Here is a 72,089-nt window from a genome sequence, read left to right as displayed (position 1 = left end):
TTGTTTACCTATGGGGAATTCACCTAACCAAAGCCTGTTTGCTTTAGAACACCCTAGTAACCAGTCCATTGTGACTTTGGGCCAAAGTAGATGTTGTCAGGGTTCTAGGGCAAGGGGACATGAGGTATCAGGTGGACACTTGCGAAACTGCGGGAAGAGTAGCGTCGTGTACAGGAAAAGAGAAAAGGCGGAGAACGTGCATTAGGAAATGAATTCTGATGCCAGTTAAACTCTGCCAGTCCTGGGCGGGGAGGGGGAGCAAAAGTATGACGGTCCCACAGTAGAAGAGCAGAAGTCAGAGGTCTGAAACCACTGTACCTGATGGCATCATCCCGTGTTTAGTGAACGTTGGGGCATCTCTTCAGTTAGTCTTTTACACTGACGGTCTTCAGGGACTAAGAAAATGGCTTAAAACAGACCAAAAAGAAAAAAGAAAAAAAAAAAAAGATGTCATGAAATCCAGTCCGACAGAGCAGTGGCTGTTTCTAGGAACAAGGAGCAAAAGGGGAGAGTGCCAAGATCCAGCTACTGCAGGAAACACCAAGCCAAACGGAGATCACGACCCTGCCTCACTGTGGACTGACCGCCTGCTCTACCAGGCCGGGCTGTCCCGATGCAGTTTCAACTTCTGATTCCCATGGGGGCCTCTGCGGGGGCGTCCCCAGCAGGGATGCCTATCAGTCACCGTGGCTCTGGGGCGGGGCCCTTGGCATCTGATGCAAGATCTAACGCCTCGTGCAGCAGCCTTGCCCAGGCTGAGCCCCCTCCCTGGATCCTGCTTTTGACTGGAAAGATGCTTCTGGATGATTTTGAATAATTCGGGTCAGACTAGAAATATCAGTGAAATTCTTCATAGCCACCATCAGCTTCCGTGTAAAGGCTTCTTTCACGTAACTTTCAGCATTTACCTACATGTGTGAAGTAAGAGGGACACAGGGCTTCCTGGGGTGGCCTTGCTGCCCGCCAGACAATCAGTCCCACTGAATATGGACAAGTATTAAAATTCTTATGTGTATTTGGGATCAAGGAATTTGGACAAGAAGCGATGTCTGGTTTTTGGTCACAGTGCATCAGTTTTAGAGCTAAATTAGGAAGAAGTAGTCATTCCCGTGCCACTTGCATTAGAGAAATATTACTGTGGAAAATCTAAAAATAATCAGGAAAACTGCATCTCAAACAGTATTTTCCTCTTTCCATTTTAACACTCTATTGCTTATGACGATGGCTCATTAGGCACTGTCCAACACTTCAGATTCTCATTCCCAAGTTTATTTGAAAATGGCTACATTAATTTGGCATTCAAGTACCCAGTTACAGCAGGCATGCCTAAATTTGTTAACCTTGTATAGATTGTGATTAGACAGTCATTCTTTTTATATGATCCGTATTGGTCCAAGGCTATGTCTGGATGTACATTCCATTTTTGCCTTAACAATATTTTGGGAAAGTGGTGACGAAAACAGAAGATTGGGTGAAGCCACTGTGATATATAGGCTTTCGGAATAAAGTTGTGGCCTAGGATTTGAGCAGGAATATGCAGTATAGATTATGGAAATTAGCAGCTGTGTGGTCTCTTCATCTGATTGTTTCTTATTAGCAACGTGCTTGATTAGCTCTCTACCCTTTTAAATGGAATTACAAAATAATTATGTGTTCTGCCTCCAAAGCCCTTTATTGAGGATAACAATAAACTGTCCAATGTTGAAATCAATGTATGATACATTTATATGATTATTAAATGCTCGTAAATTGCCAGTTAACACTGCATGTGTTTACTACCTAGTAAAACGAGTGGTGAACCGTCTATTCAAACAACTGGGGAGCATTCATCTTAGCTTAAGTCATTGTTCCTTCTTGGGAAAACTCTGCTAACGTACCAGCCAGCCAGCATATCATCTTTCGTCTGCATTTATTAACGGTTTAGAATGTCCATCTGTTGTCCTCAGTAAATGGAACGCTAAGAAAAAAAAAAAAAGCATTCATTGAGTCTATATATAACTGTATAACTGTTCTCTTTATGGAGAAAAGCTCCTTGGAATGTTCTTCGTAAATTAGAAACAAGGGACAAGTGTTGGTCAGAGAGAAATCCAAGTTGCTGAACTTTTAAATGACATGCGGCAGATTCCTCTCATCCTAGGAGAAGATAAATATGTGTGTTTCAGATAAAATGAAAACCGTCAAGGGACTGTTTTCCCCAAATGTCTCAAATCACATCCACTTAGACTTTGGTGATGGTTTGATGGGTGGTGTAGAATGCAACAGGAGAAAAAAAAAAAAAGCCTAACAAAATTTTCACATGTCTCTGTGTCTGCTGATTCCATCTTGTTTGTGGTTCGGATTAGATCTGAAATTTGGGAAAATGAGGGCTTCGGTGCACAACGGTCACCATTCCAAGGATATGAAGAGGTTTGTTTGTGGCACTGCAGTTCAAGTGGGACCGAGCACTTACAAGTGCATCCAAGTCAGTTAACTTTGGAAAATAATGTAATCAGTCTTGACACGTTGGCGGGGATATTTCACTTGTTGGAGTTAAGTAACCCTATGTGAAATGAGGGTCAGTAGTGAGGCCTCATTTCACTTGAGCACATTGTTTTGAAATACGGTATATAGGAAGAAGGAAACTATAAAAGTCATTGCTCGGAAGCCATAATTACATCACCTCAGTCTGATGCCATGGAGTCTAACAGCAATATAATTAGTATAATCATGTTGATCGTGGTGGTGATAGTAAGGGCTAGATTTCTGGGAACGTAAACTGTTGACACACAGCACAATATATAAATGGAAGAACAGCATCTAGACATCGATAATATGGAAAAAGAGCTATTAGATAAAAAATACATCATTTCTAGTAGAAAAGAGGCAAATGTGATTTGGAGACAGGAGTTGCAAATTTACCATAATAAGATTCTCAGTTCATGCTACATACCGTAATTCAGTCTGAAGTATCCTTGACAAATTAGTAATGCCTCCTTCTGGTTGCTTATTTGACTTGGAAAGAGAATTTGATAAGTGTTAGTTTTTAATATAAATGATCAAGGGTTGACGTCTGCAACTTGCCTACAAGTTGTCTTCATTTGTTGAATTTCTTTCAAGTCTACCTCCATGCATCTCCTCCTCTGAGAGGTGAATAAAAGGGAAAGATGGGTCATGATAAAGAGAGTATTTTATTTTACTTGGAGGCAGCTTTGCAAAATCCCCCAGTTTTAGATGGCCGCTTTCTCCCTCCACAGTAGCTTTACAATTGATAGTAGATAATGATGAAAATGCAAATCAGGATTCATCTTCTTTTGATAACGAATTGAAGGCTCTTTATTTACATCTAATTTGAGACTATTTAAATCGCAATATCGGTAAATATTTACACTTCTGTAATCATTGTGAACTCTCCTCTCCAGTGAACTATATATATTATTGTGTGTGTGAAAAGAAGAAATGTCTTAATGGTAATTTCATTTGCCTTAATCTCTCCTCTTCCCCTCAGGACAACATTTATCATCACTGGCAGACTTTGCTAACATAGAAGAGAATGGAATTAAGTTTATGCGTCAAGTCTTTGTAATAATCTTTTAATAAACATCCACAGGCACCGAATGGATGGTACAGAACGGCTTCTTTAGTGAACTGTGAATAACGGGAGTAGCGGGATGGATTTGTGTTCTCACCTGATGCTCGTTCGTCTTGTTCTCCTTCACTTAGCTTGTGAAGTCCATACGTTCACCTTGGCCGCCATGGGGCAGATTTTATGGCCATAGAAGGAGAAGGGATTGATTATGCATCCAGTTGTACCTGGAGTCAGTTTTTGTTTTCTGACATTTATTTTCTGGGGTGATAGCATCTTGGGTTAGTTTTCCATATAGTCCGTGACTCATTGAGCAGCTCTCCATTTTCACTCAGAAAATAACGAACGTATTGTAACCTAGTAGGAATTTGCATTTTTCAACTAGCTTTTTCTTCCATATTTTTAACCTAAACCCAGATGCTCATAGCCAGAAACCCTGAGAGTCTGTCGTCCTGACTCTGCTTTACCCCGTCCTCTGCAGGCTACTCCCACTCCCAATCAGTCACTAAGCCCTATTGGTTCCGTTCCTTAAATAGCTGTGGAAGCTGCCCTCTCCTGCCCATTGGGTCTCCCAGTGGTGGTCTTATTAGCTCAGGCCTCCTCCTCTCTTACATGTTTTACTGCCACAGTCTCTAAACTGGTCTTCCCGTTGTTGAGGAGCAAGAATTCCTGCCCCCTCAAAGATCCTTCTAGCTAGACTAATAATCAAATTGACATGAGACCGATGAACAGGAGAAAATCAAGTTAAATAGGCATACATATGGGGAATCCACATAGACGTGGGAATTCCAAAGACAGGCAAAATGCGGTCTCTGTGGCATCCTGAACTAAGGAGAAGGGGGCAGGGGTCTGGGATGTCGGAGGAAAGGAATGCACTTCACAGGGCAATGAGAAGAGCAGATATTGGTAATTCGATGTGTGCCCTGCCATACGGACGGGTCACTCAGATGAAATGTATCTCTGCTAATAACCCTTATTCTGGGAAAGACCCCTAATTTAGATTCTTCTGTGTGGCTAAGGGGGAGGCGAACGTTTCTCTCTGGCCCGTAGGGTCTCAAGTGCCTTCAGCTCAAAATAATCCAGATGCCAAAGTAGCACATCCTGGGGGCAGGAGGGCGCTGCCCTGAACTCCTTCACTGTCTTTGATCTTGTCTCCTTTCCAGTCCAGACTCAATGGTGCCACCCGGGTGCTCTGTCTTTTAAAAATGCTCATGAAACTTCCCAGTTTAAACATTTCAGGGAGCTCTCATAACCTACAGCACAAGGCACAGTATCAGTTGTCTAGACCTGCAATAGAAACAAGTGAGGCTGGCCCAAGAAGTCCACGGCCTATTAGCCGACCAGCTCCAGCCTGGTGGTGTCGTGCAGAATTGTGAGCTCCTTTTTCCGGACCTCCTTGTTTTTCTCCTCAAGAGAAATGATAAATCCAGATTTTTATGTTAAATCTCTTGATTTTTTAAATGTTGGCCAACTAACTCCTTTTCTTAATCCTTTGAGGGTGGGGCAACAAAGCAGGTCTGCAGGCCAGTGGGATGGTGGATCACCGGTTCGCAACTTGTGTGCTCTAGGATCATATCTGAGTCCCTTAATGTGGTGTCCAAGGTCCTTTTGGAGTGCTTTCAGGCCCGTGTCTTGAGCCTCATTTCTCACAGCTCCTGCCAGGTCTACCTTGGAAAATAGCTCTCAAAATCCCTCTATTTCTTTCTGTCCCTGGTGCCACTCCCCTGTTTCAGGCCCTCATAATCTCTTCCCTGGATTGCTACAGTAGCCTCTTAACTGGTCTCTGTGCTTCAGATCTCTCCTTGTTTCAAACTGTGATCTTTGTAAATGTAACGGCATGATTTGTTGAGAATTTCACGTAGCAGGGTGACCTATTGAGAAATCACCATCACCTAGTGCTTGGTTTTTCCCTTCCGCAACTCACCAGGAATTGATGAGGGGCATTTCTCCATTTCCCAGGAGAAGCAGCTAGCGCTGTGTGTTCCAACGAGAGATGCAGTAGAGTGGCTCTCAGCACAATGTCTCTGCGGGCCAGGCTAGGCTGCTGGGCTAGGGGACTGCACATGATTCCAGGAAACTCTTACCTCATGGATAAAACAACTGATGGCTAGCAGGGCATCAGATTCCACAGAGCAGAGAGTTGGACATCTGCGAATTCCTTCAGACTGGCGATTGTTTTGTGGACATCTTTGTGCCTAGGTCCAGCTGTGGTGCCTATTAGTATCTACTCAGCAAATATTGTTGGGCTTCGTGTGGGATGGAGACAGAAACCTTACATGGCTCTTTGTGAAGCTGTAGGTCCTCTTCTTAAAAATTTGAACACAGTTTTGGAACATTTATGGACTATATCTCCAGTACCATCTGTAGAACTGTTATGGGCTTAGCTTTCATCCAGGAAGTTACCTCTTGAACCTCACGAATCCCTGTACAGAAGTAGGGGCGTGTACTTATAAGTGGTTTTCCAGTGTCCAAAAGGGACAAAATCTAGAGAGAGACCAAACTGACCGAAGAAAATGTATTCATATGCTTTGTGCGAGGTAACAAGACCTTACGAACAAGTATTGTATTGCTTAAAAGAAACGATCAAATTCACTCTCTTCTTTAGAAGATGTTTCAGTTCTGTCTCCATAAATGAAGTACAAGTTTCCTTAGAACTCTGGAATAAAACCTTGGAACTTAGAAATGGGTACCTTGCTTCTGTCAACTTTCATTTTTTTGGTAAGCGATGGGCAAAGAGTTCCATCTCACATGCTGACTCTGAGAAGAGAGCTGTGAACTTGGTAGTTAGTTCTGTGCCTAATATGTAAACGAGTGAGCAGTAGCTCTGACTTGGGGCACTAGGTTTAGGAGTATTTTCAGGTTAAGTCCAGATTCAGTGGGAAAAATTTCATGATCACAGTAGAGTGTCGGCCATGGACATGGGAATGGATTGGCTGTTGGCACTTGGGCCACATATTCTCCTTGGCCACATAACCCCCACGGGCCACATATTCTCTTTTGGACCACGTATCCCCATGGACCCCATATCTCCCTTAGCTGTCTTCTCTTCTATGGGCTATGTATTCCCCATGCTGTCTTAAGGATTCATGCCTCTTCAGTTTATTTCCTCCACAAATGTTTGGGAAGAAGTTATTGTATTTGATCTTTAGTAAACCTCTCGACTTCAATTTATAGACAATAACGAAGACCTGCCTGAGAGGTAAGGGACTTGATACTTAAGGGCTGTAAATTATGGATGAGCCCACTCATCAGTTGTAAGCGAGCCTAGTAGTTCTAGTAGTTCATTGATGGGTTCTAGGATCTTACAGAATAGCATTTAGGTCTCTGCGACTTTTTGGTAGGGTGACTTTTGGCTAACGTAGCTTGCTCTAAACTTCCTTTTTCATCTGGAAAATGAGGATAATAATCAATGCCTAGCAAGTGGTCTTGAGAATTAAATAATGAACAGAGAGTTCTTAGAATGATACCTGGCACATTATAAGTACTCTGTTAATGTAAATAATTATAATGACTATTATCCTACAAGATACAGGAGCAACAGAGGATAATTTATACTGTAAGTTTTCGCTAACAAGATTATCAAATTTATCAGACAAATCAGAGATTAGATTTAATAGACCGAATACTATATTGCTTTCCAAAGTGAATGTTGAAAGCAATTATATATATATTACATATATATTATATATATGAATATGTGTCAAGATTTAATTATTTTAAATATTAACATATATATATAAAGAATATATCTTAATTTTTCACTTAACTGCTTAACTGAATAAAATCTGCTTTTACTTCATTAGGAAGATATTATGTTCAACATTTATGATAAGTCAGCCAGAGGGCTCCTGGGTGGTTCAGTAGGTAAAGTCTTCGACTCTTGGTTTCGGCTCAGGTCATGATCTCACGGTTCGTGGGCTCGAGGGGCTCTGTGCTGACAGTGTGGAGCCTGCTTGGGATTCCCAATCTCTCTCTCTCTCTCTCTCTCTCTCTCTCTCTCTCTCTCTCTCTGCCCCTCCCTTCCCCTCTGCTTGTGTGCACTCACTCTCTCTCTCTCCAACCCACACACACAAAATAAAAAAAATAAACTTAAAAAAACAGTCAGCCGGATCTTATATTTGTCTAAAAAACATAGAGGCATTAAAAAAAAATGCGTCAAGATGAGACCTTGAGATAGGTCACTTTGAATAAACGGCTGCCTGGTTGAAATGAGTGACTTTCATTTCTCGTTTTTTTCCGGCACTTAGGAAACTAGTGCATTTCAGGTGGGTTTTGTAATTGACACGGTGCGAGTACCCTGTGAAGTGGGCGTCTGTGGCCTCGTTTACAGATGAGGAAAGCAGGTCTGCCCCTGCTCTTTGCAGTCTCTCCTTTGTGTCTCCAGAGTGACTCCACAGACAACAAGCTCAGCACATCCTTAGGGCTGAGTGAGGGAGCGAGCAAGCCCGAGCTCGAGGAGTGCAGGTGGCTCAGTGGCCTGGCGAAGGGACTGTACGTCTGCCAGGGAGGCCATTTTATCCATTCTCTGGTCTTCGGTCGGGCCGTACTTAAATCTGGACTGAAATGAGGAGCCTCTAAGCTGATTTGGGAGACTGCAAGAGAAGATATTTTTTTTCAAAGTTTCTTTTAATGATGCCTCCAAAAATATAATGGCTTTTAAGGATAAGGACATCATCTGGTGTAAGGAGAGAGGAAAGGAGTAATTTTTCTCAAAAGGCAAAAATAAAAAGGAATTACCATTAGTAATGGAAAATGTCTGATTACCTGTTTTGTCACCCGAGCGTCACGTTTGTCACCTGTAAATTGAGAGTACTGGTCGTCTTCACCTCACAGGCTCCTGGATGGATTTAACTAGTGTACATAAAAGGCACTTAGGCTGTAATGACTTATAACATGGTAAACAGTCAGAATGTTAGTATACCTTTGGTTGAGCGTAGTTGACACATGATGTTACATTAGTGTGAGGCATACAGCTCAGTGATTTGACAAGTCTGTACATGATGCTGTGCTCACCCCAAGTGTAGCCACCATCTGTCACTCTGTGACACTATTACAATACCATTGACCGTGTTCCTTGTGTTGTGCCTTTCATCCCTGTGACTTACTCATTCTATAACTGGAAGCCTCAGCATATCTCTTTTGATATCTCACTTGGCCAAATCGAGATGGCAGACGAATCTTTAGGGAGTCAGAGAATCAAAGAAAAATTATATTCAGCGATGGGGGAAATTGAAAGCCATGAATGCTTTCCAAGGAGTTTAACCTGAAAACCTAAAGACACAAGAGTAGAAAATGAACAGCCAAATGACATGTATCTGAAATAAAACCGTATCCTTAACAAACGGTATCCGCTGTTTTCAGACAGAAAGGCCTCCAAAGCTTTTACTCGTCCCAATTCTCATGGAATTGATCAGTATAAATTATACAACTGCTGCGTTTAGATTGGATTTGGGATCTCCACAGCATCACCATGAGCACGCGTGGGTGCGCACACGTGCGCACACGCATCCGGCTGTTAGGAGCTACTCAGATGGACTGTAAATATTTGATTTACAAATCCAGGTCTTTCCCATGGATCCTGTCCACGATCATACTGTAAAGTACAAGGGCTTTCATGATACTCAGTCATTTTTGGCAGCAGCTATTCCCAGCCTTTAGAGGATGCCGGATCCCTGGCAGTATAAGAAGAGTTCTGGCCTCATAGACAAGAAATACAAGGTCTTCATTATCCCAGAGTTTAATACTCACAGCCAGAAGGCTTTATGTACAACGTACACACAGAATCTCTGTCTTGCCTTCAGACCAAACAACTGGTTTTTTTCTGTGCTGTGTTGCAAAACTGCCGTAATTACATGGACAGCTACAGAGGCTCACACTCAAAATCAAAACAGACAAACCAATTAAATACGTTTCACAAACAACTTTCAAAATGAGTCTAATCTACCAAAATGCCTTCCTAATAGACTGAGATACCCACATCGTGACATTGACATTTTTTTCTGATTAAGAGAGCCTTTTTGTTTGTTTGATTTTTGTTTTCTGTGGGGTTGTTGTTGTTGTTTGTTCCTATAGTTGAAAACAGATCTTGCTTTAAGGAAGCCTGGTGTAAAAATGGACTTACAGCTCAGCAAAATGGGGTGTTTGTGTTTTGAATATTTTTTATTACAAAAGGACCCTTTGCCCAAATCACCCAGGAAGACTGTTAAGAATACAGAGGGTGGTTACTATCTTTAAGCACTTTAAGAGTTTCCCAAACACTTTCTCCAACCTGATCTCCTTTGATCCTTATAAGAATCGTGTGAGGAAGTAGCGCGAGATTGATTCTCTTTTTTCTATGCATGAGGCTCAGGGAGGGCCCTGGGTCATTGGTTTCATAAATGACTAAGCCAGGACAGGGGGGGACCCTGTCACTTTACTCCTAGTGAAGGGTCATGCTTCCTTGGCCAGTGTATTTGGCAAGGATTCAGTTGAAAAAAACGTCTGAAGGCTACTGTCTTTCCAGGAGCACTTACAGGGAGAAAATCAAGTATTTCTGAATTGCCTGTGTCCTGCCATCCCTTGTGGATGGAGGGAGATGAGGAAGACTCCATTTTATCCACTTGGTACACAGTGCATGAGACATAGGACTTGAAAGGGAGAGGAGTAAAGTCAATGGTAAGTGAAAGGGTATCCTGGGAAAATGGCCGTTTTGTTTCTGCCTGGGGGATGCTAGTGGCTACCTTTTGTGTGTGTCTCAGCACCTCCGTATGCAGTAGGTCAGGCTACTCAAAGGACAAAGATAAGGATGGGAACAATAGAGAGTTTTAGAACGATCAACCCATTTTCTCTTGGGTCTAGGGCTGCCGGATTTAGCTAATTAAAGTACAGGATGCCCGGTTAAGTTGAAATTTCAGATAAATGGGTAATTTTTCAGTACAAGTACTAACTAGAAGTAAGTGTATTCAACATAAGTATATCTCGTGCACTATCTGAGATATGTTCATGCTAAAATAGTCATTATTTATTGTAACCTCAGAGTTTACTGTTTGTCCTGTAATCCGACAACCCTGCTTGAGGCATTTCAGTCCAATTCACTTAGGTTTCTAGGTCGAGAGTCCTGACATCATGGCCAGTATGGATTCCTCACCTTATTTGTCATTGATTGGTGAAAAGTACACATTTGAATGGCTCAGTTCATGAGGATTAGTCCGCAGAGTGTTGAATCGCTTTCCCGACCACCCTTCTCTGGCCCCCAAGCGCTGTCTCACCCGAGCCTAAGGAGCTCTACCCTCTCAAATCCGTGAGGAAGGCAGGTGCGCTGATAACGTGCGCTTGGTGCCGCTGTGGTGTGGCAGTTCAGGCCATCTTCCCAGACTGTTGCCCGTGGTTTGGCTGACAGATGCCTCGTTGTCCTGGGCACGTGACAGGTGTTTATACAGGTCTGCTGGACTGTAAGCTGCTTAAGGTCAGGATCTTTTCTTTTTTGTCTTTATATACTCAAAGCCGTGCAAAGTGCCCAGACCTCTGAGAACACAGACTGGATTTGCATCCTGATTTCTCTTTCCTATGTGAGTGATTTTGTTTCTCTGACTGCCATTTCCTTATGTGTAAAATGGTGATGTGAATTCGATAAAGCATGCAGAGTTGTGTCAGGGTTAAATGAAATGCATGTATCCATATATATGTGTATGTACGTATGTATGTCTGTGTGTGTATATATATATCACCTGATAAATAATAGTCACTGTATGGCTTTGACTAAGTGGTAACATTCATTAGGCCCATCACGGACTGTTTTCTACCTTTAAGTATTTATTGACAAAAGCCAGCGTGATGTTAATGTAACAAACGGTCATCAGATTAATTTCCCATGGGTTTATGCTTCAGTTGTGGAGAATTGTTCAGTCATATGGTAAGAAATTTGATCGCAGGTCCCCTTTGCACTCGGGGGCAGCCTTAGAAGTGCAGAGTCAGCACTTGCCTGCCTCTGAAAATGTAGCTACTCCCACCCCCCGGGCTTTAAGTGCAGGGAGCATCCAGATTTGTGTTTGCTTCTGAAATGGAGAGATAGGGGAATCTGGGAAACAGCGTGCTACCATCCCTGCTCTTTTTTTACTGATGGTGGGTCAGTAAGAACGTAGACCATTTTCACTACACAAACAGGCTAGATATAGAGGAGGTAAACACTATTCCAAGTGAAGGGTTCAGGATCCTTTATTCAAAATACAACCAGTGAGCTGAGAGAACTACATAGTGTTCATATCAGTATTAAAATACAAAGGACAGGGGTGCCTGGGTGGCTCAGTCAGTTAAGCGGCCCATTCTTGATTTCCACTCGGGTCATGATCTCACGGTTCGTTAAATCGAGCCCTGTGTTGGGCTCCGTGCCGATAGCATAACAATAAAATAATAAAATTAAATTAAATTTAAAAAATAATATAAAATACAAGGGACAGAGGCCCTTGTATCGGGAAGTCCTGTAATGAAGATTCAGAATCCTCATTTAAAACTTATAAATAGGGGCACCTGACTGGCTCAGTCAGTAGAGTGTGTGACTCTTGATCTCAGGGTTCAAGCCCCACATTGGGTGTAAAGGTTACTTAAAAATAAAATCTTTAATAAAAAAGTTAAAAATACATCTGAAAATAGCGCTTAGGCTCTGTTGGTCAAGAAGTCCTCCGTGCCTTAAACAAGGTCATTTGGTATCTCTAGCTTTCTGTCAGTGGTGTGCTGGAACTTGCCCAAAGTAGAGCAGGAGAACCGATTATTGAATTTTCAAACATTTTCAAACTGGTTATTAAGCCTTTGGTAGCTTGGAATCTGCTATGGGAGTAGTATTTACATCCAGCAAAGAAATCCACGAAGGCTACAGAATGGCACCACCACCACCTGCCCTCAACCTGTTTACTCATACGCTACCCCTTTCTGCGTCCTCAGTTGTGAAGAGAATTGTCCTGGGAGTTTTCCTCATTAGAGGAGCTTCTACAGGCTCATCAGAAAAAGCAATCTCATCTCATTCTCCCAACTGGCAGGAAAATGTGCTAAGAGAAGAGGAGATGAGATAAAAGCAATTTCTCTACCCAGGAAGTCTCACAGCACACAGCTTATTGGTGTATTGCAACATTTTCTATTAGTACGAATAATGAGTGACACTTTTTGAGTTCTTACCATGTGCCCTATCTTGTCCCAAGCTGTATGCAGTATGTGGTAGATCATGCAGTGTGTTGTATATCCTTACAACAATCACATGACATAATTACTATTATGGGCTCCGACTTACAGATAAAAGTAAATGAAGCTTGGAAAAGTTGGGGACTTGGAAATGTTCACATAACCAGGAAGCAGTCAGTTTCAATGCTAGTCGCTCTGCCTCTACCAGGGCTGTGTTTTTCTGACTTGCTAGTTATTGGCATGAGTGTCAGTGCCCGATACAATGCTTGCAGATTCTACAATTTCAACATTTATTTGTAAAATTGAGTAAGTTGTAAGGTCTACATTATTTAACCTCACACCTAATTTAGATACTGTGAGCTCCTGGTAACAGTGCTTTGTCTTATTTTCATAGCCTCCGTGCCTAGCAGAATCCTGGGCATGTAGTTGGTACTCAGTAAGCATTTGTTGGATGGAAATGAGCTTGTCAATTTTCATAGCAAGTAGATTGACTTAGAAGAAGGACAGGAGCTGGTCTCGAGACTGAGGTTACACACACTGTCAGCTTTCGTGGAATTTCTGAAGCTTTGTCCTTCTAAACCTACTTTAAAATCGCAGTAACTGGAAAGGGGCATAATGTTGAATGCAGTTCCTTTGGTGCTAGTAGACTGTTCCTCTATCTCGATTCTTCTGTAATAGAAGCAAAGGAGAAAGGAAACATATTTATTGATGACCAGTCATTTTGTTAGGAGATTTCATATGTATATGTGCATGTAAAGCAACCCGAGGAGGTTGGGACCCTCTTTGCATTTTACAGAAAAGGAAACTGAGGCTCAGAGAGGCTACATAGCTGGTATTAAACGCAGCAGATGTGGGAGTCAAACTCAGGACTCTTCAACTCAGACTCTGGCAGTGACAGTACCAGCTTTTTTTTTATTATTATTTGCCATTTTTTCCCCTAACACATTTTAAAAATTCACTGAGAATTCAGTTCTGTTTAATCTGAATATTCTTTGACAGCTGCCATCCTCTGTAGAGACTGAGGGAGGGGGTCCATGTTACCTAATGAAAAGGTCTCCATCTAGTGGTTGCAAATCAAACTGCGTTCATATACCCCAAAGGTATTCTGGAGTCCAGACAGCCTGAGGTTAGGGATTCAAATTTTTATTGACTGGTGCATGGCCAGGACTAGGGTTAGGTGAATGAGGCAGTTGCTTCTGGCACAGAATTTAAGAGTGCCAAAAACTTCCGTAATCAACGTAAAGAATATTTTAATGTAGTGGTTTAAAAAAATCAAAATTAATGCAGAAAATCCACTAGGAACATCAATATTTTAAATAAAGACAGGTTCAATGTTACTGGTTTTTCCTTTTGCCTCAGGCTTCAATATGGTGCTACATGGCATTGGCCTGGTGTGAATAATATGAAATCTGCATGAGAGCTTTCTTGATACGTAACCATTCTGAGGGCAGATCCTAATGTCTTGACTTAAACATAGTATCAGACTACAGCAATCACATGCCAGGGAAAAATCCTATTTTCTAAGGACTTCAGCCATTGTTGAAGATTTAGATGGTGGTTACTAAGAGATAACATACTCAGTGACTTAACCGGTCACAGTGCAAATGTCTAACCTGCTTCCTTGTGAAGACACAACTTTAAAATGACCATTTGATCTGTTTTGCTATTGTGAAAACACAACAAAATGACTTTTCCATTATGTTTAATTCAACCAACTGTTTCAGTTTCCCGATTGTTATAAAATTGGAAGTGTTTGAGTACAAACATGTAACAGTGAATATCTCAAAAAAGGATATTTGAGTAGCATTTGAAAATTGTAATGATGTTTGAGCTAGCAGTGTTTTAGTGGACTCTACTTAATTGATTATCAGGACAGCAAAGTCAGTATTTTTAAAAGGAGAGATACAAAGTACTCTTGCTAGAACTCGATTGGTTCTGAGTGCCAGAATTGGTGAGCATCTATTAAAATGATCAGTTTACAGAGTGTTGCATATCAGGAAGAAGAGTAGGAAAATTCAGTCATCTAAATGTTTTTCTCAGCTATCGGCTGTCCTGTTTGAAAAGAGCCCCTGTGTCTGGGCTCTGAATATTTCCTGACGGTTTCAGAATACTATGAAACGCAACTGTCTATTCACCAAGCACAGTTTTAAACCAATTTATAAATAATGCACCCTCACAACTTTTTGTTTTGTAATTTCAAAAAGTTAAATGAACTTTGTCAACATTGGCATCTACTTGCTCAGCCTGAACAATGAGTGATGTGATAATTTGGGGGAAATAAGTGAGCAGTTGATTGTTCAAAGCTAATAGTTTACTGTGAATGAGGTTATCTCATTGTGGATTCCACAGAGCTAACTGACCCACGTAACATCATTGTAGGCTTAACTGAAACCTGGAATATTCTCACAGATGAACCTAAGGGGGGTGTTGCCATGGTAACAGCAACAGGCAGGCCCAGGCATGTTTATGTAGACTTTAAAGAAGAGATGAGGGAGTAAGGAGAAACTGCAGCAGCTTGGTAAAGGTTGGACTTCCACTCAGATTGAATTTGAAGGAAGAGAGATAAAGGAAAATTCTATTGCTACTTGATGCTGGACAGAAGGTCTTTATACTGAGGATCTCTGACAGCCAGTAGTAGGGGTGATTTTCCTCCAAAACCAAAGACACATGAGTTCTATGGGATGAATAGTACACTTGAGACCATTTTACACTTAATAGTGTAAAATTAAGAATAAAAGCGAATATTCTTCCCTACAACAGATTTGGGAGAGACATTTTAGTATACAAGCATTTAATTTAAATTCCTTGGCTAGGTTTCATCATTTCCCCTTAGTTTTGGTAATATAAATAAAATAATGGGCAACAAATATACACACCACACACATTGCACACGTGTGCACACCCCCCCCCCATGGGTGTTAGGCGCACCCACACCCATGCATTCAAAAATCTGTGTATAACTTTCTTAAATTTTTTATTTATTTTGAATGAGAGAGAGAGAAAGAGAGAAAGAGAGCAAGCAGGGGAGGGGCAGAGAGAGAGGGAGAAAGAGAGAATCCCAGGCAGGCTCCACACTGTCAGCACGGAGCTGGATGTGGGGCTTGATCTCATAAGCCGTGAGATCATGACCTGAGCTGAAATCAGGAGTCGGACGCTTAACCGACTGAGCCACCCAGGTGCCCCCCAAAAATCTGTGTATAGCTTTTGACTCCCCTGAAACTTAATAGGGGAGTTGCCCACTATTGACCGGAAGCCTTACCGATAACATAAGCGATTGGCACATATTTTAACGTTATGTGTATTATATGTTGTATTCTTACAATAAAGTAAGCTAGAGAAAAACAAAATGGTATGAAGAAAGCCACACGGAAAATACATTACAGTCCTATGCTGTATTTGGTCCAAAAGAAATCCATGTGTAAGTGGACCTGCACAGTGCAAACACAGTGGTGTTCAAGGGTCAAGTGTACGTGCACCGTATACACATACACGTGCCGTGTGTACAAATGTATATTCGCACCTACGTATATACCATGTGTGTGTGCATAGTGTGCACACATACTACCCGCAGCTACACGGTATTTCCACGGAAGCAGGCCGCACGCAGGAGGTGCTCCTACCTGACTAGGTTGTGAGTGACCCAAAGGCAGGGATCATGCCTTCTTTGACTGACTCTCCCAGAGCCCTGCACAGTGAGTGCTCAGTACTGTGCACTAGAGGGAAGATTCAAATGTAAACAGTGATTTAACGGTCTCTGTATACTTACATAGTTTGACTTTTGAAAGCATCAGAGAAGAGGGAAACGGCTTCCAGCTTGAAGTTGGAGTGCCCTGTTCAGATTGTATACAATTACCATTTGTTTTATTATGTTATTTTAAACTGGAGTAGATGCTAGGGTTCAACTGTCCTGTAGCTCGCAGACTAGTAGAAATTCTCTTCTGGTGTTTTCTGAGTGCAGAAGATAAACACTTCACCATAGGGCCGAACGCTTTCTAAAAATCCTGGAGAGACTGATTTCCATACACATTCTACACATGAGGTTGAAGCTCAGACATGTTTTCCAAGACACCCAGAGAGAGTTTTGTTTTGTTTTGTTTTGTTTTTGTTTTTTTCTGGATCTGGCCTCATGGAGGTTTTCCCAAGACTATTTTGAAGGCTCTTTCAGTTCAGCTGGACACCCCTAGGTGAGGCTAATCTGAAACTCTGGCATCCTTTTTGGTTTGTTAATGTCATCTGGAAAGCATGGAGGTTAAGGGAACAGACTATCCTGATAAACTTTGTTTTAGTCTCGGCTCTGCCATGTGCAATTTGTGTGATCTTGAGGAAGTTAACTCTCTAGACTTCAGTTTTCTCATGAGCTGTATAATAATACTAGCACCTTACAGAAGTGCTGGGAAATTTTAAGACTTTTTAAATTAATTAATTAATTAATTAATTTATATTTTATTTCGAGAGGGACAGAGACAGCACAGTGGGGAGGGGCAGAGAGAGAGAGAGAGAGAATGCCAAGCAGGCTCTACACTGCCAGCACAGAGCCTGATGTGGGGCTTGAACCCACGAAGCCATGAGATCATGACCTGAGCCAAAACCAAGAGTTGGATGCTTAACCAACTAAACTACCCCAGCGCCCCAGTGCTGGGAGATTTAAATGAGTGTGTAAAACTTTTTTTCCTTCTCTTCCCTTCTCGTACCCTTCCTTTACCAAGAATTTCCCAAGCACCTACTCTATACCAGATACTGTTCTAGGTACCAGGGATATAGTAGTGAACAAAACCAAATCTCTGGCCTCACGAAACTTACATTCTAGTGGGAAAGATAACACTAAGCAGACAAGTAACATATGTACTATGTCCGAAGATGGTACATTCTGTGAGACCAATACATCATTGGAGGACGTATAGATCAAAGGATCCTACTTCATATGGAGACCAATTCAAAGAGACCTAAAAGAAATGAAGGAGCAAGCTGTGTGTACTGGGTAGAGCGCACCAGGCAGAGCAAAGAGCATGTTCAACATTTTCAGGAAGTTCAAGGATGCCAGTGGTAGCTAAAGCCAGCTGGGTTTGGTGGAGGGAAGGTAGGAGGCGAGGCCAGAGGATAATGAAATCTGATCAGGAAGGGCTTTGTAGTTGCCTGTAAAAACTTTAGCTTTTACTCTGAGATAGAAAGTCACTGGGGGGTTTTGAAAAAGAAGAATGACACGTTCTGGCATGTTTTGAAACATGTCACAGAATCAAACTTCGGATACTCATTGAGAATGGACTGTTGCGTGGCCAAGGTAGAAGCAGGGAGGCCAATTAGAAGGCGATTTCAATAGTCTAGCTGAGAAACCACTCCATAGATAGTAGACGATGCTGGTTAGCACAGTAATAATAGATGGCTATAATATATTGGCTACAGTTAATTGTCTTTTATTAAAGAAAAAAGGCACTTTAAAAATGGTATACAAAAGGGACGCCTGGGTGGCTCAGTCCAGCGAGCGTCTGACTTTGGCTCAGGTCATGATCTCGCAGTTCTTGAGTTCGAGCCCCACATCGGGTTCTGTGCTGACAGCTCAGAGCCTGGAGCCTGCTTCAAGTTCTGTGTCTCCCTCTCTCTGCGCCTCCCCTGCTCATGCTGTGTTTCTCTCTGTCTCTCAAAAATAAATAAACATTAAATTTTTTTTTAAATAAGTAAATAAAATTGTATACAAAAGATTAAGAGTTAATTTTTGTTAGAATGAGGAATGTATGACAGTACAAAACAGCTCCCTCATCTTTGGGTATATTATGACTGTCTCTGCATGGTACCAAAATAGCTGCTGGAAAAGTTTAAATTTTAGTCATCAGATAAAAAGTAACAGAATAGGGGCGCCTGGGTGGCTCAGTCAGTTAAGCGTCGGGCTTTGGCTCAGCTCATGATCTCACAGCTTGTGAGTTCGAGCCCCGCGTCGGGCTGTGTGCTGACAGCTCGGAGCCTGGAGCCTGCTTTGGAATCTGTGTCTCCCTCTCTTTCTGCCCCTCCCCACTCACACTCTGTCTGTCTCTCTCTCAAAAATAAATAAACATTAAAAATATTTAAAAAAATCTCTTCCCTTAAAAAAAATAATAACAGAATAGAATACATTTGTTCAGCCATTTGAATACACTTGTTCAATGATTTGTGGTTTTAATTGAAGTCAAGCTGAATTTAATGTCAAACCAAAAGAAAGGAGTGAAGGAAGAGAGGAAGGTGGAGGAAGAAGAGGACGAAGTTGTTTCATCTGTTTGATTTGTGGAAGAGGAAGAAGGAAGTTTCCCAAAGGCTTATTGAAAAGTTGTTTTTAAAAGTAATTGTTTTTTCCTATCCTATAGAACTGTATCCTCATTACAGAAAAATCGGGGAAATGGGAAATTAGGATGTTGAGAAGGAAAAAATATCACCTGTAGCCTACCACCCAAAGTCAACCTTGGCTTCCATGGCCTATTTGTTGCTGTTCTTTTAAAATTATTATTATTATTATTATTATTATTATTATTGTTATTACTATTACTATAAGTGTTTTAAATGTAATGCTCATAGAGCATATAGATTTACATTTAATTTTTCACTTAATGCAAAATAAAATGTATCTTTCTACGTTCTCAAATTCTTTATAAATGTCACTTAAGGTAGTCATACGAAATATTCAATATATGTGTCATGATTTGCTTTCCTAATTCTCTCTGCATAGACATGGTAAAGGCCTATTTTGTTCGAATAGTGTCACAGTGGCTGTCTTTGTGCATCACGCTTATATTCCATATTTAAGAGTATTTTCTTCAGAGGGGTACTTAATATTGGAATGGTTGAAGCATTTTAAGACTTTTAAGTGGAATTGTTAACTATAGGAATAAAAAAAATCCATGAAGAAAAAGGAGTGAAAACAACAGGACTGCTAGTCAAGATAGGTCTGCGTTAACTCGAAATTAAGGACTTTGCAGAGAAGGAATTTAGAGATTAATTAAGTTAAATGTCAAGAAAGGAGATAACGTATGAAACCCAAAGTGATTAAAAGTTGTCCCGCAGAGTTCCAAATCAGAATATCATAGATCACGTAATATCAAAACAATTGATCATTTTTAAATGACGGTTTCACTGAGATCAAATGATTACAGTCTACATTCATCTTGAATACAGTTTTTAAGTTGTCAATAAACATGTGTGATGTTTATTAATGAAGTTGAAAAATGTTGGCATTTTGTAATTAATTAGTTCTGTTAGTCAATGTGGATTAAATAATGTATCTGGATGTTAAATGAAATTTTTTCTGTTGTCTCAGATGTTGGCTGAAGCCCCAAAGCTGAGAACAATGTACAATGGTGTCCATATATTCTAAAGAAAGGTGCTAGACACGTCCATGTAGGATTTGCTAAAAGAAAGAACAAGTCCAACCATCACCATCTGCCTCTAGCTTGTTTCAGAGAAGACAAGAAATTTCACTTTTTTTGAAGTTCATTTATTTTGAGAGAGTGTGTGTGTGTGAGCAGGGTAGAGGCAGAGAGCAAGGGAGAGAGAGAGAATCCCAAGCAGGCTCCACACTGTCAGCACGGAGCCTGATGCAGGGCTCGAACTCATGAACCTGAGCCGAAATCAAGAGTCGGTTGCTTAACTGACTGAGCTACCCAGGCGCCCCAAAGAAAAGAAATTTAAAACAGAATTGTTTGAAGGGCATTTGTCGAAGCTGATGAGGCTTTGACATTTTTCCTCCTGTCCCCAAACCAGGTAAAATGGTTCCTGAGATTAGATGTGCCTGTAAGAAGTCAGCTCACTGTCCCCCTCATATGAACACTGGTGGGGCAGCGGAAACTCTGTGAGCTCCTCACAGTATGCTACCCAGCTGTCAGATGGTGACAGCATGACCAGCGTTCCCTGGATTTTGCAGTCTTGTGCGTAAATCCAGTCAGGTAACAATTTCGACATGTAGCGTCCCATAATAGCAGTGGGGCAGCCAACTTGTCCAGCCTCTTGGTGTGGCACTAATGTGTGAGTTTTACTTTGGTCAGGTGATGTTTTAGAGGTAGTTAGCTATGAGTCATCTTAAATAGAACCCAGCATCTGAAAATTAGATAGTTTTTACAAGTGACTACAGACCTATGGGGTTTGTAAGAGATGTTATGAAAAGGTGGAGAAGCAGGGGCACCTGGGTGGGTCAGTCCGTTGAGTGTCCCGCTCTTGGTTGTCACTCAGATCATGATCTCACAGGTCATGAATTCGAGCCCCACATTGGGCTCTGCACTGGTGATGCAGAGCCTGCTTGGGATATTCTCTCTCTCTCTGCCCCTCCCCCATTTGCACCCTCGCTCTCTCTTTCTCTCTCTCAAAATGAAAAGAACAATAAGAAAAAAATATGGAGAAGCAGATTGATGACAATTGGCATGGGAATATTCAAGGCCATTTAATAACTGGCTATTACCCTAATTTAACTTACTTTTTGCCTGTAAAATCTAGGATGTGCTAAATCCTACTCCCAACACCGTGTGCACACTGACAAGCACATACATGAGACCTATGTCTCCTATGTACAGTGTGCATTTGCCGTTCCGTGTAGACATAAACATCACATTGTAGTTAATTTTACATACAGTTTTTACATTTGTAAATAATGTATCATGTTACAATAATGTAATATACTTGTAAACCTTTACAGCCATCCATACCATGGATCTGTTTTGTCCCTGTATTACCCAAGAAGAAACCATGGTTTAAGGCTTCTTAAAGGTTTAAGGTTTCTTTTACCTCTTCAGAGGTGACCAAGGTCACACAGCCAAGAGGAGGGCAAAAAGAAGATTCATCCAAAGGCTCATCCGAATGCGAAATTTGTGCTCTGACCCCCCCTTGTGCTCTGCCCGCCTCTTTGTGGAATGGAAGCCAGAAGAGTAAACGGCTTCATTAGAACGTTGTGCATAGGGACGTTTTCAACAAGAAGGAAGGGACGGGAAGGTACTCCAAATGCTCAACAATAGAATCGCAAGTCTGATTTTAATTTGGGACAGACGTTTTATCTTTCTCATATTGATATAAAAATAGAGTCATGACTCCAAGTATCTGATTTGTGAAAACATCAATTGCGCAGACACATTTAAGCTGCTTTTCTAAACCACATCTCAAAACGAAGGCCCCAGGTGAAATCTTCCTTTCACAAGGGAACGTTAGATCCCCATGTCCAACTGAAAAGATTTTGTGTTTTGTACCTTAACCTTCATTGTTTATGTCTTTTTAAACATTAATTCATGAATTTGCTGTTTCTCCCCCCCCACACACACATGTACTTGATTGTACTTGAATAAAAGGGGCCACACGTGAGAGCTGTAATTTTTCTGAAAACATCCTCATTCTTTTATTTTTCTGGTAAATACGTGGTATAATTTGTCCTTAATGGATATGAAATGAATATGGATTGTGAACAGGCAATTGAAATTGCCTTTATAATCATCAAATTATTCAGTCCCCAAAGATGTTATTTGTGTTACCCTCAAATAATTGAGTGAAATGAATGAAAACTCCCCTTCTCTTGCATTTCTAATTCACCAATCAAAGAATACATTAATGTCTATCTGGTAGTAGAAATGGAAAAAGTTATTTCAAGAGATGTTGACATAAGTATATACTATTGGGGATTCTTTTCTCCTTATACTTTTGATATTTCTATTCATTCAAAATAACTTTAGTCCTGGGGCGCCTGGGTGGCGCAGTCGGTTAAGCGTCCGACTTCAGGCAGGTCACGATCTCGCGGTCCGTGAGTTCGAGCCCCGCATCGGGCTCTGGGCTGATGGCTCAGAGCCTGGAGCCTGTTTCCGATTCTCTGTCTCCCTCTCTCTCTGCCCCTCCCCCGTTCATGCTCTGTCTCTCTCTGTCCCAAAAATAAATAAACGTTGAAAAAAAATTAAAAAAAAAATTTTAGTCCTATAGTGGTTTTTTTTTAAGTTCAAAATAATGACACGAATATTGTTGTGCTCTTTCTCACTCCATGCACTATTTTGAAAATTCTGCAATTCTGCTATTGTATATTATTAAAGTATATGTCAAATTTTTAAAACCCGCCATTAGCCAAATTATTTCTAGAATTACCTCCATTATGCTGATAGTTCTTCTTGCTCTTTCGACCAGACTCCATCTAAAAAGTAGTTTCAGTTGGGTTTTTGCCGATCACAGGGCAAGATGGTAGGTTTTTTCTTTTTTTTTTCCCCCTTAGAATATAATTAACATACAGTGTTATATTAGTTTTCGGTAATGAATATAATGATTAAACAATTCTATACATTTCTAAGTGCTTATCAAGGTAAGCGTACTCTTGATCCCCTTTATCTATTTCATCTGTCCCCCTCCCCACTTCCCTCTGGCAACCACTAGTTTGTTCTCTGTGTTTAAGAGTCTGTTTTTTGTCTAACTCTTTTTTTTCTTCATGTTATTTTTTATTTTTTTGTTCATTTGTTCCGTTTCTTAAATTCCACATGAGTGAAATCATATGGTGTTTGTCTTTCTCTGACTGATTTATTTCACTTAGCATTATACCCTCTAACTCCATCCATGTTGTTGCAAATTGTGCGATTCCATTCTTTTTGCTGGCTGACAGTAATATCCTGTTTGTGTTTGTGTGTGTGTGTGTGTGCGCGCGCGCGCGCGCGCGTGTGTATAGATTTACACGTAGACACCACATCTTTCTCCATCTATCGATGGACACTTGGGCTGCCTCCATATTTTGGCTATTATACATAATTCTGCAATAAACATATGGTGCATATATATTTTGGAATTAGTGCTTTTATTTTCTTTGGGTAAATACCCAGTCATATGGTAGTTCTGTTTTTGATTTTTTGAGGAATCTCCATCCTGTTCTCCATGGTACCTGTATTCCCACTAACAGCACATGAGGGTTCCTTTTTCTCTACATCCTCGTCGACACTTATTATTTCTTGTGTTTTTGATTTTAGCTATGCTGACAGGTAAAAGTGATATCTCGTTGCGGTTTTGATTTGCACTTCCCTGATGATGAGTGATGTTGAACATCTTTTCATGTGTCTGTTGGCCATCTGGATGTCTTTTTGGGGAAAAAAATGTCTGTTCCGGTCCTCTGCTCATTTTTAATTAGATTATTTGTCTATTTGATGGTGAGTTATATATGTCCTTTATGAAATTTGGATATTACCCCCTTATCAGAGACATCACTTGCACATATCTTCTCCCATGAAGTAGGTTGCCTTTATGTTTTGTTGGTTTCCTTCACTGTGCAAAAGCTTTTTATATTGGTGTAGTCCCAATAGTTTAATTCTGCTTTTGTTTCCCTTGCCAGAGGAGACATATCTAGAAAAATGTTTCCATGGTTGCTGTCAAAGAAATTACTGCCTATGTTTTCTTCTAGGAATGGTTTTAGGTCTCGTATTTAGATCTTTCATCCATTGTGAGTTTATTTTTGTGTATGGTGTAAGAAAATGGTCCAGTTTCATTCTTTTGCCTGTAGTTGTCCAGTTTTCCCAGCACCATTTGTCCAAGAGACTTTTTTTTTTTTTTTTTTTTTTTACTATTTCATCGTCTTTCCTCCTTTGTCATAAATTAATTAACTATAAAACTGTGGGTTTCTTTCTGGACTCTCTATCCTGTTCCATTGGTCTGTGTGTCTGTTTTTGTGCCAATACCATACTGTTTTGATTACTATAAGCTTCGTAGTATATCTTGAAATGTGGGAGTGTGATACCTCCAGCTGTGTGCAAGATGGTAGTTTTAATGACATGTCTGGATGTATAGTCTATTTCAAGCAAAAAAAAAATGAAGAAGAAGGAACAACTATGTATCATTGATAAAGGAAGCAGTTGGTACTGTGAAAATTCTATTTGGACATCCCTTTCTAGTGACAGTATTTGTCCCCTGCCCTCCCTTCCATGGACTTAGATTTATTTCAGGTTTACTCCACCAATCTTACCCATCTTTGAATCATCATAATTGTCAAAATGCACTCACTTAGGTTTCAATAGTTCTTTTTTTTAACCTATCCATACAATTTTTGTTTTGTATTAAAGTTTAGCTGATACACAATGTTACATTGGTTTAAGGTGTACAACATAGTGATTTGACACTAATGCAATTAAAACAATTTTAATTCCGGTGTGATTCTTTTTTTTTTTAAGTTTATTTATTTATTTTGAGTGAGAAAGCATGCATGCATGCCAGCTGGGGAGAGGCAGAGAGAGAGAGAGAGAGAGAGAGAGAGAGAGAGAATCCCCAGCAGGCTCCATGCTCTCAGTGTGGAGCCCGATGCAGGGCTTGGACCCATGAACTGTGAGATAATGACCTGAGCTGAAATCAAGAGTTGGATGCTTAACCTGTTGAGCCACCCAGGCACCCCTCCAGTGTAATTCTTTATGTATCTGAAGAACGACTGGAAAAGGAAGGGATGCTATGGTTTAATGATTGTTGGCTAAGTGCCAGGTGTTGTAATATGTATAATGTATGCGGTGTCTCATCTAATCCTTACATCAACCTTCTAAAGTAGGTATCAGCAGATGAAAAAAAAACATGCTTAAAGGAGACTAACCACTTGCTCACGGTTACACAACTGGTAAGAAGTATAATCAGGAGTTGAGGTTTGGTCTTTCTGGGTAAATCTGTGTGTTTTATCTACTACATAAAGCTGACTCTGAGTCCTTCAAACTGTCTATAAAGCTTGAATCGACTGACGACTGACCTTTTGTGCAAGGACACACTGTATAGCCTGTCAGAACATGCCAAACTATTCTAGAAGTCCAATAAAAATTAGGTTCACCTAGTTTATATGAAAAATACCCAGTTGACTGAATTTTTCTCTGGAACGTATGTATACACTGTGCAGATGCAGCCTGTGTGTGTATGGATCCAGAGAACGCTGTGCAGAATGACAAAGGTGATTCATGAATTCTCCTGAGTCTCTATATCTAAAAGAGTCACAGAAGATGCTGCCTTGATTCTGTGTATATTGTCTCTCACTGATGCCTGTGAATATTCAGTAAGTGTTGGGGATTATGATAACTGTAATCCATTGCCGGAGAGATTACTTGCCTGATGTCTTCATTTTGCTTGCATGTGTGTATTTTTTATACTGAGTAGAGTTGTGTAGTAAGTGGTATCTAAGTCTGTCCCTTTAAGAAGGCGTGCAGACTTCTTTTGCAAAGGGCTGAACAGTAAATACAGAGAATACATCAGTGAACAGGCATGGTTCTGTTCCGGTACAGCTTTACTTATAAATACATGTGGGGATCTGGATCTGGCCACAGAACCATAGTTTGTCAACTTTTGCTTTATAACCATGATCTGACAGGGTGTATAGTCTCATACAATACACACGTGCACACACCCACACACACATAAACACACACCGCACCGTTTTCAACGGAAGTGAAGTGTTACTGGCTTTTAATGGCTATAATGACCCGAATCCTCCATGAGATTGCTCATAACATGCAGTTGCAGATTATTTAATTCTTTCCTAAAGTTAGCGCTATTCTTCTGAACAAACTCCTGGATAATTAAAATGAAAGTTGGTTGCAGTGTATTTGAGAAAAGGATTGTAGGCAGTAGATTACAGTTCTCTCAAGTTTTAATTGAAAACTGAGTTACATTAGCTCTACACTGGTATGGTTCTTTAAAGGAGTTCATTATGAGCATTTGTAAAAGTGACGCATAGTCTAAGGGCACTTTTCTGTTTATACTATTGCCATAATTAAGAGTCCGTCCATATTTTGAAAGGCTAGTTTAAAGCGTTTCCAATTTAGCCTTATATATTCTCTTCATTTTAAAACCTAGTAAATAAAAATGACCCCGGGTTGGGGTGGGGATGGAGAGAGGGACTTGAGAATGTTTGTTTTCTAAACTAATTAGTCTCCCGGGCTATTAGATATGGGTGCTTCTGTTGTTTGATCGTTAAGAATTCTAAACATTAAGACCTGATTAAGTTTAGCGAAAGTCCACATATTAAGTGGTTTTTTTAAACTTACGCATTTCAAGTGTTCGTTCTAAATATGCAGCTTTAGATTTTAAAATGCTTCCAAGGGAATTCTAAGGAGTACTCTGACAATGCATCTGGCTTTGAAATAATAGCCTGAAAACAATGCACAAAACCAGATCTAGAATAGAGAACTCTAAGAGGCAGAATTAACATCACGCCTAACGGAAAATGTAAGAAGCTTTCGGATAAAATGGGTGAATCGGTTAGGAATGTACATAGGTAACACCTTTCTCGGATCAAATATCTGCCAGTTTGAAGATATAAAGTGTAATGAAATGATTGACCTATTGGGGAAAAAAATAGAGCTTTTTCTCCAGACGCATTTACAAAGTTCTCTAACTCCAACGTAATCAAAACATACATGTAACATAAGCTTTGCTTAACACACCAGCTCAAAATATTTGAAAACACATCCTCCGTAGCATGGTGCTGAAGGCACTCACAATCCAACTCCAGCCTTCCTTTCCTGCCTTAGCTTTGGCTCAGTCCTACCCTGTACTGTTTACTCCAGCCGAGTGGGATTAATTTCCTTTTTATGAGGATGCCTTGTGTTTCCTGGCCCCCTTCCTCTTCCTCCACTTGGAAGGGAAATTTTAGAAGAAGAGGACGAAGCTGCTCTTAAGTGTTCGTGGAACTGATGAATTTTACCTCTAGGATCAAACGTCCCTAATATATATTTTACAGATACAGCCTCAGAACCCAATCGTTGCTTGCCGGACCTCAGAAGTGTGACCTGTTTCAGTCACCACTGTATAGTTCTTTGTTTTATCCGCTAGTCTATAAGACATTTTCTACTTTATGCAGTGCTATCAACACTGCTATCTTGGCATGTAAATGATCTTCAGATATAAGGGGTTTATTTGTCGGATCATGGGAGAGTCTCATTTCTGAGACTCTTCAGTGGATGCTTTTGAGGGCACGGATGCGTATTTGCATTAGGAACAAGCATAATCCCTTATTTCTAGCCTTCCTGACTCGTTCCCTATTTTGTTCCCCGTGTCGGCGTGATGAAGACCATTTCTTCTGACGCCAGTTGAGAATTAAACAGGACGAAAGAGCCAGAGTTGGCCGCGCACCCTACCCCCCAAGGAAACCTCAAGATTTTCTTGGCCTCTACCTTTACCAGTAGCGGGCCAGTGAAGGGAAGAGGAGTTGTAAATGAGGTTCGGGAAGGGGCAGGAAGTGTGCTTGGAAGTAGGACATCTAGTGGGAGAAGAAAAGGGATTATAAACAACAATTAACAACACTAGATACTTCCTGAACAGTTACTGTTTGCCAAGCCGAGTGCTCAGTGCTTTGCCCGCATTGTCTCGGTGAATCCTTCATAACAGCCCGAAGAGGTAGGGAAATTGAGGCTCAGAGAGAATATACTCATTGAGTTCTTACTATGTGCCAAACACCGTTCAAAGTGATTTTTGTCCGTTATTTAATCTTAATAACAACTCTACGCGGTAAGTGCTATTATCTTCGTTTGACAGAGGGGAAAATTACGGAAGTCGACACCCCCCGGTTCGCGAGCTTGCACTCGTAGTGCCTGCAGTGTCTGGTAGCTTAGCTTCAGTTGGTTGTTTTCTTTTATCGGAATCCTGTATTTTGTCCATACTGCTTGGCACTGTTTGATGAGCTGTTTGTGTCTTTACGCGTGGAATTTGTTGCCGGGCCCTCCCGATACTTACTTCTTACCACATCCCCCATCCTGGGACAGCCTGGCAGGACCAGGGCGGGGGACCCGGAGCAAGGAGCCCTTGACTGGTGGTGTATACCAAGTGTACCATAGGCCTTTGAGAAAAGGGTTCTTGCTTTCCCAGGCTTTGCTTTTCCAGGCTGCCTCCCTCAGTCTGATGGCAGATCCAGAAAGAGGACCAGAAGACTCACACATTACTTCCCTATTTGGGAGGGGTGAAACTTGAACTTTTTCTGACTTGGCCTGACACATTTGTCTTAATCTTAGAAGCTGCCTGCCATGTACCTGTTTTCTGTGCATCTGATAAATGTTAAGCTTTCAATTGAGTGATCTTTCCTGAACCCAAAAGAATCAGGAAAACCATGAATTAATTTCTTTTTTTAAACAAAGATTGTGGAATCCGATCCAGAGTTAGACCAATTAGTTATGTGCCTTCTGCTATGAAGAAACTGATTTCTCAGGCAAAGTTGTTTTCAAGAAATGTAGTTGGGGACATTTCCATCAGTTTCACTCTGATAGACCATCTGCTGGCTGTCAGCCACGGGCTTTTGCCTTCAGTAAGTACTGTCATTTTATAAACTAGGCACTATTTTTACTTGTAGTTATTATATGAATGACATTGAACACTTGAATGGAACTTCCTTGCTATTTTACTAAGATTCAAAGTTTCCTGATGATGAAGTCAGATAATTTAGTCGCTCAGATATAGAATATGTTGAGAGTATTTTCCTTAGGTGTGTTTCTTTTTCTTTTTTCTTTCTTTTCCCCTACGGCTTGATAGATTTTTGTTTTTCAAAGAATTCAAAGCATGCAGTTCCCAAATAATCTAAGTTATCTTACTATTAATCACAAATTCTATATTTTTTAAAGATCTGTGACTTTCTAAAACTTTGTTGAGGAGTAACCGACAAATGTAATTGTATATGTTTAAAGTATACAGTGGGATGATTTGATGTACTTATATATTGTGGGATGATTACCAAGATCAAGATAACTACCAAATCCATCACCTCATATAGTTAACTATTTTTTTGTGTGGTGAGAATGCTTAAGACCTCATCTCAGCAACTTTCAAGTATATAATATTGTATTATTAACCGTAGTCACCGTGCTGTGCATTAGGTCCTCAGAACATATTCTTCTCATTACTGAGAGTTTGTACTCTTTGACCTACCTCACCCCATTTTCCCCTCCTCCCAGCCCCTGGCAACCACTATTCTTCTATTTCTTTGACATCGACTCCTTTTTTTTTTTTTTTTTTAAGGTTCCACATATAAGTGATACCGTACAGTATTTGTCTCTCTCTGGCTTATTTCACTTAGCATCATGCCCTCAGGTTTCATCCATGTTGTCACAAATGGCAGGATTTCCTTCTTCTTATGTCTGAATAATATATGATCGGGTAGAGGGAGGGATAGAGAAAGAGAGAGAGAAGGAGAGATCCTACATTTTCTTTATCCATTCTTCTGGCAAAGAACCCTTAGGGCTGTTTTCACGTCTTGGCTATTGAAAATAATGCTGCAGTGAACACGGGGGTGCAGAGATGTCTTTGAGACCCTGATTTCAATTCCTTTGGATAGATACCTAGGAATAGGACTGTTGGATTATATGGTAAAATGAGTATCAAACTATCTCCTCCACAAAGGTTTCTGTTTTTCAACTCATATAGCATTAATTTGTGGGTTTTGTCAGCACTGATGGCATTTGGGCTACAGTCTCTGAAAAAGAGTCATTTGTACTTTGCAAACTTGGGAGCCTCATTTATGGACTATCTTTTAAATTATCCTAGTCACATGCTGTTTCTGTGTAAGCACAGATTAGAAACCAGGAGAAAGAAAATTGACTTTCTCTGGTGAATATCATAATCATCTAAGACCTGCTTTTCTACTTCAAGGATAATGTGTCTGGCAGGTTTCTCGATGGCAAGCAACAAAAGCTGACTCTCAATTAAAAAGAGCGGGGGAGAGAGAGAGAGAGGGAGAGAAAGTCATTGGGAGGATCTCAGGGGTTCATAGAATTAATTTTTAAAAATGTAGGAGGACCAAACTTGGGAAATGGTAGGCAAGAAGGCATTTATGGAAGAGCCGGTGAGCAGAAAGCACATCTGCTGTCGTCCCTTCACATTATGTCAAACTCTCCTACTCTTGGTCATTATTGATGCTCCCAGTGGGACATCACAGCATTCATCGGGAAGGGATCTGAACTGAACTTTCACCTTTGTGTCACTCCAGATTCAGAGGGGTTTTTTTTGTTTGTTTGTTTGTTTTTAATGTTTTTTCTAAAGTCTATTTTATTTTTGAGAGACAGGTGTAGAGAGAGGCAGAGACAATCCCAAGCAGGCTCTTCTCTGTCAGCACAGAGCCTGACGTGGGGCTCGAACCCATGAACATTGAGAACATGACCTGAGCCGAAGTCAGGAGTTGATCGCTCAACTGACTGAGCTACCCAGGAGCCCCGCCAGATTCACAGTCTTAGATGGAAATGTCCAACTAGCCCTCCCTTACTATGTACACAAAGCCATTGCCAGAAACTGAAAATAGCAACAGTGCCCCACTTTGGTTCCCAACTTAGAGGGCACGAAAAACACAGAATCACGTAGGGACTACATCCATTGGGGGATTTACCCCGGAAAGGAAGGGGGCTAGATAGAGAAAAAGAGATCTAATATTCACTACACACAGGCTGATGGTACTAATCAATCCCATGTAGTCTTATATATAATGATGATTCTTTTCTCACAAAAACAAGTCATATTTTGATTTTACTATGGAGTTTTTTTGAGCTCCAAAAAGAGCTCTCTTAATTTGTGATCTTTTTCTGTTTCTATGAATGCCTTAAAAAAAGTGGGATACATTTAAAAGGGCTCAGTAGTGGGTAAACTTGAAAAAGCTGTGATTAGCAGTCAGACAAAACTAAACTCTTACATCTTTGCCAGCTGTGTGATCTTGAATAAGTTCCTTAATGTCTCTGGGCCTCAAGTTCCCTTTTTGTAAAATGAAAATAATGCCTTTTGTACTATATTTATTATGAGGATCACATGCTATAACAAAGGTATGCTAAGTACATAGTACGTGTCATATAGCTTAATAAATGACACTGTTGTCCCCATACGATAAATGCATGTCACTAACTTTGCACACACAGGTTCACAAATTAACATCATTTCATTTTTTAGCTTAGTTTTTAAAATCTGACTATTCTATTCAATCTGATCCTGTACTTTATTGAATTTTTCACTTTGTCTAACTTTTAATATAATGTTTTATTGTCTTAAGTGAATTTTTTATGGACTTAAGTAAAGTTGAGGAATAGTGTCCTCATGTTGAATTACTGCCGATTTACCTTAATCTGTCTTTCTCAACAAACTCCCAAAATAAAGATGCAAGGGGTAGTTTTTGGTTTTGGTTTTCTGGGAGAAAATGACTTTAGATGCAATTCTTAGCATCCACAGGACTTAAGAACTCTTATGCTCAGTACAGATTTTCTTTATTGCTTTTTTTTTCTTTCCTGTGTTTTTATTCTCAGATTTGATCAACCTTTTAATCTTTGCTTTGCTGAAAATCACTTCATGGGCCTTAATCGTCTATGCCAAATAATAATTGACTAGGAATTTTGGAAACTATTCCATGTTGAAACCATTTAAATCATCACTGTCTTCTTTGATTGGTAAATTCCTTTAATATATCAGTGACTCAAGAGTTCAGATTTTTCTAAAGGCTGAAGCGTTCTTGTTTGATATGTTCCCTATGCCCCTGCCTGAGTTCCTACTCTGCCTCCCAATCTCAGGCAGCTAATTAGCAGTTTAGTAGGTACTGGCTGATGCCAAACAAGTCTTCTGTGTTCTTTTGGTACCTTTCCCCTGCTCAGAGACTCGTTCTTAATCTTTCTCTGAGTTGTTACCAATATTTGGGAAGCCTGTTTGCTGCAGCTTTGCTAAACCCAGTTGGGGAATTTGAACATAAATAATGTGGCAACATGCACATTACTTATTATTGTGATATGCTCTGCTTGGGGCAATCCGAAATAAAGAATATTACCACTCAGATCACATTTATGTCAGCCAAATGTTTTCACCATAACTGATATCAGAGTGTATTATGTTGAAGACGAAAATAGCAGTTTGCTACAGAAGACTGGGGATTAACTTCCTTCTCTACACAGTCACCTACCTACCTCTGGAATCCAGGCATTAGAGATCCCTAGGAGATACATTGCAAGGCTCAATCTCAATTGGTAAATCGTCAATGTCTAGTGAATTTCAGTGTACCATTTTATCACAGATCTGAAAAGGAAATGATGGATGATGTGCTGGCACATGTGTAGCACCTGGCTTGGGGGTTGGGTGGGTGAGTCCTGCTCTGTAGCATTTGCTGATTGTCATGGTATAAATATTCCTGACATCACCGATTTCAGGCTACCGAGATGACTCTGAATGTTGGTTTGGGTACAATAATAACAGCCAAGTCTCATGAAACAGTAAGTGCTGCCTTTAGCACACCACTGCATATATATTTAAATCACTCCGTTTTTCAGGAAACAAAGCCATCACACAATATATGATCAGCAAAGATAACTTCTACAGTCAATGTAAAGTATTTCAATTTAACTACAGCTCTTAGATTTAAAGGCAATAGTAACCTATTGTGCGATTGCATTCACAGTCCAAAATCTTCCAAATGAGTGAAACAGAAAGGAATACTTTTTAAAGCGCAATCTGTGGAAAAGCTACTTTGGCGACTAATTAACATACTGTTATTACGGTTGCAAGCCAGATGTTGCTTTTTCAGAACGGGAAAAGGTCAGTGGCAAAGTAAAGCCACTTTTGACCGGGACCTTCTTCACCTGAGACGATGCAAAACCAGAGTCTGCCAAGCGGGGTTTTATAAAAAGTGACTTCTCATGTCACGTAAAACAAAAACGCTTGCCTTGGACTTTCGATCTGCTTGATGCATTTTGTTAATGAAGAGAACACACGTTTTGAAGCTTGCGTACGGCCTTTTCATATTTGGTGCGCTGAAAAGCCTCTGGGCTCCCGAGGGAGACACTCGCCCAAACGGTAGGTGCTGTGGTGCTGACCAGTTGCGTGGAGGCAGCAACCGATGTTTTGCAAGAGCAGCCCTCTCTTTGAGCCATGTCCTAGCAATTTCTTGAAAGCTCCATTGCCCGAGACTTCTCAAGCAGCAGGAAGAAAGGGGTTCTTGGAGCTTCCGGTGATTGTGTGGGGAAGCTCCGTGAAGGCATGCCTGCTGAAATCACACATACGGTGATAGGCCAGGCACCGAAAAAAAAAAGTTTTTCTTACAGTCTAGTATTCCTTCCACATTCTTCACTATTCCCTTTGTCCAGACCCTCGCCAGCACATAATCCACATTGTTGCATGTCTCCCTTCTACTCATTCCATATCAGATCTCCTCTTCCATCTTTAGGTTGCTTAATTTGTGACCGACTTTCACCAGTCAGTCGGTTCCGAGTTTAGAATCATCAGAGAACATTGTCATAAACACAGCATGTCCTCACTTCTGACTCCTGAAATGGGCTCAAAGCAGGTGCTCCTTTGCAGCATGTAATAATAACACCACCAGCATCACAACAATAGTATTCTCATCTGAGTGCTCGCTGGTGTTATTTTTTGAAGTGCCCTCTAGTGTTCTGTGGTTTCCTCAAATCCTCACCACAGCTCCGCACATAGGTATTATTATCTTGATTTTACACACAGAAAACTGAGACTTAACGGGGTTCAACAGACATCTTCAACTCCTTCGGCCACTAAAACCTAAACTATGGTACACAGCTTACAGCAATGAAATAGCTTCAGAAAGGAAAAATGGTTGCAGGAGACCATTGATTTCCTACAATTCTCTTGGATCATGTCTAATTTTTTGAAAGTACGAGTAATGCCAAGTTTTTAAGGCAAACAGCAGTTAAGCAGCTACCTCCAAATGAATTGGTGGAGAGAAAATTGAACTCTCCTTAAACTAATGAACATAAGAGTGTGCAAGAGGTCAGGGCGCCTGGGTGGCTCAGTCAGTTGAGCGACCGACTTCGGCTCAGGTCATGATCTCACGGTTTGTGAGTTCAAGCCCCGCGTCGGGCTCTGTGCTGACAGCTCAGAGCCTGGAGCCCGCTTCCGATTCTGGGTCTCCCTCTCTCTCTCTGCCCCTCCCCCACTCGTGCTGTGTCTCTCTCTGTCTCAGAAATAAATAAACATTAAAAAAATTTAATAAAAAAAAGAGCGTGCAAGAGGTCAAGATGAATGTCTTCTCTGGAAGAATGTCTGTTTTCTGGGGCGTATTTGCTGCCGTGACTAGTTTATTCTGAGCTGTCCTGGAACGCCATATGACATAGCTACAGAGTTCATTTTAATTTCTTGAGGCCTCTCGCTGGGGAGATCTCTGATGCCGTCAAGGACTGTAGCACTGAAAAGATTCTTAGTCGGTTTGTTGTGTGATATAAATGTAATGATGGTAAATACATTGATGTAATAACACCTACCATCTCTCTGGCTCTTCACCTTGAGCAAGATGCACACGTCTTTCTAACTGCTCATTGCATACTTATTTCAGAGAATAATAGAAAAAAGAAACAGGAGGAGCGAAGACCAACTTTTTAAAGTTCCCTCCAAGGCTACATAGGAAAATATAATATGGTTTGCTAGGGAGCAGTGGGCCAAGAGGGAGAGTTTTTACAGTATATATTTTTCTACCCATTGAGTTTATAATCACTTAATGGATGTCCTGTTCATACTCTGCCACTTAATAACCTAAAATGAAACTTTATGAAATCTAAGTCTTCCTGGCTGAAAGATGGGACTGTTTGAACTGAAAAACTTAAACCCATGCTGGGCACCGTCTTTTGGTTTGTGACCAAATTCTTTTGTGGAGCAAATAAAGAGGTACCTGGGACTAAGGATATAATGGCAGAAGCCTGGGCTGCGTACCTTCCTAACACCCATCATAAGTTGAGTACAATGTTTGAATTAAACATTGCAGCTCGAAAACATGCACGTGGTAGATGCCACCAAATGTTTCTGGGTGTTGGAGCCAATAAATAAGCCCCTAAGTCTGTGTTTTTCCATCCTCCTCCTGTCCCTCCACACGTCTCGTTTTTCCTACAAAGACCGAGAACAAAAAGACTCCACGAATGTTCACTGCTAGACGTGCAATGATGATAAGGCCTTGGTTACATCCAGTCTTAATCCCTCCTCCATCTGATCCTCAAAAGAGAGTAGAGAAGAAACTAATTCTTTGAGAGAGCTGAACCAGAACCAGGTACCGTAAGGGGCACTTGCCATACATTATCTCATTTAATCTTCATAATGAGAAGACTAAGAAAGAAGTGTAATCTTTTTCCAGGTAATAAACTTAGGCACGTAAATGTTCAGTTTAACCTGACCTAGATCACACAGCTAGTAGGTAGAACAGCTGAGGTTTGAGTTGAGTTTTATCTGGTTTCCCAGTTAGATACAATGATGGCGAGGACCATAATAATTACTATGTATCTAGTGTTTTCTGTGTGACATATCAGTTCTAATCTCCCAAATCCTGCACGGCACGATTATCCACATTTCACAGATGATCCAAAAGTGAGGCTTAGAGAGATCACGTAAGCTGTCCAAGGTCACACGGCTAATATACGGATAGTGGATATATGTGAATCCAGGTTTAGCTGTCTCCAAAACCTACTCTTTCTCACATAACATTCTACCTCTAAATACAGCTATATAGGAGTTGGTATTAGCAAAAATCCTATCCAAACTCTGACCTCACACATACCTCCCATGCAACATGTACATATCCACACACACGTATGGATGGACGAATGTGGCCATTAGAAAAAAAAAAGAAAGTTTGTAATCTGATATCATGAAATAAAAACCAATATCATCATTATTCTAGTTGTTGGGCAATTAAGTATAGAAGAATCTGTTACATTTTAATTTTATTTTTTTAACTTTTTTTTTAATGTTCATTTTTGAGAGACAAAGAGAGACAGCACAAGCAGGAGAGGGGCAGAGAGAGAGGGGGACACAGAATCCGAAGCAGGCTCCGGGCTCTGAGCTGTCACCACAGAGCCCGACGTGGGGCTCAAACTCACGAACTGTGAGATCATGACCTGAGCCAAAGTTGGACATTTAACCAACTGAACCACCCAGGTGCCCCTGTTAAATCTTCATTTTAGTATCTTTCCATTTGAAAGTTATCTTTATGTCCCTAAGAAAGAAAAATGATACAAAATGTTAATTCTGTTTTGCATCTTTTAGGTACACAGAATCTTATGGTTTGAGAGAGATCATGTAAAAAGATTGATAAAACAAGTTCTATAAGGTAATATTATGGGTAAAAAAAGGGAAATTAAAATACTAGATTTGTACAATATTTTCCATTGAGAATCAAGTGAGTGATATATGTGTGTATGTGTGTGTGTGTGTGTGTATATATATATATATATATATATATATATTTTTTTTTTTTTTAACTAGCCCAGAAATAGCAAAAGCCGTTGCCAGCAAAATGCACTTTCTTTTCTTAAAAAAAATTTTTTTAGTACAGTTGACATACAACATTACGTTAGTTTCAGGTGTAGAACATAGTGACTCAGCATCTCTATACATCGTGCTGTGCTCACCACAAGTGTAGCCGTGTGTCACCACACAACACCATTACGGTGTCATTGACTCTATTCCCTTATGCTGTGCTTTTTATTCCCGTGACATTCATTCCATAGCTGGAAGCCTAGATCTCTCGCTCTCCTTCACCTATGTTGCCCATCCCCCCACCCTCCGTCCCTGTGGCAACCTTCAGTTTGTTTTCTATATTTATAGGTCTGAGTCTGCTTTTTGTTGGTGTATTCGTTTTCTAGATTTCATGTATGAGTGAAATCATATGGTATTTTTCTCAGTCTGACATATTTCACTTAGCATGAATCTCTTAATTCAGATTCTTGATTAGATCAAATGTGATGGAAGGAAAAAAGGCCTTTGCATTAGTCATTTCCTAAACATTAATGTCTCACAAGAATTGTTTTAAAATATAAGCAATTATGCCAGTACAGACAATGATCAAATTTCTTGGTATTTTTCATTAATAGATCAGAGGTGTTACCTGGAATGACAAAAGCAAAAACAAAACAAAACAAAACCTAATCTTTGAAATATGCCAAGATAAATGAAAATATAGTAACACTTCACCAAACTAGAAATCTCACTTATGGGGAATTGTGGTCAGGAACCCATCACTAAGCAAAAGGACTTAGAAGGGACCACAAGAGAGGTTGTGATATCCAATAGAGGTAATGAATTTCACTGATAGTACAATTTCTCTTGTCTGTATTCAATACCTCTTTATCTTATTTCGACGACAATAGTGATAAATGTGGGTTATCTACCATTTCTAAATGCACCCTACATTAGAGGCACAAAATTAGAAATGAGAAAAGTTTCTAGAGGTTGGGATGTTAACTGAAGTAGGTAGTGACAGTTGTTAGTGAATAGAATGTGGGAAAATTATTAAGACATACCTCAACGCTATCTAGGGCAGATGACCCTCTATATGTATCAGTAGCCTACAGGGGCTCAAATTATATTGCGTTCAAGTGTAATAACTGGTACATAGTCAGCACCCTAAGGCGGTGGGAAATGGTTAACCTCCATTCTGATTTCTTATTTTACAAAGACAGGGAAGAGTACACTGTGTTTCATAGTATTTATATAGTAAATGATCAAAACCAAGTATTTGAGCTTAAAGGAAGAGGCCTTCAGCTGTCTGGAGAACCACATGGTTTAGAATAACTGAGGCTCCAGGACTGAAATATTGGCACTCAGCGATGAACCCATACTTAATAGCAATCTAGTTCCTTGTGATATCAGCAGAGTGGATTTTCTGTGATCATTAAAGAATTAGTGAACCACAAAGAAGTTGGATTAGGCGGTACGTGTGAAATTGTACTTGCTAGCAAAAGATGACACTTTGCAATAGTCACTGTCCAGCTCTGACATTGCCTTGGAGCCAGAGGAGTGGTGTGGCAGCGACTGGAAGGGTTCGGACCTGGGGAAACAAATGGGAGACCACTGAAGAACGCGTTGATTCAGGTCCTACAAATGGCCACTCCGCCTGTTCCGGATCAATCAGGACGTGAGCTCCCTCTGCCTTTCAGGCTCTTTGGAGAGGCCTCGGCTCTTCTCACAGTTGCCCTTGAACCTGTTTTCCTGCTTGAGAGATAAATCCACCCAACACTGCTGGCCGGTCGGCCTCACTGGCTGGCTCTGAGCCTGGGTAGTGCCTCTGTTTCCCCATTCAGACACTATACCCTCCTAGTCTGCCCTCTGTCAGTTTGGGATTTGTCATGCTGTGAGGACTTGAGACACCACTGTCCTTTTTGTCTGTCTCAAAGGGGTTATGTTTTGTTCCGTATAGTCAAATGATGCTTTGAAAGTTCAGGAGAGGAAAAAGGGCAAAGCCCCCAAGTGGAATGGTGTGGCTGTGACTACGAATCAAGTTATAAATTGCTAGTGAACTTTAACGGAAGCAGACAGATTGGTTTAAATAAAAGCAACAATAAAAATGCACATGTTGCTGGGGCGGGGAGAGCAATGGGAAGCCATGAATCAGATGTTCTTTTCTGAGAAGAGTATCAGGAAACAGTAGTATTGCGAAGGACAGAGCGAGGAACAGAAAAGGTAAGGAAATTGTGGCCATCATAACATTGGGCCTCAGCTTGTATTATGCCGTGATGTGTACGGAGGTGACGTTTTCTCAGTTTTGAATCAGACTGGATGATATACTTCTTTGTGTTGGAAGTCCGCTAGGGATCAGGAATAGTTACTATTTTTAACAGCTTGATGTAGGTGTAATTGATATGCAAAGAACAGCACATATTTAATGTGTACAGTTTGACGAGTTTGGACACATGCAAACACCCTGATACCGTCAGCACAGTCAAGGTAAGAGACACGTAAAACACCTCCCAAAATTTTCTTATGTCTCCTTGTTCTTGTTTCTGCCTTATTGTAGTAATAAAATGTAACATGTAATTTGGACAACAGCATGCTTGAACAAGACTGTAGACCAAATGGACCTTATAGACGTATGCAGAATATTCCATCCAGCAGCAGCAGAATGCACCTTCCCAAGTACACATGCAACTTTCTTTATGACAGATTATATGTTAGGCCACAAACCAAGTCATAACAAACTAAAAAAGATCGGCATGACATCAACTGTCATCCCCAACCACAATGGTATGTAACTGGAAATCAGTAACAGGAGCAAAAATGGAAAATCCACGTCCACGTAGAATTAAACAATGCATTGCCAAACAACCAACGGGTCAAAGAATAAAAGAGAAAAAAAATGTCTTGAGACAAATAAAAATGTAAATACAGCGTACCAAAAGTTACAGGATGCAGCAAAGGCAGTTATAAGAGGAAAGTTTAAGGCTGTAAACACCTACATGAAGAAAAAGAAAAAGATGTCAAATGAACAATCTAAATTTACACCTTAGGGGTTAGGAAGGAGAACCAGCTAAACCTGAAGTTAGCAGAAGGGAGGAAATAAACATAACAGCAGACATAAATGAAAGAGAATAGAAAAAAAATAGAAAAGATCAACAAGACGAATAATTGGGTTTTTTAAAGATAAAAATGACAAAACCTTAGATTAACCAAGCAAAAATGACAGAACTCGAAACTATGAACGAACGAGGAGACAGTATAACTGATACCACAGAAATATGAGCCATAAGACGCTACTATGAATGACTATATGCCAACCAATTAGGTAACCCAGAAGAAAAGGGTATGTTACTAGAAATGTACCTCTTACTAAGACTGAATCATGGGAAACAGAAAATGTGAACAGACCAATAAAGGGTAAGGAGATAGAATCAGTAACAGAAAACCTCCCAACAAAGAAAAAACTAGGACCAGACCGTTTCACTGGTAAATGCTAAGAGACATCTAAAGAATTAACATCAGTCCTTGTCAAACTCTTCCAAAAACTGAAGAGTAGGAAACATTCTCAAAATACATAACTCTTACAACTCCATTGCGAAACAACCACCACGGTCTGATTAAAAAGTGGGCAAAGGGCCTGAATAGACATTTTTCCAAAGAAGACAGACAAATGGCCAATGGGTATATGTAAAGGTGTTCAACATCACTAATCATCAGGAAAATGCAAATCAAAACCACAATGAGATATCACCTGTATCACTTGATAGAATTGCTGTTGTTAAAAAAGACAAGAGATAGGAGCACCTGGCTCGTTCAGTCCCATTAAGTGTCTGACCTCGGCTCGGGTCATGATCTCATGGTTCGTGAGTTCTAGCCCCATGTTGGGCTTTGTGCTGACAGCTTGGAGCCTGGAGCCTGCTTCCGACTCTGTGTCTCCCTGTCCCTCTGCCCCTTCCCTGCTGGTGTTGTGTCTCTCTCCTGAAAATAAATAAAAACATTACAAAAAAGATAACAAATGTTGGCAAGGATATGAAGAAAAGGGAACCCTTGTATACTGCTGGTAGGAATGTAAATTGGTACAGTCACTATGGGAAACAGTATGGAAGTTCCTCATTATATTGAACATAGAACTACTATATGACTTTATAATCCCACTTCCGGGCATTTATCCAAAAGAAACGAAATCACTATCTCCAAGAGATATCTGTCCCCTCTGTTCACTGTAGCATTATTCACAATAGCAAGACACAGAACAACCTAAGTGTCAGTTGACAGATGAATGGATAAAGAAAATGTGGTATGTATACACAGGGGAATATTATTCAGCCTTTAAAAAGAAAGAAATCCTGGGGCACCTGGGTAGCTCAGTCGGTTAAGTGTCCGACCGTTGGTTCAGCTCAGGTCACGATCTCACAGTTTCACGAGTTTGAGCCCCACATCGGGCTCTGGACTGGCAGTGCAGAGCCTGCTTGGGATTCTCTCTCTCCCTCTCTCTGCTCCTCTCTGACTCACACTGTCTTTGTCTCTCAAAATAAATAAAAAACAAAACTTAAAAAAAAAAGAAATCCTGCTATTTGTAACAACATGGATGAAACTCGAGAGCATTGAGCTAGTGAAATAAGTCACACAGCGAAAGGCAAATACTGTATGATACCTGTGAAGTTAAAAAAAAAAAAAAAAAGAACTCAGAGAGACAAACAGTAAATTGTTGGTTGCCAGGGCATGGAGGGTGGGGGAAATGGGGCAATGTTGGTCAAAGGATACAGACTTCCAGTTATAAGGTGAGTAAGTTCTGGGTGACTACAGTTAATAATACTGTAGTATTGTTAAGTTGTTAAGACAGCAGATTTTAAATATTCTCACGAAAGAAAGGAAGGAAGGAAGGGAAAGGAAGAAAGAAAGAAAGAAAAACAAAGAAAAGGAAGGAGAAGTGTGTGAGGTGATGGACATGTTAACTTATCTAGTTGGGGTAATAATTTCACAATGTATACGTATATCAAATGGGGTAATGATTTCACAATGTATATGTATATCAAATCATGTTGTACACCTTAACTCATGCAGTGTTATATGTCAGTTGTATCTCAGTAAATCTGGAAAAAATGAATTACAGGCAAAAAAAATCCATGAGATGCATCCCTTTAAATTTTGAAGTGCATAATCCTATATCACTCACTATATGCACTGTGTTGTAGAGCAGATCTCCAGAATTTATTCCTTCGGCATAACTGAGTCTTCATACATACTAAACAACAACGTCCTTTTTCTCCCACCCACCCCTCAGCCAGTGGCTACTCCTAGTTACTGGGTTTTATTCACCAAGTAATCCTAATTGTCCGTACTTGGGCTACTTTCTCATTAGAGCGGCTGGCCTCTAGGGAAATTTCTGTCACCCTTATGCCTGAAGGAGAACCTGCAGGTACCTTTGTCAAGCCGACTGTGTGGTAAGCTGTGAACCAGGCATTTTGTTTTTGTTGTTTTTACCCATGGAAATATCAGTGAGTTCTAAATAGAATCTAATCTTGGGATTAGTTATTAATTGAAAGCACTTGAAAGAGTGACAACTTAAGCTGTATTAAGTACAGTTGATAATGTAGCCTAGTTCTTTTTTTTTTTTTTTTTTTTAATGTTTATTAATCTTGAGAGAGAGAAAGAAGAGAGCCAGCATGGAGAGAGGCAAAAAGAGGGAGTTCCAAGCAGGCTTTGCACAGTCAGCTCAGAGGCCGATGTGGGGCCCAAACCCATGAACCGTGAGATCACGACCTGAGCCGAAATCAAAAATCAGATGCTTAACCAACTGAGCCACTTGGCACCCCACTAATGGAGCCCAGTTCTAAACACAAGTCGTTCTCTAGACGCAAAAGCAGAAAGCTGCCTCTTTGGATTATAAAATCACAGCAGTCCTTTTGGAAAACGTTTGGACTGAGTTTAAGAAGAAAAGATTAGCCTAGAAATTCTGGAAGAGGGATAGTGTTGAAACTGTTGAAGTGACTAGATTGTTTCCAGTATCCTTGGCCACTCTCCAAGTAGCTTTTTACATGAAGTCATCTGCCTAAAGAATATATTACATAAAGCTTTATATATTCACCAAGGGACTTGTACAGAGCAACATTTTGTTTTCCTAATTTGAGTTATGGTATGCCCCTGAAAATATTGTTCTCTTTTTTAAAAGTGCAATTTAGAGCACTATTTTTTTTTAAGATGTGTTCTGTACAGCCCCAGGGGCTCCACTAAGCCCCATTAAGGCAGTGGACAGGGAAGGTGACTTATGGAACTGATGAGGACAAGGAAGAGAATTTAATTATTTGCATCTGACCCAGGTTTATGTTAACTATCATTTAAATGTGATATTTACTGCAGAATAATTTGTTAGTCACACACCATCCCCTGGCATGTAATAAAAAAAAAAATTGCATGTAATGGATATTACTGGGAAAGCAGAAAGACTGGGAATAAAGGATTTTGGAATCAGAAGCATCATATCCTCTAGAAGTCTAAGCTTCTGTTACACAAACTTGCAGAACAGATTTTAAAACTGGAGTTAACAATTCTGTGGTCGACTCACACCACTTTGTAGTTATTTACAAATGGCTAAGTCATTAATTCAAGTTCAAAAGGGACATGAAATATCATGGAGACTGGCCTTTTTTACATCTTCTTTTTAAAATTTGCAATTTAAAGAATACACTTACCTAAAATCATTCTTAACATCTGCCACCGGAGAGGACTTGGAAACTCTTGGGCACCATTCTTATGTGCTTTTTTTGTTATAAGACTTGAGAAAAGACTTCCCTCATTTGATTTTAACAGATGATAGTCTCAATTCCACAAAATAAGGGGAGCTTTCTTTAATCTTCTTTCACTTTCTACTGTAAGCCCCTATTCTGCAGTCAGAAAAGTGTACTTGGGGTTTCCCCCATTTCTTCATCTAAGTGGCAGAGAGTTTATGTTGTGCCAAGAGAGCGAGGCTGAGGTGTGCACAGCTCTGCATTTTGCCCTCTAAACACTGGCACGTACTGACACATCCTCATCCCTGCTTCCGTCCTCGTTTTAAAAAAAAATGTTTATTTATTTTGGGGGGGGAGGGGCAGTGAGAGAGGGAGATAGAGAATCCCAATCAGGCTCCGTGCTGTCAGTGCTCAAGCTGACAAACCATGAGATCATGACCTGAGCCGAAATCAAGAGTCAGACGCTTCAATGACTGAGCCACCCAGGCGCCCCATCTTCTGTGCTCCTGTATCTTGACTTCACGACCACTTGAGTCCTGCTGCTTCTCTAGGCCTTGAGACTTTCCTATTCACCTACTGATTTCTCATCTAAGCTTTCTTTGAACTTTACCACTGACTCACTCCCTAGGTGGGCAGGTGGGCGGACATACCAAAGCATGTCTTCCCAAATCTTATTTAGGTCATTGTCTTCCTTTTGAAACTCCGAAACTGACTTCTTTGTTCCTTCTGTCCTGAAGGAAGCACTCTTTTTTTTTTTTTTTAATTTTTTAAAAGTTTATTTATTTATTTTTGAGAAAGAGAGAGAGAGAGCAAGAGCCCAAGTAGGGGAGAGACAGAGAAAGGGATTGACAGAATCCCAAGCAGACTCCATGCTGTCAGCACAGAGCCCGATGTGGGGCTCAAACCCACTAACTGTGAGATCATGACCTGAGCTGAAATCAAAAGTCAGACACTTAACTGACTGAGCCACCCAGGTGCCCCAGGAGGCACTCTTCTTAGTTCAAGTTGCCCAAACTTATGGGTCACCGAGGTGGAGGAGGCACCTCAGAGGGTAGCAGGAAATACTGAAGGATACAAGATTTTAAGAACACTTACATTTCAAAAACGTTTTTATATTTCATTCGTTTTTGAGGGGGTCCATTGCAAAAAGAGAAATTGGTCTAAATGAGATGTCTTTGGGGGCAACCAAGGTAGCTGAACAGATGCACCGAAATACAGTTTGTAGGGATAAACAGTAGCCACCAATGAGGCCATTTTGTGAAACATTGAGTTCCTTGTTATTTAATATTCAACTGTCAATTGAGTTCAGTTCCGATGTAGTTTGGAGTGCTTCAAGGCACATTTCCCATCACGATTTGAGCAGAAGAAGCAAGAATGCATTTTCATGTGAATATAGAAATAAGGAAACATGACATCTATTCTCCAAGTTCAGGAATTTATGCCAAAATTCATTAACATTCAAATTATGAATTAACTGTCATAGCAGAGCACCTCCGTAAACAAATCAAGGGCCATACGGAGTCTTAAACGTCTGCATGGCCCAGTTTTGTTTTTAGAGCCCCTGATAACATATTCAGCAGGGAGTAGTCTGGCAATGTTTTCAAACATTTTCTAGGTTATTTGCAATCCGTGGAATCAGCTCACGTAGTAATAGTAATATCCTGGACACACAGCATGGCAAACCTAACTTTCCTTCAGAAACAAAACAGAAAAACAGAAAAAAGGAATTGGAGTAAAGTGAGACGATAATTTTCTTAATTTTTTTTTTTTTTTTGAGAGAGAGAGAGAGAGAGAGAGAGTGAAGTGGGGAGAGCAGAGACAAAAGAGGCTCCAAAGCGGGCTCTACACTGACAGCAGCGAGCCTGATGTGGGGCTCAAACTCGCCAACTGAACCGTGAGATCATGACCTGAGCTGAAGTCAGAGGCTCAACTGACTGGGCCACCCAGATGCCCGGAGGGGATAAGTATTTTAAGTTAAGATTCAATCAACTAAATATTGCATTCCCCAGTATTCTTTGGAATTTTAGTTTTGCAAAACGTGTTTCAGACTTTCTATACTTTAATAAATTCTTTAGATCGTTCCTATGTGTGTTTGAGAACCATCAGCCTGAGAAATGTATGTATATATTCATTTATTCACCTCTATGTAGAGTTCTATGTGTGGGTATACATGTGTGAATACTCACATATTACTCTAATAACTTTATCAGTATGTTAGTATCATTGAATATGTTAGTGTTACTGTGGAAAGGAGCAGACCAAATATAGCTACTAATAGGTTTCTGAGCAGCTCTTTAAACAGTCTTTATCAGAGTAACATGGAAAAGATTGGCTTTATAATAGTAATGGTATATAATATTTAGTGGACACTTACATCTGTGAACTATGCTGAGGGCTTTACAAAAATCGTCTTACCCATTCTCACCACATTTCTTTAAGTTAAGGGACTCTTATCCTTTTGTTTCAGAACGGGAAGAAGTCACTTTGATGGGGCTGGTTGTTCACATTTACTTATTCAGCTCCTATCTCTTCAGAGATAGCTAAGGATCTGTGCTAATATTACCGAGACTGGAACAAGAGCGACATCAATAACAATTATAAGAGTAGCGAACATTTATGGAGTGATGTCTATGTGCCGGGCGCTACACTAAGAATTTTACATTAGTGACCTTATTTCATCTTCATATCAACATCATGTGACATATGCTGCCTTAAATCCCACTTTATAAGTGAGGAAACTGAGGCTCAGAGAGTAATTTATTGAAAGCCATATAGCTAGTGCTACTGGTGATAGGGCCTGACTCCAGAGTGCATTTCCAACATTCAGAACCCTTTTCCTGCCTGCCTGCCTGCCTTTCTTTTCCTTCCTTATTCTGACAGACAGATTTGAGTTTGGTTTCCATGATTCTAAAAAAGCAACTCTCTCAGCCCTGAAACCTTTCTGAGCTTATTTCTTTGTTTTCTGTCTTTCTTAGAGGTTTATTCTCACTGCTTCCTACCTCTTCCCTTCCCGTTAAATCTCTTGTCCTCTGCAATTGGAAGCCAGCCCTCGTCAATTTCTAAAGCTGCTTCCTTCAAGGTGGCAGAAGGCTTCTTCATTATGTATCTAACAAAGGTTTCTCCGTTCTCATCATCCTACACTCCTTTGCTTAGGATGATCAACGAAGACCACTGAGCAGAGAAGAATGGGCTAGTAACTTGGTTGTTTAAATGCATTACTAACCTGCTTTTTTGATTTGTTTCCTTTTGTCTTTTCCGTGTTTTGGGCTTTTTTTCCTTCCTCACAGAGGCCAGGGCTTTGCAGTATTGAGCAGTATTGCTTAACCAGGGGCGCACATTAACAGTAGCTCCAAGGATTTTGACTCAGGGGTTCTAGGGTGAACCCAGGCATGTGTATTTTCAACATGTTCTCCACATAATTCTGCTTTGTAGCAAATATTGGGATTAACTGCTGGATAATTAGCAGCTGTTTGCCTTTCTTTCTAAGATGCACTATAAAAACAGAATGATATGCTTTCTGTCTTTTATTTGAAGAACATGCTTTATTACCTGCAGGTTTTCATATTTTCAGTTTTTTAAAGTCTCCTGATATAGTATTTAATCTTACCCTTGAAGCTTTAAATCTGTTGGAATTATGGCCCAGAAAAAGACAACTAAAAGACTATAGATATTTGCCTCATGAAGTTTGGAGTTTTAAGTAGTAAATAAGGAGAGTATAAATGTAACTCTCCTTAGAAGTTTATTCGATCATACTACCATCGATTTTTTCCAATTACAAATTACGATTTTTTAGAATTACTATGTAAAATGAAGCATATTGTAATGTATCCTTGATGGCTTAATTGATGGCTAAGAATGTTCCTCTTGCTTCTCTACATGTGAGATTTTTAAAATGTTCCAGAATTACTTTACTTTAAGTAATGTAACTAATTCTTCGACCTAAACCAAGTTGACTACTGAAACCTATCATACACGATTTACTGGAGGAAATTTAAAATCTATAGAATAGCAGCAAATAATTTTACTAGTAAAACAGGGGTGTTTTAAAATGAATTAAAATTATGGGTCAAGAATATTTTAGCTAATTTCAGAAAATATATTGTTGTTGTCTGAGAACTTGTAGAGTTAGAGTCCTTGAAATCAAAATTACCATTTATTTTGCCTTCTTTTTGCCAGAAAGATGGTTTAAGGAAGTGATTTTGTATTATCGATCCATATAGCTTATTTTTTCTAAGACCAAAAAAAAAGCCAGTCACTTTTTAACACATTTGACAGAAGATGACTTTTGTGATTTCCAATATCATAGAAGCTAGGTCAGTGTGGAGACAAAATGAGAACAGGTCTCCAACCCCAGATTTCCGCAGAATCCGAGCATAAAGCTGAAAGAATTATGAAGTAGATAGTCACAAATCTTTACTGTTATCCAGGCGAGATGAAGAATGACTGACTGCTTAATTTGTAATTACTTAGGAAACGAAGATCTCAAAGTAACCACTATTAAGGAAAAACCAGGTTTTTTGTTTGTTTGTTTTTTTTTTGGTTGTCTAGTTGGTTCACTTAGGTTTTGTGTGGGCAAACAATCGGGAACATCTGTGAAGAATGTATATACAACAATCTGAGTGTCCAACATTTCTACCCTCACAAATCAAGGGTCATGTCTGCGGTAACCAACTCATCCCGAATTACCTGGAACTGTTTGTTCCCATTTGAAAACTGAAAGATCCATTTTCTAAGATCCCCCTCAATTTTAGGCAAACCAGGATGGTTTGTCACCCTATATTCTTGTTTGCTCTTAAAATAAAGCAGAACTCAATTTTACTCACTTCTTCATGGATTCACTCATTTACAATTTCAGGAAGTATTTACCAAAGAGCTATTATGTGCCAGTCTCTGCACTGGCTGCTAAAGAGACAGGGGGAATTAAGATATCGTTTCTGGCCTTAAGGAAGTTATAATCTAGTGGAGGGGGTGGACATTAAACAAATGTGGTAACATTACCAAAGGGGAAGATTAAAGTCATGCAGGTGAGGGGAGCCTGGGTGGCTCAGTTGGTTAAGTACCCGACTCTTGATGGGTGTGGGGAATAAGCTTGGGCATTCCCTGAGCTTGCACCCATGGGTTAAAAAGGCATAAAGAATTAGAAAGCCACAGGATGTACACACCCAAGTTTGGGTAAACAAGATTAGGTAAACGGGCAAAGGGCCCCAGGATAGGACAAATGGGGCAAAGGCCCCCTGTATAGGACAAAGTCATAGGACAGTAGCAGAAAGCTGCTTTCACAGGAAGGAAGGACCATGTTAGGTAAACAGGTAAATAGGGCTATAGACAGACTACAGCAGGGCAAGTTGTCCAGAGGGAAGCTGATTAGCAAAAGAAAGGTGCCTTGTTGACCCTGAGGTAGCAGGCTCTGTCTTTCATGTCCCCTAGGCCAGTTTAGGTGAACGGAGGTGGGGCTTCACATCTGCTGTAAACAACCTTCCGCCTGGCTCCAGGATCCTGTTTTGTATTGACCCAAACCCCTAATGCCGCATATCTTCAAAACCCCTTTTCCCTCGTGCCCATGAGTTAATGTTCATGGTTTCATTGTCTCTTTGTGCATGCCCATCACCACGTTTGTAAGCCTTCTTATCCTAATAAAAATGGAGCAAGGACCCTTACTGGAAGCTCTTGTCTCCTCCCGGACATTAGCCTCTCTTGCATTTTTAATCCTGCGTCCCGCTTTCTTGCTGGACAAGAGAGAATTCCAGACCCAGAGTCTATGACACATGTGATTGAGCCCCACATTGGGCTCTGCACTGGTAGCGTGGAGCCTGCTTGGGATTGTCTCTCTCTCTGCCTATCCCTGCATGTGCATGCACTCTCTCTAAATAAATAAACTTAAAAAAAATCATATAGGTGAGTTTATGAGGCAGGATTCTGGGGACTCTAAGAAGGCCTTCTCTGTGGATGTGAGTGGAAAGAACAGCAGGAGGAATGACAGAAAATGAAGCCGAAGAGGCAGGGAAAAGCTAGGCCATCTAGGGCCCCTAAGTCATGGTAAAGAGTTTGGATTTTTATGAGAGCAATGGCAAGTCAGATATTTGTGAGAATAGTTCACCATTAAAATATTGGCTTTTGGGGTGCCAACAGCTCAGGTGAGCTTCCGACTCCTGATTCTGGCTCAGGTCATGATCCCAGGGTCGTGGGATTGAGCCCTGCGTTGGGCTCCACACTGAGCATGGAGCCCGCTTGAGATTCTATCTCCTTCTGCCCCTCTTCCCTGCTCACATGTGTTTTCTTTCTCCGAAATATATCTATTAGGTGTCATTCATTCTACTCTTAAGAAGGGAGTCACCTGAATGGTTCAAGTAGACATTTCTAGGTTCCTGACTACACCTAACTGCAGTGGACCCAGCTATTTTTTTTGTCAGATCAAGTCAGCTGTAATACAGTGAGATCCATTCAGAATCAGTGAAATTATTCCTAAGTGTATCAGATGACTTACTGGAAAAAACAAACAAACCAGAGGAATGGGCTGCCTTGCTGCCTTCTATTTCTGACAGCATCTCCAAATTCTGTGTTCCTAGGCAATTTATTTCCACTGGCATCTGAGGTGGAACCTCTGTGGTAGAGGCATGGAGCTCAGAAGTAAGGCCCCTGGCTAAAACAATCTTATGTTTACTATGCAAGTAGGCTTTCTTTCCATCTGGGAGAAATACAGACTCTTCTCCTCATTCATCACTTGTTGGCACCCATATAGAGATAAATAAAGGGGTACCTGGGTGACTCAGTCGGTTGGGTGTCTGACTTCGGCTCAGGTCATGATCTCACAGTTCAGGAGTTCGAGCCTCGCGTAGGGTTCTGTGCTGACAGCTCGAAGCCTGAAGCCTGCTTCGGATTCTGTGTCTCCCTCTCTCTGCCCCTGCCCCACTTGTGCTCACTCTCTCTCCCTCTCTCTCAGAAATAAATAAACATTGAAAAAGATTAGAGAGAAAGAAATACCTGCCTTTCCTCACCAGGTATTATCTAACTACTAGTTCCCCTAGAGGGATCCTATGTGTATTAGCGATAGGGTACTTAGTGTGCTTCAGTGGCTCCGAACAACCAAGTTGGGATGCTGAGTTTCCATTGTATTAATATGGGTCACTGAATGAAGCTGACTGATAATATAAGCCATAGAAAGTTTTCTGAAGTTTGCAACGCTTATGCTGTGTAGACAGAGCATCTGAATACCTTTCAAAGTTTTTGACTTTTATTTAGAATTTGTTATCACAGACATAGCATACATGTAGCCCCCCAGGCAGATCTGTGAAACTTTTGCAGTTCTTCTCATAACTGTGTCGATGTCTATTGTCACATTAGCCCAGCAGGGATGCCCACCTATGCCTCTGATGGGAGGAGTCTTTCGCTTGCCTTCGTCATATTCTTCTGGTTGTTTTGAACACATAGATCTGGCCTCAGGAACAATTGGTGGTATTAATGCCATGCTTACTGAATCATCAGTCAACCTCTTAATGAAACCTGATGACAGGAGAACAAAAGGAACTGCTTTTAAGGAGAGCTCCAAGAAATATATAACCCCTCCTGCATTTTTGGTGAATATGCTAAAAATTTTAGCCATCACGGCTATCAATCTTTCATAATGCCCAGATGCTTTCTTCAAAAAGAAAGAGACGTTATAATTTTCCAGAAAAACCTGTTCTGCAGGTACCTATCAATGTCAGTCACATTTTTTCCTCTGCTTCAGTGGCTTCCTAATGGTGAAAAAATGGAATAGGGGAGTATATGCAGTTTAGATATATAAATAATTGTGAGAGAGTCATAGGTTTCTGTAGAAGAAAGATTTTCTGTATTATTTGCTAAGCAATTATTGTTTTCTAGGCTGAAAATTACTGGTGTATATATATACATGTATATATACATATATATATATATGTATATATACATGTATATATATATGTTTATTTTCATTAGGATCCCCCAAAGGTCGCTAAATTGGGGGGAAAAGGCTGCAAGAAATCAGGCCACATTCTGAGATCTATAAGTGTTCTGTGAAGCTAGGGGACACCTGACTCTTTGAACCCCAGTTCGCTCACCTGTAACATAATACACTGCCATGAAATTGAATATGTGAAGACACTTTGTACAATTCCTGACACATAGTAGGTACTCAAAAATGTTACTTAACTCAGAATTCATTTGAAAATTAGTTGGTTCTAGACATCTCTGATTGATTATCCCATTTATCTTCACCATAGCTCATTAAAACTGTCCTCTGTGAGCCCTTGGTACCTACTATTTGAACTTCCCTGGCACATGGGAAGCCATATTGAAATATGTTAGAGGAAGCATTGCATTTATCCGTGAACAGATTAGTAAAGTAGTACTTGTGTATCATAAGTTCCTTTAATGTCAGATGAACTTATCCAGTATTACAAATGGTAAACGATATCTAATATCACTAATTTAAGTCATAATATCATTACATATTTTATTACAATGAATTACTTACAGTAACTACTCGTTTGTCACTCAGTTAATGTAAGGTTTTATGATTGAATGAGTAGGTGATAAACAATTTAACCCTAAATAGTTTATTCAGGGCTGAGGTCTTGCCTTTGTTGGACTATTCATTTCACATGTCTCTATCAAAGTAGCCAACAATTTGCTGGGTGTGTATAAAAAATGTATTTTGGGGATGCTTGGGTGGCTCAGTCCACTAAGTGTGCGACGCTTGACTTTGGCTCAGGTCACAATCTCATGATTCATGAGATTGAGCCCTGGGTCAGGCTCTGCACTGACAGCGTGGAGCCTGCTGGGAATTCTGTCTCTCCCTCTACTGTCTCTGCCCCTCCCTACACATGCTCGCTCGCTCTCTCTCTCTCTCTCTCAAAGTAAGTAAATAAACATTAAAAAAATGTATTTTGTTTGAACCAGTTTTATTTTTTTATAGTAAATATAATTTATTGTCAAATTGGTTTCCATATAATACCCAGTGCTCATCCCAACAGGTGCCCTCCTCAATGCCCATCACCCACTTTCCCCTCTCCCCCAGCCCCCCATCAACCCTCAGTTTGTTCTCAGTATTTAAGAGTCTCTTATGGTTTGCCTTCTTCCCTCTCTGTAACTTTTTTTCCCCCCTTCTGCTCCCCCATGGACTTCTATCAAGTTTCTTAGGATCTCCGTATGAATGAAAATCTATGGTATCTGTCTTTCTCTGCCTGACTTATTTCACTTAGCATAATACTCTCAGTTTCATCCACATTGCTACAAATGGCCAGATTTCATTCTTTCTCATTGCCAAGTAGAATTCCATTGTATATATAAACCACATCTGCTTTATCCATTTGCCAGTTGATGGACATTTAGGCTCTTTCCATACTTTGGCTATTGTTGAAAGTGCTGCTATACACATTGGGGTACAAGTGCCCCTCTGCATCAGCACTCCTCTATCCCTGGGGTAAATTCCTAGCCGTGCTATTTCTGGGTCATAGGGTAGTTCTATTTTTAATTTTTTGAGGAACCTCCACACTGTTTTCCAGAGCGGCTGTACCAGTCTGCATTCCCACCAACAGTGAAAGAGGGTTCCCGTTTCTCCACATCCTCTCTAGCATCTATAGTCTCCTGATTTGTTCATTTTGGCCACTCTGGCTGGCGTGAGGTGGTATCTGAGTGTGGTTTTGATTTGTATTTCCCTGATGAGGAGCGACGTTGAGCATCTTTTCACATGCCTGTACACCATCTGGATGTCTTCTTTAGAATAGTGTCTATTCATGTCTTCTGACCATTTCTTCACTGGATTATTTGTTTTTCGGGTGTGGAGTTTGGTGAGTTCTTTATAGATTTTGGATTCTAGCCCTTTGTCCGATATGTCATTTTCAAATATCTTTTCCCATTCTGTTGGTTGCCTTTTAGTTTTGTTGATTGTTTCCTTTGCAGCGCAGAAGCTTTTTATCTTCATGAGGTCCCAATAGTTCATTTTTGCTTTTCATTCCCTTGCCTTTGGAGATGTGTCGAGGAAGAAATTGCTGCGGCTGAAGTCAGAGAGGTTTTTTTCCTGCTTTCTCCTCTAGGATTTTGATGGTTTCCTGTCTCACATTCAGGTCCCTCATCCATTTTGAGTTTATTTTTGTGAATGGTGTAAGAAAGTGGTCTAGTTTCATTCTTCTGAATATTGCTGTCCAGTTCTCCCAGCACCATTTGTTAAAGAGACTGTCTTTTTCCATTGGATATTCTTTCCTGCTTTGGCAAAGATGAGTTGGTCATACTTTTGTGGGTCTAATTCTGGAGTCTCTATTCTATTCCATTGGTCTGTGTGTCTTTTTTTGTGCCAATACAATACTGTCTTGATGATTACAGCTTTGTAGTTGAGGCTAAAGTCTGGGATTGTGATGCCTCCCACTTTGGTCTTCTTCAATATTACTTTGGCTATTCGGGGTCTTTTGTGGTTCCATACAAATTTTAGGATTGCTTGTACTAGCTTCGAGAAGAATGCTGATGCAATTTTGATTGGGATTGCATTGAATGTGTAGATTGCTTTGGGTAGTATTGACATTTTAACAATATTTATTCTTCCAATCCATGAGCATGGAATGTTTTTCCATTTCTTTGTATCTTCTTCAGTTTCCTTCAGAAGCTTTCTATAGTTTTCAGCATACAGATCTTTTACATCTTTGGTTAGGTTTATTCCTAGGTATTTTATGATTCTTGGTACAATTGTGAATGGGATCAGGTTCTTTATTTCTCTTTCTATTGTTTCATTATTGGTGTATAAAAATGCAACTGATTTTTGTACATTAATTTTGTATCCTGTGACTTTGCTGAACTCATGTATCAGTTCTAGCAGACTTTTGGTGGAGTCTGTCGGGTTTTCCGTGTAGAGTATCATGTCATCTGCAAAGAGTGACAGCTTGACTTCATCTTTGCCAATTTTGATGCCAAAATTGAACCATTTTTATTGTTTTAGAAAATGTTTATTATTTTAATGTGATTGTAGATTTACATAAAGTTGTGAGAAATAATACAGAGCGATATTTTGTACCCTTACCCAGTGGTAATCTTGCAAAATTATAGTATAATATCATAATTAGGATTTTGACATCGGTACATTCAAGACATGGAACATTTTTATCATCACAATGATCCCTCATGTTGCCCTTTCATATCTACACCAAATTCTCTCCTGCCCCCACCCCTTCCTTAAGCTCTGATAAGCCCAAAATGTGTTCTACGATTTTGTCTTTTTAGGAATGTATATAAACAGAATCATACTTGTCTAATCTTTTGGGATTGGCTTTTTTTCGCTCATCATAATTCTCTAGAGATTCATCCAAGTTGTTGCATGTACCACTAGTTATTTCCTTTATATGGATGGGAAGTATTCTGTGATATGAATGTACCAGTTTGTTTAACCAGTCACTCATGGAAGTATGACTGGGTTCTTCCAGTTTGGGACTGTTATGAATAAAGCTGCTGTAAATATATGCGTTCAGGTTTTTGTCTGCCCATACCTCTGAGATAAATGCCCAGGAATACAATTGCTACGTTATATGGAAGTTGCATGTTTTGGTTTTTAAGAATCTGAGAGATTGTTTTCCGGAGTGGCAGTACCACTTTACATTCCTACCAGGAAGGCATGAATGATCCAGTTTCTCTGCATCCTTACCAGCATTTGGTTTTGTCATTGCTTTTTTAAATTTTCGTCATTCTGATAGGTGTGAAGTGATAACCTCATCGTGGTTTTAATTTGCATTTCACTGATGGCTAATGATGTTGAACATCTTTTCATGTGCTTATTTGCCATCTGTATATCTTCTTTGGTGAATGAATCAATTCCCCAAAAAGCACATGCTACCACAACTCACCCAATATGAAATACATAGTTTGCATATCCTTATCAATAGAAAAGAAATTGGATTTTTAATTAAAAAAAGAGAAATCTCCAGACCCAGATGAGTTCCCTGGAGAATTCTACCAGATACTTGAGGAATTAACATCAATTCTACACAATCTCTTCTAGAAAAAAGAGAAAATGTTTCCCCAATTTATTTTATGAAGCTTATATTACAGTGACACCAAAACCAGACAAAGGCAGTACCAAAACAAGCAAACTAGGGTGAATAGCTCTCATGAATTAGACATAAACATTCTTTTTTACTGTCATTTTATTTTTTGAGAGAGAGAGAGAGAGAGAGAGAGAGAGAGAGAGAGAGACCTGGGTGGGGGAGGGGTAGTTGGAGAGGGAGAGACAGCATCTTAAGCAGGCTCCACAGCCAGTATGGAGCCTGACGTGAGGCTCGATCTCAATGACTATGAGATCATGACGTGAGCTGAAGTCAAAAGTTGGCTGCTTAACTGACTGAGCCAGCCAGACACCCCTAGACATGATCATTCTTAACAAAATATTAGCAAATAGGATTGAGTGATACATTAAAAGAATTATACACTATGACCAACTGAAGTTTTGTCTGGAGATGCAAGGCTGGTTCAACACTCAAAAGTCATTCAATGTAACCCACCATATTAACAAGGTACAGAAAACCAATCCTATGATCATATCAACCAATCAGAAGCATTTGACAAAATTTACTCATTCATGATAAAAACTCTCATAAAAATAGGAATAGAGAGAACTTCCTGGACTTGTTAAAAAATTCTCTACAAAAAACACAGCCAGCTACCATTGCACTTACTGGTGACTTTTCCTCCAAGACTGGAAACAAGGCAAACATGTCCACTTTGATCATGTTGAACCGGTTGTTTTAAGTGGCAGTATCTTTTAACATTTCTAGTATATGGGAAGAAAAGTATCCTGGTAATTTTCAAAGAAAGTCTTCACTCAAAAGGTCTCTATATTACAGATGAAAAACATATCAGTAGATATTAAAATTGCATACTAGTTTTTTCTCTTTTGGAACAAAGGTCCGCCAAACTGAATTTCTGAAGCTGGCTTGCCAACCCAATTTAAAAAGCTTTCTAAGAATTTTTGTGTATTATGTATTCCCAGGAAAAAAGCAAAAGTAGACTTTTATCCATTTTTTACCATATCGTTGACAGAGAGAAAGTGAGTATTTTCTAAGCATTTGCTATTGGAAAACTTTATGGAAACATATGCTTTGTTTGGTTATAGAGTTCATTTTCACTTATTCATTCTTTGAATAAATTCCATGTGATCATTTATATCTTTGAGCTGAGTGGTTCTCACAGCTAGTTGTCAACTCTTAGAGTTGGAGAGAGTATACAGAAAATTAGGAGAGCTACTCTCTGACACCCTTGGCTACCATATTTTATTTTATCTTTAGTGTTTTACAGTCATTTATATTTTATTGCAGAATAGTCAACAGAAAGAAGTAATGGCAAATACTCTAGTATCCATGTGTCCTAACTGAAAGATGGGCTTCTGGTTTAAGTGTATATATCACTATTGAATGTGCTATTAGCTCAAGTTATATACGTACATATTTTAGGTTATCTGCATAATTGAAGAGTACAGGAAGCTGATCCTCAATGCCGTGGAGTAATATTCAATAATAGTGTGGGTCTATTGATGTGTAACAAGCCACACCAAAATTTAGTGGCTTAAGACAACAAATATTTCTTTGGAATAGTTGTCTGTGGGTTCATGGTGTTTGGGGATTGTCTCAGCTCAGTGGTTCTTCTATTCTTATCTGAGTTCCTTCATAAATCTGCAGTCAGCTGTAAGTCCGCTAGGTGTCTGCTTTGGAGATGGGTGAGCTACTGGCTGGGGCAATGAGAGAAACTGGGTCAGCTGTCTCTCTTCCTGTAGAAGGTTTTCCCCACTTATTACCATGACAGTGGGGCAGGATCCAAAAAACTTGAGCAGTAATAGGCAATAAGACCTCTTTAGGCTTAAGGTCAGAGTGGAACACTATCATTTCCACCATGTTCCATTTGCACTGGCATACTGGAGCCAATTTATACCAAATCCTGAGAGTGGATATGTAATCTACTATATTAACAAGCTAAAGAAAAAAATCATATGATCATATCAATTGCTGCAGAAGCACTAAGGATATGTGGATACCTTGAAATTGGTCATAGGGGAATATTTATACTTCAGAAACCAGCAAATGGTACAAATTAAGACTTCTTTTCCCTAGGAGAGTGGATTATTGACCATTTATCAGCATACTGCTATTAGCCAAAGCCAGTTACGAGGCCAGCCTAGCTTCAAGAAATGGAGAAACCAGATTTCATCCCTTGATAAGAAGTGCTGGAAAGTCACATTGAAGGGACATGGTTACAGGCAAGTAGTAATAGTGCCATTTTTTCCCCAAACACATGGCATTTGAGGTTCTTCATATTTTTCCAAATCCCATAAATACTTTCCCCCCAAAGTAAAGGTAGGACAATCAGATACTGCAACTGATGATTGTGATGTATCTGAATATAATTTTTCTTTTATTGAAGTATTTCACATTCGTGACTTTATGTGTCGGCTTTGGTGACTGCAAGGGTAGCTAGTGATTAGTCCAATTTCACTGATGGGGAAATGGAGATACAGATATATGACTTTCCCAAGCCCTGAAAAGTAAGAAACACATTCAGAACTTGAATATAAGCCCTCTGACTTGCTCTTTCCATATCTCCACTTTATCCACCTTCATTAAGTCGAATGCAAAGTGCAACAGATATACTGGTTAAGAAATGTTAGTGGTGAATGTCTGCTGTTTGTGATTGATACTGTGTTAATAAAGTGATGCCATAATGCCATATGAACAGTACCTCCAAAGGCCGATTCTAAAAATCTAACATAATACCTTAAATAAAGCACAGCTCCAAAAAATCAGTTTAATCTGTATATATTGAATTGCAAATGTGTAACTCAGTGGAATACAAAATTAACTTATGGGTGAATCTTTTGCTTTTTATTTAGGAATTTCTATAAGGTAAAATTATGAGGTAGCATGGTTTCTGGATTAGTGTTGTCTCAGGGTCATCCTTTAATTTATAAACTCTTTCTACCTTGGCTTGTTTTTAAGCCTGAGAATAGAACACAAGTACCTAAAGGACTAAACGTTTTTCTAATTTGAATCAACTGACGATCCCTTAAATGATAAGTTTGAAATGTTTAAGCCTCAACATGAACTTAATTGTGATTTTAATCTTTTGAAAATTGAAGCATATTTTTCCTTATCACATTAGGCTATTTAAAAAAGATACAGTCTCCTGTTTCAGCGTGTGTGTGTGTGTGTGTGTGTGTGTGTGTGTGTGTGCGCGCGCGCTGCATGGAATCATTCAGCCTGTTGAGTACCTCAGTGTTCACTACATTTTCTCTTCTGAGATAAAGTACAAGGGATAATTAATAATGTCAAATTTACTTATCTGTGTCTACACTCACTAATTAGTTTTAAGTAAAATATGGGCTTCTTGAACAAATGGCTATCAATTGGTTGATGCAGTTCAATGAATTGTTTTTAGAATTATAATTTGAGTTGCTTTATTTTTAAAGTCAGCCTTATTTTGTGTTGATAGATATAACCGCAGCTCCTTTCAAAACCAGGATTCTGGAGGAGAATTAAGAATTTTCACAAATGTGAGAAGGACAAAACTTCTCAAAATGCTTTTGCTTTTATCTGGTAGGGGAGTAGGAGTGTTGTTTTCAAAGCTAATTATAATGAAAAATCACTATTAAACACCTCCACTAGTAAATATATATATATATTGCTCCTTAGAGAGCACTAGTAAAAATATATATATATATTTACACTAGTAAAATATATATATATATATTTACACTAGTAAATATATATATGTATATTTACACTAGTAAACATATATATATTTACACTAGTAAACATATATATATATTTACACTAGTAAACATATATATATTTACACTAGTAAACATATATATATTTACACTAGTAAACATATATATATTTACACTAGTAAACATATATATATATTTACACTAGTAAATATATATATATATATATATATATATATATATATATATATATATATATATTGCTCCTTAGAGAAGCACAAAAGAAGGTTACCTAAGTAGGAGCCACACTGCCAAGATTCCATAGTGTTACCTTGAATCTAACTCTGCCATTCCCTAGATGTGTGATTACAAATGGAAGATGTGTAGGTAAATACTTCAGTGAATTAAGAATGAAAAAAGTGTATAAAAATGGATATTAAGTTCTTTGTAAGCTGAATTCTTTTGCTTTGTTGTTTATAATAATGATTCTGCACTTTTTTCTTCAGATTTTCCAACGGTGCGCGTTTTAGATTGTAATTCATTCTCCACAGCCCATTAATTCTTAGTCAAAGTGGAATACCGTTCAAAGCAGAGATATCGTTGCTACAGTTATGGCTGTGTCAGCACATTGAACATAATTTACTTTAATAGGATGGAGAATTTGAGTGTCGGGTCGTAGCCGGAATGACTGTTTTTCCTTTCAGTCAGGTTTATCAATGTATGTTTATTGGACATTTGAATATGGAGGTAGAAGGCAAAGAATGATCTCTCTTATGATCTCTCTCTGGGAGGCAATGCAGTTTAATTGACAAGAAGTTTAACTGCGCAAGAAGTCTGGATACTTGGTTGTGGGTTCGCTTCCTGTTTACCTGATCTGTAACATTTGGAAGTGTCAACATGTCTCAATTTCCCTACCATAAAGTGGGGAAATCATGCCTCAGAGGGGTATAGTAAACAAATAATGTGTGGCAAAGAGTTTAAAATGATTTTTACTATGTACTTTTTGATAGTACAGAGTGCTGATCACATATAAAAATTATGAAGCATAACCATGAAATCACTGTCCAGCTCACAACTGGATCATTAGCCATGTGGTTGCAACCACCCATGAGCTCCTTCCATGTTCAGTCCCACAGCCTCCCTCTTGTTACTCTCAGCAGCTTTTAAACCCCTCTCCTTGCCTTTTCTTTTTCTTTTTGTCTTTTTTTTTTTTTTTTTTTTTAGTTTTGGAAATTTTACTACCATGTTTCAAAGTCTGTGGGTTTCTTTTCATGTGTCTCCATTAGCATCCCTTGTTTTCCCAGTAAGGATGTATAGACATATTTTAGTCTTTATAATTGTTTTATGTATTACCTCTTCTTTATTGTTGTTTTCATCTACTTCTCTTTCTATGCTTCATTCTCCATAATTTCTTCAGCTGTATTTCCAGAACAGTAATTCAGTCGTGGGCTGCATCTAATCTGCTGTTCCACCAGTCTCCTTATATTTTGAACTTGACAATTATACACAGTTTAGTTAAACTTCTAAAATTGGTTTGTTCTTTCATTTATTTTGGAGTTTTAAGAGTACTCTGTATATTTTTGGATACAAGTCCTTTATCAGATACGTGTTTTGCAAATATTTTCTCCCAGTCAGCAACTTGTATTTTCATTCTCTTAACAGTATCTTTTGTAGAGCAGGTTTTTAAAATTTTAATGTAATCTGAGTTATCAATTGTTTAGTCTGTGGATGATGCTTTTGGTGTTGCCTCTAAAAAGTCATCACCACACACCAGGATACCTGGATTTTTCCCATTAAATTTTTTAAGAATTTTTATAGTTAGGTAGTTATATGTAGGTCTGTGATCCATTTTGAGTTATTTGTTGTGAAAGGTATAAACTCCCTATTTAGATTCACTAACTTTTTTGGATGTAGATATCTAGTTCTAGTACCATTTACTGAAAAGTTGATCCTTTCTCCATTGAATTACCTTTGCTTCTTTGTTAAAGGTCTGTGGACCATATTTGTGTGGATCTATTCTGGGGTTCCCTTTTTTGTAGGATACGCGCATTTATCTGTGTGTGTATTCTTTTGCTAATGCCATACTGTCTTAATTACTAGGCTTTGTAGCAAGCCTTGAAGTTGGGTAGTACAAGCATACTGATGTTATTCTTCCTCAGTATTGCGTTGGCTATTCTGAGTCTTTTGCCTTTGATATGAACTTCAGAATTAGTCTGTTAAGAGCCACAAAATGATCTGTTGGGTTTTTGAATGAAATTGTATTGAATCCATAGATCAGGTTGGGAAAAGCTGACATCTTAACAATAAGTCTTCCTGTCCATTAACGTGGACTCCGTCTCTATTTAGATCTTTGATTTTTTTATACTTCGTAGATTTTTTTCACATGGAAATTATGCATATTTTATTATATCTAAGTTATGTTATTTTTATAAATATTTAGTTTAGAGAGAGAGAAGTGTGCGTGCGCGAGCAAGGGAGGTACAGAGAGAGGGAGACAGAGGATCCAAAGAGGGCTTTGCGCTGACAGCAGTGAGCCCATTGCGGGGCTCAAGCCGCGAGATCATGGCCTGAGCCGAAGTGGGATGCTTAACTGACTGAGCCACCCAGGTGGCCAGTATTTCTTTTATTTCTGATGCCAATATAAATGGTGTTGAGTTTATAATGTAAAATTCCAATTTTTCACTTCTGATATATAAGAAAGTAATTTTTTTTTCATGTATTAACTTTGTAACCTGCAGCCTTGCTATAATTGTTTATTTGTTCCAGGAGGTTTTTTATTTTCTGTTTGTGATTTTCTGATATAAACAATCATGTCATCTGCAAACAAAAACAGTTTTATTTCTTCCTTCACAATCTGTGTACGTTTAATTTCCTTTTCTTGTCTTATTCGTTGGCTAAGACTTGCAGTACAGTATTGAATAGGAGTCATGAGGGTTGACATATTTTGCCTTGTTTCTGAACTTCAGGAGAAAGTGTGTGGTTTCTCACCATGAAGTTTGCTGTTAGCTGTAGGATTTTTGTAGATGTTCTTTTTCAAGTTAATCATGTTCTCCTCATTCCTAGTTTATGCAGAGATTTTAATCAAGAATGGATGCTGAATTTCGTCAGATTCTTTTTCTGGAACTATTGATAGGATCGTAAGAATTCTCTTCTTTCACCTGTTAGTGTAATGAATTCCATGAATTGATTTTTGAATGTTAAACTAGGTTTGCATACCTAGGGGGAACAAACCCAATTAGTCATGTTGAATAATTCTTTTTACACATTGTTGGATTCGATTTGCTAACATTTTTTGAGGATTTTTCCATTTGTGCAAAATTGGTCTGTAGTCCTCCTTCCTATAATGTCTTTGTACCACAAGGTATAACTGTAATGTGGGCTTCATAGAATAAGTTAGAACAGAGGCTCCTGGGGGGCTCGGTTGGTTAAGCATCCAGCTTCAGATCAGGGCATGATCTTGCGGTTCACGAGTTCGAGCCCTGTGTCAGGCTCTGTGCTGACAGCTCCGAGCCTGGAGCCTGCTTCGGATTCTGTGGCTCCCTCTCCCTCTCTGCCCCTCCCCCGCTCACGTTCTCTCTCTCTCTCTCTCTCTCTCTCTCTCTCTCTCTCTCTCTCACAAAAAAAAAAAAGTTTAAAAAAAGGATAAGTTACAGCAACTTCCTTTTGCTTCTATTTTCTGGAAGAGATTGTAGAGAATTGACATCGTTTCTTGCTGAAATGTTTAGTGGAATTCACCATTCCTTTTTTGGAAGACAATTAGTTATTAATTCAATTTATGTAATAGATATAGGCTTATTCAGATTATTTCTCCTTTTGTGAGTTTTGTTAGATTATGTCTTTCAAGGAATTGCTCTATTTCATCTGCTTTATCAAATTTGTGGGCAGAGAGTTATTTATGATATGTTTTTCCTTATTCTTTTTAGTGTCCATGGGATCAGTGGTGGTGATGCATCTTTCCATTCTGATATTAGGAGTTTGTGTCTTCTCTCTTTTTCACTTGGTAACCCTGGCTGGAGATTTTATCAACGTCATTATCTTTTCAAAGAATCACCTTTTGTTGTGGTGTGTTTTCTCTACCGTGTTCCTGTTTTCAATTTCATTGATTATTTTTGCTCTGATGGTCATTTTTTTTCTTTCATCTGTAGTTGGTTTACATTTGCTCTTATTTCCCTAGTTTCCTGTGCTGGGAGTTTAGGTTAATGATTTTAGATATTTCTTATTTCCTAATCTATGAATTCAGTGCCATCCATTGCCCTCTGAATTTCCCTCCAAGCACTGCTGTTCTGCATCCCACAGCGTTAGATACTCTTTTTCTTTAGTTTTGCATGTTTTTAAATTTCTCTTGAGACGTTTTTCGACTCATGGATTATTTCGAAGCGGATTGTTTCACCTCCAAGTATTCTTTATTTTCTGTCTTTCTGGTTATTTGCTTTTAGTTTAATGACACTGTGGTCTGACAGCACCTGCTCTTCTGTTCTTTTAAATTTGTCAGAATGTGTTTTACGGCCTAGAACGCAGTATATATATATCTGGGTGAATGTTCCACGTGAGTTTGAGAAAAATGTGTGCCCTGCTGTTGTTGTGTGAAGTAGTCTATAAATGTCAATTAGACACTTTTGATTGATAGCACTGTTCTGCTTCACTATGTCCTTGCTGATTTTATGCTTGTTTCATCTGTGACTTACTGATAGAAGGGTGTCAAAGTCCCCAATTAAAGTACTGGGTTTGTTTGTTTGTCCTTGCACTTCTGTTGGGTTTTGCCCCGCATATTTTCATGCTCTGTTGTTACATGCATACACATTAAAAATTGTCTGGTCTTGGGGCGCCTGGGTGGCGCAGTCGGTTAAGCGGCCGACTTCAGCCAGGTCACGATCTCACGGTCCGTGGGTTCGAGCCCCGCGTCGGGCTCTGGGCTGATGGCCCAGAGCCTGGAGCCTGTTTCGGATTCTGTGTCTCCCTCTCTCTCTGCCCCTCCCCTGTTCATGCTCCGTCTCGCTCTGTCCCAAAAATAAATAAAAAACGTGGAAAAAAAATTAAAAAAAAAATTGTCTGGTCTTTTTGGAGAATTGACGAGATTATCGTTATGTAATATTCCTCTGTATCCCCTATAATATTCCTCGTACTGAAGTACGCTTTGCCTGGAATTAATATAGATACTCCAAGTTTCTTTTGAATAGTGTTAACATAGTATATATTTCCCCATCTCTTTGTGTTTAATTGATCTCTGTCATTAAAATGAGTTGCTTGTAGATAACATATAGTTCTTATTTATAGGTCTTATTTTTAATTCACTGTTAGTCTTTCTTTTTAAAAATTGTACATTTAGTCTATATTGAAAGTGGTTATTGGTAATTTTGGATTTTTATCTACTGTACTCATAACAGTTTTCTGTTTGTTTTGTGCTTGTTCTTTATTTCCACCCAAACCCCCCTTATTTCTCTGACTTATCTGGTTTTAATGGAGCATTTTATAGGATTCTGCTTTCTCTTCTCTATTAGTCTATCAGTTGTACTTAAACATTATTTATAGAGTTTTCAGTAAACATGTCAACTAATCTAAGTCCACATTCAGATAGCACTGTATCTCTTCATGAGAAATACAGCTGTTTTATGACAGAATATTCCCAGTGCCTCCCTCGTGTCCTTTTCCACACTGACAGCAGCGAGCCCAAGGCAAGGCTCTAACTTACAAACCATAAGATCATGCTCTGAGCCGAAGTTGGATGCTCAATTGACCGAGCCACCCAGGTGCCCCTGAATAACTTTTTTTAACGTTTCTTGTAAGGCAAGTCTACTGGTGACAGATTCCTTCAGTTTTTGTTTGTATGAGAAGTTTTTATTTCTTCTTCACTTCTGATTGATAATTTCACTGGATACAGAATTTTAGGTTGGTAGTTTTTTCCTTTAACACATTAAATGTTTCATGCCACTCTCTGATTGCATGGTTTTGAAAAGAAGTTATGTATAATTCTTACCCTTGTTTCTCTACAGGTGTGGTATCTGCCCCCTCCCCACCACTCCAGCTTCTGTCCACATTTGCTCTTTGTTTTTTATATTCTCCAGGTTGAATATTATGTGCTTAAGTTTAGTTTGTTTGGTATTTACCCTGCTTGGTGTTCCTGGATGTGAACTTCCTAGATTTGTGGTATTGTGTCTGTCATTAACTTTAAAAAAAAAAAATCAGCCATTATCACTTCAGATATTTATTTTCTCTTATCTCTCCTCCTTTTTTTGTTAAAGTAGGTTCCATGCCCAGCAAAAAGCCTAATGCAGGGCTTGAACTCACAACCCTGAGATTAGGACCTGAGCTCAGGACCTGGGGTGAGATCAAGAGTCAGACACTTAACCGACTGAACCACCCCAGCACCCCTCTCTCCTCCTTTTGATATTCTAATTATACATATGTTGCATGCTTTAAAATTGCCTCACAGTTCTTAGATATTCTGTTCTTTTTTTTGCATTTATTTTCTCCTTGCTTTTCAGTTGCTGAAATTTATATTAATGTATCTTCAATCTCCGTGTGCTTTCCTCAGCCGAGTCTGCTTCACTGATGAGTGCACCAAAGTCATTGTTTGTTTCTCTTCCAGTGTTTTTGATTTCTACATTTCTTTTAGTGCCTTTTATAGAATTTCTCTCTGCTTATATTATTTATCTTTTCTTGCATTGGTCTACTTTTTCCATTACAGTCCTTAGCATATTAATTGGTTTTTTTAATTCCTAATCTGAGCATTAAAAATCTCTGCTATATCTACTTCTGTTTCTGATCCTTTATCTCTTCAGATTGTAGTTTTTCTTGCATTTTAACATGTCTTGTTATTTTTTTGTTGAAATCCCATAACAATGTATGGAGTCATAGGAATTAAAATAAATAAGTCTTTAGTATGAGGCTTTATGTTTATTTAGCTAAATCTTAGGCTGTGCTTAAAGCTTGCTATAGCTTTGTTGTCAAAGTCTTCGGTTTCCTCTAGTATCTTTTTTTTCTCTGTCTTATTTTCTTTGGCTTTCCCTAGAAACTACTTCTCAAAGTCTGTGTCTTATAGCTCTCTTGGTTTTAATTCACTATTATTATAATGGAGCCCTGCTGATGTGGAGGTGAAGTATTATAGAAGAGAGTTTCTCTATGAAACATAAGGTTGAATCTCAGAGATTTTTTAGTAGGACTGGGTTTCTGGACTGTGACCTTGAAAAGAGTCTCTTAGCTTTTTTTTCTCTCCCTTTAGGTACGATAGGAAAGCTAGAGGCAGGTCTCCTTGTCTAATTGACCTTATCCCACATCGGATCAATCTCTGGTAATGTGGCTTCCCTTGAGAGTGAGCCTTTGTGACTGAGAACGGAATGCCCCGGTCATATTTCAAAACAGTTACTTTTCCTTTCCCCTGATGGAGTCATGAGGGAATTTTGCTCCAGTCTTCACCATGAGAATATGGTGGGGTTCCTAGAGGTAAAGCTCTTGAAAATGTGGGGCACCTCTAAGACTGGGTCCCCAGGAGTTTTTAACCCTCAAGATAGGCACCATTCAACCTCGAACAATTTTCAAATAACTTGTTTAGGTAGTCCTACTCTGTTACTGCCTACAGAAGCTTCTGTACCCTGGTAAGCTGTAATTCTCTGTCTTCATCTATCTCTTCTGATTTGGGGGTAACAATTTACTCTGTGACCTTAATTCTTTGATGGATCTAAGAAGAGTTGTTGATTTTCAGTTTGTTCAACATTTTTCATGGGAGTGATGACTTCCAAGGTCTTTACATGTCCAAGCTGGAACTGAAAGTCCCTAGCTTGTCTTTGTAATCTCTTAACATGATCTTTTGCAGAGGAAAGTTGTTTTCTTTTAATATTGAGGAAGTCTAATTTATTCTCCTTTTCTTTTATGAATTGTGCTTTTGGTTTCCAATTTAAGAATTTTTTTTACCTAGCCCTAGGTCTTGAAGTTTGTATTTTTTCCTAAAGTATTACAGTTTTACTTTTTGCATTTTATCATGCATTAATATTTGTGCAAGTGTGATACCTAAGCCATGTAGGGGTTTTTTTGTTTTGTTTTGTTTTTGCTTATTACATGTAATTGCTGCTGCACTGCTTGGTAAAAATGGATTTATTGGATTTCGTTGTCAAAATCCAATCAGGCATATTTGTATGGGTGTATTTCTGAGTTGTCAAATAAGTTCATGGTTCTATGTATCTATTCCTCTGCCAATACCACCCACTCTTGATGATTGTAGCCATGTATGTATTGTCTTGAAATTGAATAGGCTGGTTCTACACCCTTTGTACTTTATTCTTCTTTTTCAAAATTGTACTATTCTAGTTCCTTTGATTTTCTGTAGAAATTATAAAATAAATTTGTCTACATTCTACAGATCTTGCTGGGATATCAAAAGGAATATAGTTGAACCTGTGTGTCAATTTTAGGACAGTCAATGTCTTCACAATTTTGAGTCTTCAATACTGAGTATTACTATGAATACTGTGAGTGCTTTAGTACTGTGAATGGGGTATGTCTTTCCATTTACTTAGATCTTTGTTTTCTTTCATCACGGTTGAGGAAGGTTTCCTCCAGACACGATTTGCATTGTGTCTGCCATCACCAGAGGCAGCTACAAACCTGGCACCACTCTAGGCCCCTGCTAAGCTCCCCAGTTTAATCAAGGAGCCTCAGGTTCATTTAACCTTCTCCACTTCCTTTGCTGATCACCCCAGATCTTTTGTGTTTGCTCACTGCTCTCTGATTAGGTTTCAGCTCACATTTTCTTGTGGTTGTTATTTACTCTTCCTGGCTATTTCGGTATTTTCTGTACTTCCCATCAGCCTAGCAAAACAATAAAAAGTACATTTTGTATAGGCCCTATGCTATGGGGGAAGGCCTTATAAATAGCTAGTAACTTGGAACTGATTGGAAAATAGGTGAAAATAATTAATTTATTAGGTAAAGATTTCATTTCAACCTTAAAAGAAAGCATTGTTTCTACTACATTATGCATGGTGGCACGCCGAACCTACAGATGGGGCCATGGCGAATAGAGGCCTGTACCTGCTGTGCTCTCCCTAGACATTAACATCTTCACTCTTTTTAGTTGGTCTACCAATCCATGCCCCTGTTTTCAATATTACCTGGAGGACTCCTTTAAATTGGAACTTTATACCAACCACAAAGGCGTCCCAAGAGGATGATTTTGGAATGAGAATTATATATAGTGTATAGAGTTGACCCATGTTTGTGTTGTCTGTTGATGCGCCTCTGGGTTGCACACTATTCTGTGCACCCCGTGCTGGTTGGCATTGTTCTGGATGTCCATATATCAGAGCTGATTTTGCAGAAGATTCTTCTCTTTATTCAGTTGTTCACCCATATTTCTATAGGTTTAGCTATGACTTCTAACATATATAAAATGCTGTCACACAAGGGGGTGTACTCTTCCACAATGCAGTTTCTATGAAACATCCCACAGGGCTTCTTTCTCTATTCCTGTTTGTATTTTCTGTCTCAGCTCAGTAATATAATAGTAGTGGTGGTGGCAGAAGGTGTTGCTGCTTTTGATGACATTTTGTTAGAATGAAAACAAATGCCCAGTTAGAAACCTACCTGAAAAATCTCCATTTTTTTACATCAGTCATCAATGGATATTTGTTTCTTTTTACTCTTTTAAATGTATTTATTAATTTTGAAAGAGAGAGAGAGACAGAGCGCAAGCAGGGGAGGGGCAGAGAGAAAGGGAGACACAGAATCCAAAGCAGGCTGCAGGTTCTGAGCTGACAGCACAGAGCCCGATGCGGGGCTCAAACTCGTGAACCCTGAGATCATGACCTGAGCTGAAGTCGGCTGCTTAACCGACTGAGCCACCCAGGCACCCCAACAATAGTTATTTCAATGTCACACCATTAGTCATTTTCTCTAATCACTAGTCCTCCAACAACTTTGGCTTTCTGTTGTTACACACAAGTATTGCATTAATAATGCCAAAGAAATTTATTCAAAGAAAAAATAAACATTATTTGTTAAGTCTCCAATGTCACACTACCATTTAGATGCTTCCCTTCAGAATTAGCTGTTTAATATTACATTAACTAAATACTTTGGTGCTTTATAAAATCAACTTAGTTTTTATTAAGAAATTGCCCATATAGTTAAAACATTTTCCTACAAAGAAATGGACATTGTTATGGACACTTCTGCATATTGGATGGGAAGGGGTAAAATAATATAGCTCCACTAAAACAATTTCAGGAGGCAAACCGTCTGGCTATGTATGTGTAATTTTAATCAGTTAACAAAACTTTCAGGGATTTATCTTCAGTTGCTTAGAAGAGTATGTAGATAATCGATAAGAAACTTTTTGTTCTTCTCCAAGAACTCCCTCCTTTGGTTTCTGGTTTAGGTGCAAAGTAACCAAGTAACCAAGGCTCAGTAAACTAAGCACGAGGAGGAGACGGAGCTAGAACAGGGATTCTCTCACTTTCGTGATTTCCTCCGCCTCTCTGGCCACCTTTGCTGGTCTCTAGTAATAGCTTTGTTCACTCAGGCTGTCTATCGTTTTATGGGGGAAATCTTGTTCATATTAGCTTCTGGGTTTGCAGTCTTACCTACTATGCCAGAGGTGAAACCACGCTTCCTTCTCTAATCTTCACTGTGAAAACTCTCAGTTACTACACGTTGAGGCTTCTGTCCCTCCCTTGGACTAATCACTGGGTTGGGGGAGGGTGGTAAGATGCCCAATGTATTAGCCCTGGGGGTTCTGGAGATAGGGTCAAGTAGTTCCCATTTGGGTGACTACAAGTTGGGGCAAAGGGGGAGAAATGGTTCCTTCAAAGAAGAGCATGGGTGCAGCAATAGCATAGACCTCGGGGGAAATATCTGTGACCTGGGAAGTCATCCAAGTTTGTGTCTACTCTAGGCCTGTGATTCAGAGAGTAACAATATTCATGAATAATTCTGTGCCACAGAAGAAAATTAGATTATTTCCTTTCTCCTTCATAATATATAATATATTCAACTTACTTGCTATTTAGAGCTTTATATATGAAGTCTGAAATGACAGTAACAGTTATCCTGTTGATCTAATTTTTGAGAGTCATGTACGATGATGAATGTGAAGGAGCTACACAAACTGGCAACCATAGCACCTGTTATCAGGCCCATTGTTTATACTGGAGGGATAAAGGGCAAGTAGGGGTCTCTTTATGTTTTGTAGGAACATTCTTGCTTTCTCTTAGCATATATTCTGGAAGGAGCAAAGGAAAAACACGGATTCTGATTGGGAGAAGAAAAAGTTTCCATAGTTTTAAAGGTTGGGGCGTAACTAGGAGAGATTATGTGGCTATTAGGCAAATCACACAGGGTGTTAGATGCATTCAAAGCCTATCCTAATGGGCCGCTGAATTTCACATGAGTCTTGGGCAAGGACAGGGAGCGGAAGAGGAGGAGGTTCAGAAAGGGGGAATTTCTAGGAATTCATGAGGGTGTGGGGAGGGTTTCTCCCATTCTTTGTCCTGCTCCCCCTCACAGAGGGCCCATCTCATGTCTCTCTCCTGCTCCCTTGCCTGATAGTGAGACACTCCCTATCTTGGCCCAGGTAGAGATTCAGAATTTGTAGGCTCATATCACAAAACCTTTTTTTTTTTTTAGTTTTTTTAATTTATTTTTTTAATGTTTATTTTTGAGAGAGAGACACACACACACACAGAGTGTGAGTGGGGGAGGGGCAGAGAGAAGGAGACACAGAATCCAAAGCAGGCTCCAGGCTCTGAGCTGTCAGCACAGAGCCTGATGCAGGGCTCAGACTCACGAACAGCGAGATTGTGACCTGAGCCGAAGTCGGATACTTTTAACCTACTGAGCCACCCAGGTGCCCCAAAACCTTTTTTTTAAGGTCAAAAAATAAAAGAGGTGCCTAGAAGAGGTCCTATAAAAAATGAGTGTGCTAGGATTTACTCTTTGGTGTTACCTAGTGTGATAGTTAATTTTATGTGTCAACTTGGCGAGGCCACATTACTCACGTATTTGCTCAAACACCAGTCTAGATGTTGTTGTGAAGGCATTTTTTAGATGTGGTTAACATTTAAATCATTATAAAAACAGAGAGGGAGGCAAGCCATAAGAGACTCTTAAATACAGCGGACAAATTGAGCGTTGATGGGGGTGGGGGGTTGGGGGTGGGGAAAATGCATGATGGACAATTGAGGAGGGCATTTGTTGGGATGAGCACTGGGTGTTGTATGTAAGTGATGAATCACTGGAATCTACTCCCAAAAACCAAGATTACACTGTATATTAGCTAACTTGAGAATATATATACACATACACACACACACACACACACACACACACACACACACACACATTTAAATCGTTAAAGCAAATTACCCCCATAAAGTGGGTGAGCCTCATCCAATCAGTTGAAGGCCTTAAGAGAAAAAGACCAAGGTCTCTGTCTGCAGACCGCTTCTGCACTTGGGTTGCAACATCAAATGTTCGCTGATTGTCTAGATTGCTAGTCTGCCCTGCAAATTTCAGAGTTGTCAGCCTCTGCGGTTGTGTGGGCCAGTACATTAAAATCTCTCTCTCTCTCTCTCTCTCTCTCTCTCTCTTTTAATAAGGAGATAATAAGATAAATTTTGCATTTTTTGTTGTTTTGGTTGTTGTGTGTGTGTGTGTGTGTGTGTGTGTGTGTGTGTGTGTTGCAACGTGTAAAAGTAGTAATACTTAGTTCATGTTAGAGGAGCTCGAAACATTAGTTTTATTTGACACCTTACAACACTCTGCCCCTCCACCAAAACTTTCTATAGGGGGATGAAGCCATTTTATCTTATATTTAGGCATCAGGATCATCCTTTTAACATAG

Source organism: Acinonyx jubatus, chromosome X (assembly GCF_027475565.1).
Source record: "Acinonyx jubatus isolate Ajub_Pintada_27869175 chromosome X, VMU_Ajub_asm_v1.0, whole genome shotgun sequence".
Lineage (NCBI taxonomy): Eukaryota > Metazoa > Chordata > Mammalia > Carnivora > Felidae > Acinonyx > Acinonyx jubatus.
Note: the sequence above shows the minus strand (reverse complement) of the source record.